Consider the following 72,089-nt stretch of genomic DNA (forward strand, 5'->3'; position numbering starts at 1 on the left):
GCTTTGGATATTAGCATAGATTTGACATTTAACCAACTTGTAATCAATAATGAGAAAATTTTATCTAAACAAATGTAATGAACAAACCAGTAAGGAAATGGAGCCATCAAGAACATGAGAGTGGGGAATGAGGTTATGAAACATCAGTGATGCAACTAGACTAAAAATTTCCTATTAAAACCCCTTAGAACAAATAGACTGTTTAAAGTGAGGATTAAAGGACATCATGATTACAGTTGCATGAGAGCAGGAAGACTTTTTCCACAAATTTCAAAGTGCATTTCCTAGACATCTTTGTAAAAAGCTTCAGGATAGATTTTTCCCTGACACGAGTTGATTTTCTATTATTCAATGCCTGCTAGACTAGTACTAGAGGCTAGTGGAACTCTTCCAGAATTGCATGAGGATAGCTCTCAAGTTTAGACTAGATAAAAGGATGGATTAGATTGCTTCTCAGCTAGAGAAGTCTGTGATTTAAGACCAACTACTCCTGAAGGTTTCATCTTTCCCAAACCCACATCTATGGATTCAGGACAGTGCCTCCTCTACCCAGATTTCCTTTGTTTTTCATCAGCATCCAGACTTAGTAGTTTACTACTGGAGTCTCTTCCCTATCATTTACCAGTTTAATTATGTAGTCCCAAGCAGTAGGATGAGGACATGCTGCAAATTGATGGGTTTATGACTACCTTGAAAAGGGCCTCTCCATGCTGAAGAAGATAAGCTGAAAGAGGGAGAGATGCAAGCAGTCCATGTGGCCTGGAAAGCCTGCTAAGCCTTTGGGCAAAATTACTGAGATGGAAGTCTTTGGGACAGAGCTCTTCCCACCCACTCAGTACCCTCAAGCCACCCATTTGCTACCCAGGTTAGTAGCAAATGTTTAGTCTCATGACATGGAGAGAGTGGAACAAGGAGAGTAGCTTGACATCTTCATTGCAGAAGGTTGTTTTAGGCATGCAAGTTATTTGGAATTTTTAGCTCACCAGTGCCTATAGTTTCACTTTATAATATATTTGGATTAATGAATGAAGTATTTATTAACTACTTACTATGTGCAAAAGCACTGTGCAAAGCACCAGGGATACAGATAAAAATGAAATATCTCTGCTCTCAAGGAGTGCACATTCTAATGAGAGAAACAAGACATTTGGAAGATTTTTCCTGCAAACAATTCCCATGGTCCTTAGAGTACAGTGGCAAAGCAGATATCAATGCCCTCTTCCTTAATACCATTTCTATTGATAAAATAATGTTTCTGATGTAAAACCACTTGACAGTGCCAAGAACTTTTGGTGGCAAGAACTTTCTTTTCTGAGTCCTAAGTAGTTATGGCTATAGCACCTACAGAGGAAATACTGGGATACTTCTCTACTCATATAACTTTCTAGGATGATGGTTGAAGGCACAGGGATTTTCCCAGGCTCTTGATTCAGGGTCCTGGGTGGCCTCCATCAGATCTGAGGAGAAATGGTGGTCAAGGTTGTGGTAATGATTAGACTTGACCGGTGCATGCTGCCTCCTCTCTCTCCCTCAGGGTGGCCTTGCTGCTTCGGCTAGACTGACCTGCCTGCTCTGTGTGTGGCAGTTGGTGAGGGGATGGCTGGCCCCTTCTGCATGGGTGTTGCTTCCCTGGATGATGGTGAGAAAGGCTGGGCTAGAAGCAGGACCAGTAGTCTGGGAGGTCAGACTAGTCAGGAGATGTCACTGGTGAAGATAAAAAAGGTGGAACCCTTCTCCATGATTCTTCCCCTCAGTTATTGCTGTGAGGTCTAGGCTAGAAGCAGAGCCAAGTGTTTGGGGGGATGGTTATTCCAAAAGCTCTTGAGCTCAGGGTCCAGTGCTCTCTCCATTAGGATCTGAGGGGAAATGGTGGTTGCGAGGTAGTGCTGGTGGTCTGACTTGCCTAGCACATAATGCCTCCCATCTCTCCCTTAGAGCATGTTGCTGTTTCTTTTTGCCCTTACATAATCTGGCTGATTCCCCAACTTTGGCACGGCTTCTGTGGTCTCTGTCCCACCTCTTGCCTCATCCTTTAGATTTAGTAGTCTGGTGAATTCTGGTTTGAATTGACAATCTGGTTTTACCCTCCAATCATGATTTGGCCCACACAGAATTCTTTTTCTGTTGATTGTCCATAATCACTGGCATTTATTACCCTATAACCATTTGATGAAGTGAGAGTTAGTGTGGTAAAATGGATAAAATGCTGGACTTAGAATCAGGAGACCTGAGTTCAAATCCCCTCTCAGACCCTTTATAGCTCTGTAATCATGGGCAAGAAGAATAGTTTCCTCATCTATAAAAGGGGGTGATAATATTTGCACTTCCTATCTCATAGGGTTGTTATGAAAGAACCATTTTGCAAATTTTAAATCATTAAGTGTGAGTTATTATTACTGTCCTATGTCTTTCTGTGCCCCCATCCACCTACACCCCCCCCAATCTTTCCATGACCTTGTGGTTCAGACAAAGGTCAGGCTGATTGCTACTCAGCTAGTTCTCCAACTGGGGGTCACAGAGACTCCAATAGTGCAGCAGAAGCTAAAGCTGATTTCCAAGGAGCTGACCACATTCTGGGAAGCATCTTCATCCTTGCAGTAAGTGAATAAATGGCTCCATAAGTGGGTGGAGTCATCTGCCCTCCCAGTTGGCAGAAGTGAGTCCCCAGATTCTTTCACTGGGTGGACAGAAAGTCATGGGATTTCTGGTTCCTTGTACTTCCAGATTATTGTACTGCAGCTTATTCCACAGTGCCCTTTATCACATCTTTCTTGGCAGGACAGCATTCCTGCAGGGCTAATCTCCACTTTGTGGCAAATATTCTCCATATTGCCATGACGGATAGAGCCCTGGACTTGGAGTCAGGAAGACCTGAGTTAAGATGTAGCCTCAAATGCTCACTAATTAGCTGTTGGACACTGGGTAAGGGAATGGGGATAATAACAGCATCAACCTCAGAAGGTTGATGTGAGAATCCAGTGAGATAATATATGTAAAGCACTTTGCAAACTTTCAGTCACTACATAAACATTACTATTTTTTTTTAAAGCAATCAGGGTTAAGTAACTTGCTCAAGGTTACATGGCCAGTTATTTCTGGGTGTGGTGCTAAATGTCTGAGCCTGGATTCGATCTCCAGGTCATCTGACACTGGAGCCGGTGCTCTTAGTCGCTGTGCTACCTGGCCGCCCCTAACATTACTATTTTTAATAATAATAAAGTTAAATTCCTTAAGGACTGGGGGTCTATGAACTTAAAAAAATACAAATATATACACACAAATTATATAATAAAGAATATATCTATATAGAATACATATTTTATATATAATATAAATATATATATATATGTTACTATTTCAATGTAATTTGTTTTCTTTGTAATCCTATGTAGTTTATTTTATGCCTTTAAAAACAGTATATGCTAGGGGCGGCCAGGTGGCTCAGCGAGTAAGAGCACCGGTGTCGGGATGACCTGGGGATCAAATCCAGGCTCAGATACTTAGCACCACACCCAGAAATAACTGGCCGTGTAACCTTGGGCAAGTTACTTAACCCCAATTGCTTAAAAAAAAAATAAAAACAGTATATTCTGAGGAGTCCTTACACTTCACTACACTCCCAAAGGGGTCTATGACCAAAAAAAAAGAATTAAGAACCTCAGGGCTAGGAATTCAAGGAAGTTTTTGGTACCTTGATAGACTCTCCTGTAGTTCAAAACTTTTCTAAAATTCCTCTGTGACCAGACCTACTGGGTATGCCAGTATTGGGTATCTAAGCTCAGTTAATGACTCCCTATGCTTCTATAAACTTGCAGGAGGGTCAGTTTCTGGTGAACATTTGCTTGTACCTATATATTATGCCCTGGTGAGATGAGACTCAATGCACAATACTCCACCTCTGCCTCATCCCCCCAGGTGCAGGCTACAAGGACCTGTCTGAAACATTACCCAGAGTTACCCGACCAGTTTGTGAGGTCTATGTATATACACTTTCATCTATTCAGTGTGTCCCAAAAGTCTTATTTCAGTCTTAAACTAAGTTTAAAAGTTCATAGATACCAGGTTTATGATACTTAGATTAATTTTATGCCAATTCAACTCCACAAATACTAACAGTAGCATATGTGCTAGATGCTGGGGATACGAAGACAAAAATAAAATAATCTCGGCACTGCAGGAGATTATATGTGACCAAGGGGGTGTAATATATACACAAATAGATAATATCCAATATTAGATAGAGGAGAGAAGGTGGAGAATCAGGAAAGGCTCTGTAATAACTGAGCTGAAGAGTGTCTTCTGACAAGGACAGACAGCAATGTCACCCAAACTGAAGACTGAATATTGATTTCAGGGTGTGACAGTTTGGTTGACGCACAGAGTATGTAAGGGGAGTAATAGAAAATAAATCTAAAAAAGTAGATTAGAACCATGTTGCGGAGGGCCTTGAATGCCAGTCCAGGAGTCTGACTTTTCTCCCAGAGGCAATAGGAAGCCACTGAAGATTTTTGTGCTGGGGAATGAATGGAGTAATAATAGGCTATTTTGCCTAGACATATGATGGCTCTGAATCACAGGGATTAGGTTTGAAGTAGGTGGGATTGGTAACCATAGCTCTGGGATGTATCAAGTGACTAGGGTCTTTCCCTAGAAAGTCCTGTAATGAGGAAGGGCAGAACACTCGGGAACAGGAATGGGACACTTAGGTTGGTAAATACCTGGCAATGGGGTCCCAAGAATTCTATCTGAACTCGTGGAAGAGATAGGGAGCTTGAGATATCCAGGGTTATAGGCCTAAGGAGAGGACGTGGGAATCAGTACATAATGTGCATCCCCCAGGGTTGGTAGAGGTTTTCCAACAATGCTTTTTATCATGCAATGCTTTGGACTTCTAGAGAAATGATCCCTTAGGAAGGATAAACTAGCACAGACTTACCATTCCCCTTTGTACGATCTGCCCTGATATGCCCTACAGACTTCCCAGTTACGTTTTTAGACTGGGCCCTCCCATGAACTCTGGCTTGATCACACAGCTGTTTCCTAGGAGGCTTCTTCCCTGGGGCCCTGTGGATTGCTCTGAATCACAGTTAGCCCCATATTTCTTCAGGGGCTGGGATATGACAAATGCTCCCTGTTACTTCCCAGTCATAAAAAAGCTATATCGTATCCAGGTCTTTTAGGGCACCTGACAAGGGAACTAAGGAACGAATCTGGTTCTGATACATTGGCAAATTCTAATAATTTGATGAAATAATTTCCCCATGCTCTCTTTCACTCTATATTTAAAAAGAGATCTCCTAGGGGAAATATGCCAGGGATTCTTAACCATTTTTGTGCCATGGACTCTTTGGCAGTCCAATGAATCCTGTGGACGCCTTCTTAGAATAATGTTTTTAAATACATAATAACATAATATAGATTTGCAAAGGAAGTCAATTATATTGGAATATAGTTGTTAAAACTTCCGAGTTCAGAGTCCCCTTTCTCCTAGAAATCTGTGGACCCCAGATTAAGACCTTTACTGTAACCAAGAGGAGTGACTATAATGGTGGGAATTTTAGGTAAATCATAGGTAGGCCTCTAATGGGGTAAATTAGGGGTTGGCTTCCCCCATGAAAGAAGGAGGTTCTTTGCTCTGCCCACATATAGAGCATAAGGCCATCTAAGAGCAAACGAACAGAGTGAGTCTACTGGAGACCACCCTGAGGGCAGATATTATAACCAGTTTGTTTTATATAATCTTTATACTTTGTTCTAAGGGAGGTGGAGTCAAAATGCTGGGGTGAGGGTCAGCATTTTTGCCCAGCTTACCAGACATACCTCCTCCACAACAACTTAAAAAAAACACACCATACCAAATGTTGATTGAAAAAGCCAAGAAAGGGGTGGCCAGGTAGCACAGCAAGTAAGAGCACCGGCCCTAGAGTCGGGGTGACCTGGGATCGAATCCTGGCTCAGACACTTAGCACCCACCCAGAAACACCTGGCCGTGTAACCTTGGCCAAGTTACTTAACCCCAATTGCTCAGGGGTGGCCAGGTGGTGCAGTGAGTAAGAGCACTGGCCCCAGAGTCGGGATGACCTGAGATTGAATCCAGGCTTTGGTACTTAGTACCACACCCAGAAATAACTGGCCATGGAATCTTGAGCAAGTTACTTAACCCCAATTGCTTTAAAAGAAAAGAAAAAGCCAAGAAAAATTTGGAGTTATTTTTCCTGCCCAGGGCAGCTTAGAAAAATAGAGGTCTACCGACATTGGGTGGAAGCCAGACAGGAGCACAGCAGCAGTGGGGGCACCCAAGGGCAGTGAGGGACTGAACTGGACTGGACTTCCAAGGACTGGAAGCATTGGTGTAAAAAGAGATCCTTTGAACCAGCACTGGCAACAGAAACAGAACCAGTCAGCCACTCTGTTGCCTATACTTTGTTTCACTTTTTTTCAGAGACAAAGTCAACCAAGATTAAACTATCCTGGTGCCCATCTAAACACAAGTTTAGACTGCCCACTGCTCAAACATTCTGGCCATATGCACAGATATCATGCTGCCTATATTTTGGAGACATTGCCATCACATGCAAAAACTAGGGCAAAAGGATAATTCTTTTATGGGAGAAATGAATTATTAGATGTCCACTCAAGCAGGAAGAGTCAGGCATGACTTGGGAACTGGAGCTGCCTTTTTCCTCTTTTCTTTGTTGACAACTTCTCGACAACTTCCTAGAATAGATATCTAGTTTGTTTTTACTAGGGACCTTTCCCAGTTATTATCTCTTCTACATAAACTTGACCTCAAATTACAGGATCATAGATTTGAAGCAGGAAAGGACCTCAGAAGTCACCTAGTCCAACCCCCCCTCTTTTATAGATGAGAAAATGGAGATCCAGAAAGGTTAAATTATTTGTCAGGCTACAGGTGGCTGAGGTAGGATGGATTATTACCTTTGTATTCAAGGAGCTGTGAAAAGTAAAAATAATAAGCATCAGGTTTGGAGAAAGGAGGCTGGGTCTGGGGCACTCTGCACTATGTTGAAGCCTTGTGGTAATGGAAGTGCGCTGGGCTTTTGAAAGCTATACCAATCAAGTACAACCTTTAGCAGGTTTTACAATATTTTTAGCATGATTCCAGTTATAGACTGCTTTTTGGGGCTAGCCTAGCTCTGTATAAAGAGTTTTATTACCAGCAGCCTGACCACTTGGTGATGAATTTTTGGTTATGACATACCATGTAACAAAGAAAATTACAAAGTGGCTCAATCTTATGAGGCCCCAGTCCCATACAGGATTAGACTATCTATAAATATTAACAGGAGTAACTGTTCTAAATTTGATATCTTTATCTGATAGCTTATATACTACTATAGAAATGGAATCATATCTGACATTCTTGAAACCAGAAAACAAAATAAAACCAGAAGATAAAATGAAGTCATAGCTAAGTATCTGTGTATATACAATATGCCTACAGGTACATATATGTATATGTACATATTTGTAGATATGTGTATATATTTATATACATATAAAATATGTTAAGGACTAACTATGTGCCACATGTATTGCATATACTCCCATAAATATACACACAGATATATTCATGTTTAGGTATGTATACATACACATACACATATATTTATATACATATAGAATTTATTAAGCACTTACTGTGTGTCAGACATTATGCTAAGTGCTGAGAATAAAAGTAAAAGCAGGCAAGACTGTCTGTGCCCTCAAAGTACTTATATTCTAATGGGGGAAAAGCAATGTATCAAGGAGAGTTGGAAAGAAGAGATAGTAGGATATTTGGAGATGTCTGGAAAATGCTGCGGACATCTATTTAGATGGAACTTAAGGCCAAAGCTGGCCTTTCAAAGCCCAAGGTGGTACAGGGACAGAGTCCAATTTTCCAGTGTGGAGGGAATGGAGATGATGGTCCAAGTGGAGGCCTGAGAGCAAGGAAAACTCAGAGGTTCTTAGAGAGATAAATGAAGGAGTCTGTAGAGTTGGGTATCCAAAGGCAACAAGAAACAGTATTCCTTTTTAAAATTTTCATCTTGTTTTTATATCCCCTTTGTTTCCAAAATATTCCTCTTAAAATCCCTACCCATTAAGCTATCCCTTTATGATCAAGTATGAAAAAGGAAAAAAGCTGTTCAACAAAACCAACACATCAAGCAAGTTTGACGATCTATTCTACAGCTGTAGGCTGCCACTAGATACCATGGAATCATCATTTTTGTGCAGTCAACTCCCAGATTTATGTATCCAGCTCTGGTCCCTCTCTGACCCCACATAACCAACTGCCTGTTGGACACTTAGATCTCTCCCTCTGCCCTGCTCCCCTCCACCCCCTTTAATAAACTCTAGTGGCTTTCTGTTATCTCTAGGACCAAATACAAATGTCTAGGCTTGGTATCTAAAGCTATTCATGACCTGGCCCCAAACTATGTTTCCAGCCTTATTCCAACTTTTAGGGCAGAGGTTGCTCTGTTTTTTTCTTTCTATAGTCCTAGTACCTATGTAGCACAGTGCCTGGCACAAAGCAAGTGCTTAATAAACGTCTATTGATTGATTCAAAGACCACAATTTATATAGTGAAAGAAACACCAATTCAAGGGATGTTTGGTCATCTCATATTGAAGTACTGGTGATGAGTTTTTGCAAAAGGAGCATAATGAAAATAATTGCAGCTTATATTCCAACATCTGTTATAGAGGATAAAGAGAGAATTTCTGTGAAGAATGTGATAAGACCTTTCAAATTAAATCAATATGTACTTTATTACTTAGTGCCTTTCAATAAAAAGGTAGGCATCAGTGAGGATAGTGAAAAATGAAAATATGGTTAGGGAATAAGGAGCTAGAGACATCAAATACTTCTAGTTGTCAGAGAAACCTCACACTCCTATACCCTGAATACATTTATTTGAGAAAAAAATTCTGGCAGCTCTGGTCATGGAGAGCATCTCCCAAAATGAAACTAATTTTATTTTGACAGACAGAAAATTCCTGATTACAGATGTAGAAGTTACTCTTGGACCAGTTCTGTAAAATTAGACCACCTCCACATTTTGGAGCAAAAAAAAAAGTCAAAATTAATTCAAAGCAAGAAAAAAGAATAAAAACAAGAAATGCAGAGAATGGTTTCAGAAAGGCCTGGGAAGACTCGTACAAATTTATGCACAATAAAGTGAGCAGAAGCAAGAAAACAAAATATATAATAAAAGTAGTATTATAAAGACAAACAACTCTGAAAAACAGGAATCCTGATAAAAGTGACAACTGATTTCAGTTCCTGAGGACTCATGAAGAAATAGACTACTCATCTCCTGACAGAAAGAAATAGACTCAGAGAGTAGCTTGGATAAATTTGGGGGGAGGGAAAGAGGTGAATTTTTGTAAATTAAAAAAAAAGTTTAAAAATCAGACTAGTGACACTTTAGGGGAAAAAAACAACTTCAAAATTAATACAAAAATGAGGGATGGTAGGGAGAGGGGAATGAGCATTTACATAATACCTACCATGTGCCAGGTGCTGTGCTAAGCACTTTTTTTTTTTTTTTACAAATATCTTGTTTGATCTTCACAACAACCCTGGGAGGTAGATGCTATTATTATTCCCATTTTACAGGTGAGAAAATTGAGGTAAATAGAGGTTAAGTGACTTGCCCAGGCTCACACAGCTAGTAAGTGTTGGAGGCCAGATGTGAACTCAGGTCTTCCTGACTCCAGGTCCATCACTGCCCCTAGCAGCCTAATACAAAGCAATAAAAAATAAAAAATGAAAAAAAAATACATTTGATTAAAACAACCCCAACCTGACCTATTTAAATGAGTTACTGATTCCTCCAAAATGAGAAATAAAGGAAAAGATATCATAATGATAACATTTTAATACAGAAGTTTAATTGATATAAATCAATTTGCATAATGAGGAGACCAAAAAGTTTAGCCTACAAACACTAGATATATTGCCAAACTAAGAAATGTGGCAGCCAAGGGCAACAGTGCTTTAGAATATAAAGATGTTTTTTAAATCTTATGGAGAATGGTAGAAGATTATGAGCAGTACTTTTTTTTTTAACCTTATTTTATCAGTATAAGGAACATCTAGGGAGGCATTTTCTTTATCAATCCAACTTACAGTCTTAGTTACCTGGGGCACTGAGATGCTAAGTGATTTGACCAGGGTCATACACTATGCATCAGAAGCAGGACTTGAACCAAGTTCTGTCTGACAAGGTCATCCCTCTATCCAAAACACCAAAAATCAATGAAGGAAAAGTTTAAGGACTCCTTTATGTGAGAAGATCATCCTGAGAACACTTAAGTATGAAACTGGGAGGAAGATAATAAATCAAGCAAAAAACATTTTAAATAACCTACTATTTTCCAGGTACTATATCAGGTGCTGTCGATACAATGACAAAAATGACAGTCACAGAACTTATGTTCTATGGAGCAGTGATGGTTCAAGGAATGATGACTACCTTTTGAGTAAAAACAAAAAATATATAAAACTAAATACAAAATGATGTGGGGAGGCAAGTTAATTGAGCTTTAAGGAAGCTATTTTTAAGAGGCAGAGGAGGTGAAAAGGGAGTGTATCCAAACATAGGGGACTTCCTGTACTTTCAAAGGCTCAACAATGAAGGACCAAAAGCTACATACAAGGGACAGCAAGAAAGCCAGTTTAAAACCAGAATGTAGAGTGTGTCCAGGGGAGAAGTAAGTCTGGAAAATTTGGTCTGATTCTAAGTGTGAAGGGCTTTAAATGTCAAAAAGCAAGGAAAGTTTGTATTTTATCTTTGAGGCAATAGGGTGCCATGGGGGGTGGGGGACAAGTACTTATTAACTACCTTTTACATGCAGGCACTGTGCTAAGTGCTTTAAGAATATTATCTCATTCAATCTTCACAACATCCTGTATAGTTAGATACTATTATCACCATTTTACAGTTAAGGAAACTGAGACACACAGAGGTTAAATGACTTGCCCAATGTGACACAGCTAGTAAATGTCAGAGGTCAAATTTGACCTCTGGTCTTCTGACTCCAGGACCAGTACTCTGTGCACTATGGTGACACCTAGTTACTAACTCAGCCACTGAAGCTTCCTGGTCAGTTCCCTGCCTTTGGAAGATCTCTTTGGCAACTGTGAGGAGTATGGATTGGAGAGGGAGAGAGGGAAGAAGCTCAATTAGGAGGCTCGTGCAGTTGTCAGTGTGAGGTGATGGAAGGCCTGAACTAGGGAGCTGTGTGTGCAGAGAGAAGGTGCTGATAGGAGTAATATTGTGGAGGTAGAATTTTAAAAACTTGGGAATTGATTGGCTATGGAGGACAAGGGACAGTGAAGAGTAGAGAATGACCCCAAGATTGCAAACCTGGGTGAGGGGAAAGTCTGAGGTGTTCTCAACTGACTTGGGAGGCTGAATGTTTTGGGGAAAGAGAAGCTTGATTTTGGATTTGCTGAGTTTAAGATGCCTATGAAACTTCCTAATTCAAAACATACAAAGATGTAGATGCACGACTGGAGCTCAGAAGAGATGAGGGCTGCCTAGATACTTGCAGGAGTCATCCATATTCTAACAGAGTCAATCAGTTAGTCAATGAGCATTTATTAAGCACCTACTATGTTCCAAGCACTGTACTAAGCACTAATGATACAAAGAAAGACAAAAAAACAGTCTTTTTTTTTTTTTTGCCTTTTGGAGGGCAACTGGGGTTGTGACTTGCCCAAAGTCACTCGGCTAGTAAGTGTGTCAAGTGTCTGAGGTTGGATTTGAACTCAGGTCCTCCTGAATCCAGGGCCAGTGCTCTATTCACTGTGCCACCTAGCCACCCCAACAGTCCTTACTCTTAAAGGTCTCACAGTCTAATGGGGGAGACAACATGAAAACAACTATGTATAAACAAGAAATGTATAGGCAATAAATTAGAGATAATCAAAAGAGGGAAAGGACTAGCATTAAGGGGGAAGACTCCTTGAAAAAACAGAATAACAGAGAAACTTGTTTGATGATAATTAATATCCTACCTTGAGGGTAGGACCTTTTTTATTTTTGTACTTTAATCTTCATAATAAGAACTTAGCAAATGCTTATTGATTGATCAAATGAGACATAACCCAGGAGGATGTATGTCCACCAAAGATGATTACCACTGTCACAAAGAAGACACAGAATAGTCTAAAATGAAAAGGGATTCCCTCTAGATAGTGAGGTCTTTGATGCTACTATTTATAGATAACATTGTGCTAATTATATCAGGCCCAAGGACATTGCAGAGAATCCTGGAAGAGATCCCAAGTTACTCTAAAGAAATTGTCCCAAGTCCTTGCACAGGAAAAACCCAGTGGATAAAGATTTATTGTCCAGATTATTTTAGGCAGCCTAGCTTATCATCAGTATATATACTTTGGATAGGCACTGCGAAAAAGACAATGAATAAGGTCTAGAACTGAACAGGAAAAGAGTGGCTGGACTGCTTTTGCAAAAGTACAAAGTTAATGTAATAACTCCAAGTTTCTCCCTGCAACAAAGGCCCATTTAAAAAATACTATTATTTTTCAGATGACGTTGTATGGCTGCAACATGGACCACTAGTTTCCAAAGATCTGAAGTTGAGGATCATCCTGACAGCCATAAAAAGGTACATATTAGGCATGAGTCTAAGAAAGGGTATTAAGGACATCATCAAAAAAAGTATGCTTAAAAAGAAGCTAGGTTGAGGGGCTGTTAGGTGGCACAGTAAATAGAGCACTGGCCCTGGGGTCAGGAGGACCTGAGTTCAAATCCAGCCTCAGACACTTAACACACACAAAAAATTAGCCATGTGACCTTGGGCAAGTCATTTAACCCCAATTGCCTTCCACAAAGCAAAAAAAAAAGAAAAAAGAAAGAAGCTAGGTTGGTTATGTAGTAAGAGTGAGGAATAAATAATGGACAGTCCACATGTTACATTGTATCTTTAAAAAAATTTCTTTTGTTGGTAATTTCTGTTTCTTACATCACTATAGTATCCCATTTTTATACCTTTTCCTTGAGAGCTTTCCCATGTGATAGAAAGTAATTTTTAGAGGTCAGAAAAGTCAGCACAACTGATAGATACATTGAAAAAGTCCAAAAATATGTGCAATGTGTAACTCCTGTCGACTTCCCATCTCCACAAAGGGATAGGTTGGGGGTATCTTCTCTTTATTTCAGTACCATTTGATCATTATAATTTAGTTTACTTTTGATTTTTTGGCATTTTTACATTTTGTAGTTACTGGGTATATTGTTTTCTTGGCTCTGCTTACTTCACTCTGCATTAGTTCATACAAATCTTTCCATGCTTCTCTGTATTCATCACATATAATTTCTTACAGCATAGTACTTTTTTCTTATTGATGGCTTATTTGTTTCCCCATTCAACCATTTTCTTTCTTATCCTTATGCCCTAATGCATGGTCATTTTTTGTTAGACTTCCATGTGGTGCAGAGAAATAAATCTATTCTTTTACTGTCCCATTTAGAAGATGCCATAAGTGTTTTAATTCTAGTTTCTCCAAAAATTTGTTCATTTCTGTATTTTTCCTTTTGTTTATGTTAGATTTATCCAAAAAGTAAAAGGTTATATTGAAGTCTCCTATCAATACTGTGTTAGTGTCTATGTCTTCTTGAAACTCAGATGCTTCCTTTATGAATATGGACAATAAGACATTTGGAGCATACTTATACTGGTTTGTTGTCTATGGTTCATTTCAGCATAGTATAGTTTCCTTGTTTTTCCCTTTTTATTTTTTGAATATTTTTTTTGCTTTGTCTGATAGCATGATGACAATTTCTAATTCTTTTGATTCACTTGAGTTATAATAAATTTTTTCCACTCTTTAAGTTTTATTTGTGTTTGTATTTGTATTTAAGCATATTTCTTGTAAGCAAAATTGTAGGGTTTTGTTTTCTTATCTAGTCTATCACTCTTTTTCATTTTATTGGATTGTTTAATCCATTCACATTTAAAGCTATAAGAATTAGGTTTATATTTTCCTCCTTCTGTCTCTAAAACTGTTTTCCCTCTCAAATTATTTTCCTTCCTCTTCTGCTCTAAACACAGTATTATGTTCCTTCAGTTACTTTAATCTTTTTTTAAGGTGTCCTTATTCCCACTCTTATCTTCCTCTTTTCCTCTTCTCATTTGTTATCTCTTTCCCTTTAGGGTTTTATATATTAGTACTTCTCCTGCTTTTATCTATGTTTATATATTTCTCCTCTCACTTTTTTCCTCTCAATCAGGTAAGTTCCCTCATTCTCCCCTCCTCTTTAGCTGGTCCTGTTGATTAGGTTTTTTTTTTTAATTTTTCATTTTTTTTGTTCCCCTTTTATTATCTACTTTCTCTTTCTTTTTACTCCAGATCCTCCTTCTTTGATTCCTAACCCCTATAATCATATGGTCTCTCTCTTTTTTTTTTCTGTATTCTTTATGCAGTTAAAACTTTCAGGATATTCATTCTAGACTCTGTACTCTAGGTGCTTTCTGCCACTGTTCCCTTTTCCATTGTATCTCTCAGAACAATGCCAATTATTGCAGGTGTCAAAGAGGACAGTGCTCCATGGTAGGGACCATGCCCACCACCCCCTTACTGATCTGTACCCTCTCTTGTTGACTTTTTCCCTCTACATTTGCCCGGAAATCTTCTCCTTGTATCCATGCTCTCTCACCTTCTCCAGCTGCCAGTTGCTCCCAGGTTCCACCTCCCCACCTCCCAGGATAAGCAGACTTTTCAGACCCCAAATTCCCTGAGGCCTCATCTAGTTTAAGGTACTTACCTCCTTTCATGCATAGGAGCATTCATCAATGGAATCCTTTTCCACATCCAAAGTAAGGTCTCTTCCCTTTCTCCCCCTTTTAAATCTTTTTCTCCTCCTCCTCACCCACTCCCCTACAGGCTGAGACCACAGAGGTAACTTTCCCTTTATTGCTGACCCTAGATTTGATCCTGGCACATCACTTACTTCTCTCTATCCTCCTGTTCCACTTCCCCCCCCCCTTTTTTTTTAAGCAATCGGGGTTAAGTAACTTGCTCAAGGTTACACGGCCACTTATTTCTGGGTGTGGTGCTGAGTATCTGAGCCTAGATTTGATCCAGGTCATTCCGACACTGGAACCCGTGCTCTTTACTCACTGAGCCACCTGGCCACCCCTAAGCAATTGGGGTTAAGTAACTTGCTCAAGGTTACATGGCCAGGTGTTTCTGGGTGGGTGCTAAGTGTCTGAGCCCGGGATTCGATCTCCAGGTCTTCTCAACACTGGAGCTGGTGCTCTTACTCGCTGTGCTACCTGGCCGCCCTCCACTTCCCTTCTTTCATGTATCCTCCCATGTTGTAATGGAGTCCCACAAAAGAAGTATTCACATAGAGGCAGGGTGTCACCAGGTTCTGTCCATAATGCCCCTGTCTCTTCACTGTTACCTATGCTAGGTTTCTGCCTTCGCTCCTCTGTCCTTGTGTACCTTTGGAAAGGAGTCTCTTACTGGTCTTCCTGTTGTCATTCTGTTGCTCTTATTATCTGCATTTATTCACACTTCCTACAAGTCAGTTGTTTGAAGTGTTTGAGAAACAAATAATCTCTTTAGCTTTGATTTTCATTTCAAACTCTTCTTTATTATTGAAGTTCATCTTTGGTCCTGTATAATTAAACTAGGATCGGCCACCTTGGGCTTCATTCCAATCTCCAATGCTCTTCAAACACATTTATTCCCTCATTCTTTTTCTAGTGAGTACAGAATAGTCTCACATTTTTTGGAATGTCCTTTCTTTTGTATTTGAAAGTCTTTCTCCTGATGGCTTGCAGAACTTGTTGTTTATGAACAGAACTTTTAAATTTAACCACTATATATCTTGGAGTTTGCAACCTTTGTTTTTTTCTGGAGTCAAGCTGTGAAATCTTTTGATTGGCATTTTATTTTCTATGTTTAGAAGTTCTGTGTGTGTTTTTCCTATTATTTTTTTTTCATTATCATTTCAAAGTTTTTTGGCCTGTTGTGTTCTTCTGGGAGATCTGTGATCCTTAGGTTGCTTATGCATCCTGTCTTCAAGATACAAATTTTTTGTTTACATAGTGAGCATATTTTCTTTTAATGGTTTTGGTTTTTACTTCTTTTCTTCTAAATTGTCCTTCACTGCTATGTATTTGCATTCCCAATCTATTGCTCTCTCTTTTGTTTCTTTGGTGAGGTTTGTCATTGCAGATTCAAGTTTTTCTGTTGTGCTTGTTATTTTTACTGTGCTGGACATAAATTCTGCTCTCATAATTTTCATTTCTCTTTTAAACCACTCAGGAACAGCAGGCTGTAGTTCCATGTTCTTCTCAAATTTCACAAGGTCCTCTGTCTTACCAAGTATTATATCAATTGCCTTCATTTTGTAGTATTTATTCATGAATTTACTTACCTGATCTGGAGGTCACATTTCCTTCTGTTACTGTTGTACCTGTTAATTTGTCTACTTATGTTCAGGGTTTTTGAGATTTCTTCTTCCTGAAATCTTTGGTACTTTTAATCTATTCTGCCTTCTTTCAAATCACACAATGATACCCCTATGCTAGAAGTGGCTGAAGGCCCTTGCCACACATGGGGCCCACTGTACATCTTAATTTTGCAGATGAGGAAACAATCAAAGGGAGATGAAATTACTTGTTCGGAGTTTAAAAAGTAGTTAACAGCAGAGCAGGGATTTGAATCCAGGTTTTTTTTTTGTCTCTTTCCATTATACTATACTACTTCTGAAAATTATGTTCAAAGGACTCACCAGTTTGCAGTTCTATAAAAGTTTTCTCACATTAAGTTCCTTCATCTCTGACTGTTTGATGCCAGGGGTTTGTAACTTTTAGATCCTAGCTACTAAAACATATTAGATTTTTTTTTCCATCACAATTAAATTTGTCTATCTGCTTGACATAGCTACTTTCTTAAGTGCCCCATTCTCAATAAATTCCAGTCCTCTTTCCTTTTCCCAGAAGGCAACTGCATTCAGCCACATGTTCTATCCCTAATATCACTGGCCTAAATGGTGCATTATTGATAGTAGAGCCACTTTAAATATCTCAGTTTTTGTTAAATAACTCTTCAATTCCAGATTTCTGACTTCTGGCTGGTCACATCAGTAGTCTTCTTGGTATACTTGTAAGTATACATTCTAAAAGTAAAGTGTTGAACAAATTTTCTGAATAGCTAAACCAGCATAAAGTTCTGAAACTACATGTGAATCTAAGATACATATAAGCTCTCCCTGAAACTTTTTTAAAAAATGTATTTTGTCCACTCAGAAATAACTGGCCGTGTAACCTTGAGCAAGTTACTTAACCCCAATTGCTTTAAAAAAAAATGTATCTTATTAGAAATAATTTGATAATGAGTTATCAGTTCCTACTCAGCTATACAATTATACATATAATATAGCTAATCATCATGGACAGTTATGGATGGATTGTGGTCTGCATTATGACAGGGAATACCCATATGAATGAGGCCACAGATCTTTCGTTGGAGTACTGGAATCTTTTAACAGGGATCCTCTGGAATATATTGATACTTCTTAGAAACTAACTGTGACTCTCTTATGTTTCCACCTTGTTCCTTCTGTGATTCTCATCGGATAGTAAAAAGTTCTCATGAGCATTCTGAAGGGGTCCTATCTTGGTTTTCATCTATTAGCACCTACTTGGTTTTCATCTATTATAGGCTTCTTCATTCAGGATCATCATGGTCTTGGGCATCCTGATGTTTCATTTCCCTAGCTCCCAGCAGAGGGGGCCCTGCTCTCATTCAAGCTATTAGGGCTGGTTCCCCTTGGAAAACTGACTTCCTGTTTGTTCTTGTGTTTGTGTAGTTCTTGGTAAAGGAATTTAGCTGCAGGGTTGGAATCCTTGGGTTGTCTCTAGAATCCATCTCCAAATGGCATACTGCTATGTGGTAGCAGTGTTATAAACAGTTCCTGTAGAATCGCTGTCTTTGGGTTATTGGTGGGATTACATTTGAATCAGAGATATTAATTGTCAATTCCTGGCCTCCCCCTTAGTATGGTACACAGGCACTCAATTATGTCTCTTCTATTTCAGTTCTACTTGGAACACTGATTATATCATGTGTTAAGATATGTATGTATATAATGGAAGGAGAAAGAATAGTTGGTTTCAAAAATATATTATTCATTCACTTACTCTTGCCAGAAAAATTGGTGAGTCAGGACAGGAAAATACTGACTCATAGGCAACCCAGGTACATTCAACATCTAACGGCCCCTTTTAGCTTATTCTTGCTGCCAAAGGACACTTAAAATTCACATAAACCATTTCTCCCATCATGAAACCAATATACTAGCTTAAATGCAGCAGCTTTCAAAGGTAGTAGTATTTGGTTTGCCTATGTGCATACAGCTTAGATTGGTTACCTGCTATAAAAAGGATACCAGAATTACCTTGGATTACTGCTTCTGCTCAAGTCATGGGGTGGTGGTAGGAACCAAGCACTACAGAAGGAAATAGTATTTAACATCTAACTTTAAATTGCATTTAAAATGTCTTTACTGGAGATTCAGTGGTTTCCTTTAGGCCTTGCAAACCAGATGCTGACAAGGTAGAGAAGGGAATGAATGCCTTGCTCTATATGTGTATACTATCTAACTTCTACTTAGCTTCATTGTTAGATTCATTTTGGCAGGATGGTTGATCAAAATTTGTCAGGGTTGTCCTCTTTGAAGTCTAAAACCCTATGATCTGTAATGTCCTGGTATATTATGTTGGAGTCCATGGGACTGGATGGATACTGATAAGGTTCAACTGAGCCCAAGTTCTTTGACTTTTCCATCACCTCTTTAATATGTTCCAAATAGCTGTGGCCTGTGGTCGGGGCTCTATGAGGCCACCCTGGTAAATAGGCAGTGTACAGACATGGTAACCTTTAGTAGGGGCTCTGTCTGGAACGTGATGTGCCCCTGGCTAATGTTTAATTGCAGGGCTGGATCAGAGAGGGAGCTGATTTCCTTAAGTCCTAGAAGTTAGTGGAAATTCCAGTGTCTGATTTCATTCCCTGTTGGATTCCTGCTGAGACATGGACAGAGTTTCCAAGGGATCTTGGCACAGTTTTTTTTCTTACTCCTGTGACCTCTCTGGGCAGTGCTGCCCAGAAGATCAGAACAGGAAGTGGAGAAGAATACTGTATCCAGCTGAGACCACAGAGGGAAGCTTTAGGGAAGATAGGGAGTATTTTAAACAAAATGTGCTACTGTCAAATTGAACCTCTGCTTTGGGATTGGGAGGCTTCCGAACAGCTGCTGCTTATGTTGTTTAGTTTTGACACCAGGAATATTGATGCTGGGTTCAACAAAAATAAAGGAGAAATAAGAGGAAGCCCACACCCTGTTATGTAGGACCAGTTTGTCTGGCTGAGGGCACAGGGAAAAGCTGAGCAACGAGAAGGCTCTGGTGACCATTCATACTGATAGACGGAGAAAAATGGAGAGAAGCCTCTGCATTGGTAACTACTACTAGATACTTCACAAGAATCACGTCTGTTCTCTCCTACAGTACTCAGCACTAGACTCTTAGCTGTACTACTCTTGAACTCTGTATGTGGGTTCACAAAGAAATCTTTTGGGAGAGATCAAATCTAAGTAGAGTTGATCAGATGAATGGAATAGTGGAGTAAAATCTTTGGAGTGGTGACTGTGTTTCAAGGAGTTTTTGCTGAGCTCTGTCTGGCATCTAGTAAAAGAAGCTGGGGCTCTGCTCTAACAATACCAATGAAATACGGGAGGAATGGGGGGACTGAAGGTCTTCCATGCTTATTTGATCTCAAGATTTGTCATAGACTGAACCCCTTTCCCTGTAGTAAGGGAGCCCTGGTTGCTGTCCAGAGGTGGTTAGGGATTTGTTTGCTTTGATATTGGGGCAGGGTCTCCAGTTTGTCTAAAAGTTTGTTTTTTTCTGATTCCTTCACAGCTACCAAGGCACGTAGTACAATTATTAGTATCCCCATTCTGCAAACTGAAGCTCAAAGAGGTTAAAAGACTTGTCCATGGTCACATAGCTAGAGCTGGGCCTTAAGCCTTGGAATGCTGATTCCAAGTCCAATGTCATTTTTACATCATTCTTCCTTCTCTCTGGTCCCACACAAATGCCAGTTCTTATTGGTTCTCTCTCCATGTATCTCCCTTCAATAAATACCATGCTATTCCCATTGACATCAATCTAGTTCAGGTCCTCTGGACCTTACTTGGATTAAGACAGTAAGATACTGCAGATTTCCAAGCTTATAGGCTGTCCTCCCTGATTCCACAAACCACTATGAAATTAATCATTTTATTACAAAGTTCTGATTATTCTACTGCTCAAAAACATTCAAGGACTCCCCAGTGTTTAAGGTATAAAGTTTGGCTCCTTAGCATGATATTTAAGGGTTTCTACATTGTGATTCCAATCTACCTCTAACCTTATCTCACTATTCCCACTCCCATATTCTGTTCTCTAGCCAAACTGCTCACCTCCCTTAATCTCCATACCTTCAATGCTCTTCTTTCCCATCTCTGCCTTTCAACATTCTATCCCTCTTTCAGTTAATATTTAAAAGCCTCTACTATAAAAGCTTTCCCGATTCTCCTTTCCTCATCTGTTCTCCTAGCACTTTGCACTCCTCTTTATAATAAGCTGACAGGTATATGGTGCTTTAAGGTTATACTTTACATACATTATTTATTTGACCTTCATAACAACCTGGTGAGGTAAGTACCACGGGTATTGTCTTTTTCTTTTAAAAAGAAATTATTCTTAAAAGTTTAAATAATCATGAACCTGATAAGCATGAACAAAAATGAACATTCCTTATACAAAGGACAAAGAATTTTATATGACAGCACAAGTGTCTATTATATCAGCTTTTAAAAAAGCATACAATTAGCTTATTCCATTTATTTATTTATTCAAATTATATTCAACACAGTAGTTGTAACACTGTTCTGTTTATCTTTCTTCTGAATTTCAACCTTCTCTCTTTTGTGTATGGTCTTAACGTTTCATTAATAGTCTTTTTTTTTTCCCCTTTGGCATCAGTTTTGCTGTGTCTACCCTTCCACCCCATATTCCCACCTCCTCCCCAAAGTCCTCCCTTGAAACAAATAAGTTTAAGGGATAAGGATTTATCTGGTAGAGGAAATTCCCTGGTGAGCAAACTCCCTCTACCAAATCAGGCTGGTACCAGCTCTGTAACTTGTAGTCTTGAAGAGATTAGGTGACTGCCCATGGAGCAGAGCCAGTATGATTCAGAGGAATGACACTGCCTTCCAAGCCAGCTCTCTACCTACTACCCCATCCTGTTTCTAGTAACAAATAAGTATAGTCAAGTAAGATAAATGTACATATTGGCCATATTTGACAATGTCTCATCTAGTCTGTCATTTCTCTGTCAATAGGTAGGAAGCATAATTCATCATCAGTCATATGGAGTCATATCTGGGGGGAAGGAAATAAGCATTTATATGGTGCCTACCATGTGCCAGGCACTATGTCAAGTGCTTTTTACAAACATTATATCATTTTATCCTTACAACAAGAGAGATAGGTACTATTATTCCCATTTTACAGTTGAGGAAAGCAAGGCAAAGAGGTTCAGTGATTTGCCTAGGTTCACACAGCTAGTAAGTGTCTGAGGCCACAACCAAACTCAGATCTTTCAGACTCTAGGCCCAGCACTGTGCCACCAGCAGTGACTTGTCATTGCATTGATCATAGTGCCTAAATCTTTCACAGTCGTCTTACTTTACAATGTTTTAATCATTGCATAAATTGATAAAATAAATTTTAGTCATTGTATAAATTCTGTTTATTTGACTCTGTATCAGTTCATGTAAGTCCTCCCAGGTTTCTCTGAATTTATTCTTTTTGTCATTTCTCATAGTACAGTAATACTCTATTATATTCACATGGCTATTCCCTGATTATGGGCACTAGTGTTTCCAGTTTTTTCCAATGAAAATTGCTACTAAAAATATTTTTGTGCATAGGGATCCTTTCCTTCTTTCGCCCCCATTTTCCAAGTGAGATAGAGGCACAGAGTGGTCAAGTGATTTGTCAGTGATCACACAGCTAGCCAAGCATCAGAGGTGTGACTTGAGTCTAGGTTTCCTCCCAATCTTACAGGTTCACAACTTAAGTGTTATCCTTGACTGCTCTCACTCACTCCATGTATCTATACCATTGCCAAATCTTGTCACTTCTACCTTTACAACATAGCTTGTATACATCTGTTCCTCTCTATTCACACACCATACTTGTATTTGATCAGCTCTTGCCTGAACTACTGAAATAGTTTTCTAAATGGTTTCCCTGCCCTAGGTCTTTCCCTACTCCAATCTATCCTCTTCTTAGCTGCTAAAGGGATTTTCCTTAAGCACAGGTCTGATCCTGTTATCTCATCCCCTTTCCTCAATAAACTCCAATGACTTCTTATTGCCTCCTGGCTCACATAAAATCCTCTCTTTGGCATTTAAATCCCTTTACAAAGCTGGCCCTTTTATACCTTTCCAATTTTCTTATATTTTACTCTCTTTCATGTACCCCATAATTCAGCTACACTGGTGTACTTGCTGTTGATCACACATTAGTACTATATAGCCTGTTTCTGTGCATTGACCCTGGCTGTCCCCCATACCAAGAATTCTCTCACTTTTTGATTTCAGGCTCTTAGTTCCCTGGACTCCTTCAAGACTCAGTTGAAATACTACCTTCTTGCACCCATTCTCCCAGATGCTAGCCCTACCTTCCACTGAGAGTGTATTTTGTATGTAGCCACTTCCCCCATTAGAATAACCTTTCTTTGCATCCTCAGTGATTAGCATAATGCTTGATACCTAGTAAGTGCTTAATAAATGCTTGCTGAATGAGGTTTCTCTGACTCCAAGTCTGGAATACTTACTACTACACCAGGTTGCCAGATTCTAAGCTGTGTACATTTCTAATCATTCCTCCTTCATTGTAAGGCCTTTGAAAGGAGGATGTCATCTTTATTTGTATCTCACCTAGTCCCTAGTACAGTACTAGTACATAACAGGCATTTAAAGAGAGATTTTTTGTTGAGAAAGTTTCAGATTCCCTTAGGATTGATCTTCCTGGTCCAGATCCATTGCCTTAGTGTTGATCTCTAGGAATGCTACTAAGGTTATACAACAGCTTGGGTGCATTTAGTGTTGATGAATGTTTCCTAAAATAGGCCCCCAATGTTCCTAATGACAGCTGAGTTTCCAATCATTCTCTGGAACCTGTTAGTTGTGATGCCTTTCTCCTTGGCCCCCTCCAATCTGTAAAATTAGGGAGTTGAAATAGATGATTTTTAAGGTCCCTTACAGGTGTGAAATTTAGAATTCTATTTCTCTGAACTTTTTTTTAATGCTATGACTTACTGGATCTAGACAAGTAATTGTCTATCTTCTGCCTATCTTCTCTTCCCTGATTAACTAGATGTCTAAACTAACTGTCAGGTGTCAGTGCTGAGAAGGCTTACATTGTGTCTTGAGGGATTGTCCTGGTTCCAGTTCTCAGCTGTTGCCTCTGGCACTCCTTGGATATTAGCAGCTTGTAGTACGTGGAAGAGAGTGGGTGCCATAATATGGAACTCATTTATTGGTAATAATAACTCATCTTTTAAAAGTGACTTAAGGTTTGCAAAGCATTACTTAAACAGTATATTGGCTACCATATTTAGCTGAGCTCCAATAATAGACCAAGAGAGTGGATATCTGCTTAACCTTGCATGTACTACAGTAAACAGGCCTTACATAGCTTACTAATGACTTGCACCTGTAGCCTGCTTGCTTCAAGACAGCAGCAGGTGGGCTCCATTACATCTCTTTTCCATTACATCAGTGACTGAGCCAGCTCTTTCTATAGAAATTATGATACCTGATGAACTTTTCCCCTTAATTTGATTTTCTTCTCCCACTTAGGTCAGTCATTAAACTGACCAAAGATTATTTGCTGTTTTAAATATATATCAGGTTGAAAATGATGCTATAATTATAAACTGGTTTTATTAGCATCCCTCTATTTATTCTATCTTTCATCCTTATTGCATTCTTAATAGCTACAGAAGAGACCATAGGTTGTTATCTAAATTTTATGGAGGGGAAGTTGAAGCTCTGGAATGAGAAGCTTGCACTGAGTCAAAGATAGTTTGGGACAGAATCTAGGACAACTCAAGCCAGAGCTTTCTCTAGTTACGATGCCCACTATTATGACTTTAGACTTCTTCTTCTTGCCCTTAGTGTTTGGAAGTAAAGGAGTCTTGCTTTCTGACAGATAGGCCTGGGAACTGGTTTAAGGTATAACTGCTTTATACTATAGCTCTTTATGTAATGGTAAAATGAAGCAAGAGACTGAAGTCATCAACTGAATATTTCAAGTAAAAACATGACTAGAAAAGAGGTGCTTGAGACCTGAATAGGATTGGATGTGCACAGTTATCAGATGTTGCTAATGTAAACCTGGCCTACATGTGTTTTAAGTAAGCTTCTGTATTTAGCTTTTCAATTTCCAGTATTCTAATTCCTTATACTTAAATATCAATACACATTCCTGTTAAGCTTTGTTATCTAGGTTAGTTAGGCTCAAGGAACTAATCTAATCTGTTTCTTTTTGACCTTGCTTTCTTCTTTTTGAGTATTGAAAAAAAAATAAGAGAAGTGAATTCTCTTTAGGTTAACAGAATTTTGAATTAGAAGGGACCTTAGACATCATTAGCACAACCCCAACATTGTACAAATGAAGAAGTCAAGGCCCTGAGAGATGAGGTGCCTTACAACATAATAGAGCAAGAATTCAAACCTAGGTCTTCTGGTTCCAAACTACATAAGATTTTCTTTCCACATTGGCCCTTGGCTAATGAGTAAGGGGAACTGGATTAGAGAACCTATAGGCCTGCTGGATCTTAAAAGTTGGAATGGATCCTCAATAGTATGGAGTCCAATCTCATTTGAAAGATGAGGAAGATAAGGCCATGTGATACTGAATAATTTGCCAAAGGTTTCAGAGCTAGTGAGTAGGACAGTGCAGAACCAGAATCTAAGTCTTGGGATTCTTTTTTTTTTTTTTTTTTAAAGCAACCGGGGTTAAGTAACTTGTTCAAGGTTACACAGACAGGTGTTTCTGGGTGGGTGCTAAGTGTCTGAGCCCAGGATTCGATTTCCAGGTCGTCCTGACACTGGAGCCGGTGCTCTTACTTGCTGTGGTACCTGGCCGCCCTGAGTCTTGGGATTCTTAACGGCTTATGCTGGCCATGACATTAGCCGATTCCCAAATCTAATTCCTCTCTTACCCAAGAAATCTGTCCACCAAATAATTTTTATGGATTAAGCACCTGCTTCAATGACATACTATATGTAAACTGCTTTGCAAACCTTAAAATACTATAGAGATGTTAGCTGTTATTATTAATCACTCTATCTTAAGCTACTCACAGGGATGGTCACTCCTTAGTTCTCACAATGACCCCTAACTGTTCTACCTCAATGATTTACAATTTTTTCTGATAACCTTCTAGACTTTCCTCTCTCACCCTGATCCACTCCAATAAACCTACTGTCTTCTCTGCAACCTTGCCCTCTACCCTTTCTTGCTCTGCAGTCTATCACCCTTGCTCTAGCCTAACCTTTTTTTTCCTTCAGTTTTGACACTATAGTTAGCCAGTTTAATATATATTTATATCCTGTGCCCTAGAATTTCTTGTTCTTTGTCCTGTTGCTGTTCATTCCATGCCAGCCCCCAACATTTATGTTTTCCTTATGACTTCTCCACTCCTACTAGAATGTTGTTGAACATCAATAAAGTCATAATCTGTTGACTGGGTTTACTGTAAATTCATGATACACTATGGTGCCATCTTACTTTACAGAGAAAATGGAGTCCATTTGTTTTATGTGCACTTTTCTTCCCCGACTCCACCAAGAAGTGGCTCTTCTCTTTGCCAAAGCCAACCTTTCAAGATCTCCTTTATTCTGCCCCCCCCCCCTTTGCATTTTCATCTTTTCTCATCCATTGGCTTCTTTTCCATTGCCTACAGATGCCCACATCCCCCGTCCTTAAAAAACCTTCACTTGACTCTGAAATCTCTTCAAACTATCATCCTATCTCTTTCTTTTCATAGTCAAATTCTTAGAAAAAGTCATTTACACTAATTCTTCCACACCTTCACCTTACATTTATATTTCAACTCTTCGAAATGTCTTCGGACTCAACTACTTGATTGAACTGTTCCATCTAAGCTTAGCAATGACTTGTTAATAAATAAATCCAATAGTCTTTCAGAAAGTCTTTACTTTTCTTGACCTATAGAGTTTTTGAACAGAGGAGGGCCTCATGGATGCTTGCTCTTCTCTGTTTCTTTAACAGAGTCCTGATTGTCCTATTTACCTGTTTTTTCTATGCTTTGGATTATCACATATCTCTTTTCCTCTATGTGAGGTATTCCCTCAGGCCATCTTCTCTCTATATATCCTCTCTTGGTAATTTCATCAGCTCTCATAGATTCATGGCATTTTACAGATGACTCCCCAGACTTCAAATCTAACCCTGTTCTCTCTTCTGAACTTGTTTTATCTTTAAAAACTGCTTACTAGTTATATCTTTTTAGGTTTTATACAGATACCTCACAACAAGTCAAAACTGGACCTTATTATCCTTCCTTATAAAACTAACTTTCTTCCAAACCTCCTTATTTCTGTTGAGGACACCACCATTCTTTTAGTTCCCAAGGTTTACATTCTTAACTCACTGTCTTTTAGATTCCACTTTCATTATTCCTCATATCTGTCCCTTTCTCTTTATTCACATGGCTACCATTCTTGTTTAAGCCCTTATCATCTCTCCCTTGAAAAGCAATAGCCTCCTACCAGGTTCCCCTGCCTCCAAAAGATGTCCTCCAATGAGCTGCCAAATTTATGCTCCTCAAACAGGAAGCCTATGATACTCTGCTCAAAAATTTTCAGTAGTAACTGATTATTTCCAGGAAAAAAATACGAACTTCTCAACTTGACATTTAAAACCTTCATAGTCTGGCTCCAGCCTAGCTTTCCAGATTTAATTTCACATTATTCTTCTTATACTCTGACTTTTGACCTCAGCATTCAACTGAAATTGCCCTTTCTAAAGTAACTAATGATATCTCAATTGCCAAATCTAATAGCCTTTTCTAAATTCCCATTCTTCTTGACTTCTTTATAGAATTTAACACTGTTGATCACTATCTCCTCCTGGATACTCTCTCCTCTCTAGGCTTCTATGACATTGCTTTCTCCTATCTGCCTGACCTCTCCTCAGTTCCCTTTACTGGTTCTTCATCCATGTCATGTCCACTAATTGAGGATAGAAACTAGAAACAGCTAGTTGTCACAATAGAGTGCTAAACCTGAAGTTAGGAAGACCTTAGTTCAAATCCAGCCTCAGACACTTACCAGTTGTATGATCCATGGCAAGTCACTTAACCTTTGTCTGCCTCAGTTTCCTCAACTGCAAAATGAGGATAGTAGGTACCTATCTCTATCTCCCATGTCTCTGGGCCCTTCCCTCTTTTCTCACTATACTCTCATTTGGTGATCTTATTATCTCCCTAGGGTTCAATCATCATTTATGCAGATGATTCCCACACCTATATACTAAACTATAGTCTCTCTCCTGAGTTTCAGTTCTGCATCACCAACTGCCTTTGGACATCCTGAATTGAATGTTCTGTAAGCATCTCCAATTCAACACGTTTAAAAATTGCCTCATCAGCTTTTCCCTCAAAACCTCCCCTCTTTTTGAACTTCCCAGTTACTATAATGGGCATAACCATCCTCCCAATTCAATCAGTCCCCATCCATGAGTCCTCATTCTTATTCATTCCATATATCCACTCTTGCTAAATCTTGTCATATCTACCTATATAACACATCTCATATACATGTCCCTTTCTCTCCACTCAGTCATCACCCTTGAACAGGCCCTCATCACCTTTTGCCTTGATTCTCAAATAGTCTTTTAATTGGGTCTTCCTGCTTCAGGTGTCTCCCTGCTCTAATCCATCCTTACTCAGCTACCAAAGTGATTTTCCTAAAGCACAGGTCTGACCCTATCTCCTCCCCCCTCTTCAATAAACTTCAAGTAGCTCCTTATTATCTCTTGGCTCTAACAGAAAATTTTCTGTTTGGCATTTAAAGCCCTTTACAACCTGACCTCTATGACACTTCATCTCCTGGCTCTATGCATTCTCCTTTGCTTCCATGCCTGGAATGTTCTCCTTTGTTCATTCCAATGATTGACCTCCCTGGTTTCAAGAACCAAATACAATCTGACTTTCCACAGGAAGACCTCCTCAACCCTTTTAATTCCAGTGCCTTCCATATGTTAATTATTTCCTGTTTATCTTGTATATAGCTTGCTTTTTATATCTTTCTTTGCCAGTTGTCTCCCCCATTAAATTTTAAGTTCCCTGCAGGCAGGCATAGTCTTTTTCTTTTTGTATCTCCAGTGCTTAGCACAGTGCCTGGCATACAGCATGCACTAATATTTATTGACTAATTTCTATCCTTGAGATTTCCTTATACTTTACTCCTTTCCAACACTGGCCTTCTTGCTATTCCTCACACATGACATTACATCTCCTTTCTCTGTGTATTTGCTGTCAACCACACTTGAAATGTTCTGCCCCTTAAGTTTCTCTGACTTCCTTCAAGATGCACTTTCAATCTCACCTTCTACAAAACGTTCCCAGTTCTGACAGCGGTTAGCACCTTCCCCTCCCATTCTCTGTACTGCACATACATCATTATTTCATAGTATCCACCATTACTTTCTTTTTACCCATTGTTTAGCACAAGGTGTCGTTCATAATTCTAATTTACTGACTCCTACTTTCAAGACAAACTGACCTATCTGCTCTTTCCCCGAATTCGTATTCTTCTCCAGCATCCACGTCAGGAGAGCCCTTCCTCCTCTGCTATCCGAATTCTCCTTCCCCACTCCCTAGTGAGCATACTTTTCTTCCTTAAATTATCTTGCACTTACTAATTTATGCCATACCCCCCCACCCCCGTAGGCTATCCGCTCCAGGGGGCAGAGGCTCTTTGGGATCGCGACCTCCCAGAGCACACGACGCGTTTTGGTTTTTATCCCTAATCTCCCGGCATAGAGTAGGTACTTAATACTGTTTCACTTTTGGTGTCCCTGACACCCGGCACAGAGGAGACACTTTACATAGGTTTGTTTAGTTTAATTAAGACATAAGAAGGACCGAGGGGAAAAGCACACGGCACAATTCCAGGGCTGAGGGAGAACAGGAACACAAGACCAACAGAGCAGAGCTTTTAACAGCTTGCCCGGGGAAACTGGAAACAATGACGCCGCAGAGTTGGGCCAGCACTGCTCCTTTCTCTCCCTGTCATCACTTGTTTCCTAACTCGGACGCTAGTTCTGGTGGGGCTGCAGCAGCAGGCCGGGTCCGTGCTACCTGGTGGGGGGGGGGGGAGCAGAGTCTGAGGGGAGAACTCACACACAAGTGCTAGCCTGCAAGAGGGAAGCTTGGGGGCCTCCGCCCTCCGAGCCTCGCCCAGCGCAGCTCTCGTGAGGCAACAAGCGGGCAACGGCCCTTCTCGGAACCAGGGACCCTGATGCGTCCCCGTCTTGCCTGGAGAAGGAAAGGCGAACCCGCCGAAGCGGCCGAACCGAACCCCTGGAGACGTCTAGGAGCTTCTCCACGCTCCCGAAGTAGCACGAAAGAACAGAACGACTCCGACGCACGCACACGCCGTGCGTGGACGCAACCGAGGGCGTCGTGCTAGCGTGTGCGTGCGTACGTGCATGGGGCGGGGCCGACGCTCTGAGCTAGAGGCGGCAGCGGCGGTGGCGGTAGCAGCGGGAGGAAGAACATGGCGGGTGCTGCGGGGCCCGGGAGCGGCCCTGGAGCCGCGGGAGGAGACGGAGACGACTCGCTCTACCCCATCGCTGTTTTGATCGACGAGCTCCGGAATGAGGATGTGCAGGTAGGGGGGCCGGAGCGGGGGCCTAAGGCCGGGCCGGCGATGGGGAGACCCGGGGTTAGGAGTGAGGCAGGAAGGCCCAGTGGGTTGGGGGTGGGGGAAGCAGCCGGGCCTGAAGCTGGGCCAGGTCGGCCCGGAGCTGGGAGGGGGGTGCCCCAGAGTTACCTCCTGCACACGCTAGGGCTCTTTAGGGGCTTAACCCTGATCCCACAGGGATTCCGACCGAGCCTCGGGGGCCAAGCTCGGGCTGGGCAGGCCTCTGGCTAAGCAACTTCCAAGGAAGACGCCTAGTGGGAGCTGGTCTGTGGGACCTCCCCCCCCCCCGCCCCCGGTCAAACCCGGGAGAAACTTTGGGCCGCGTTAGCCGGCGCTTAAGAAGAAAAACCTTAGCATGGGGGGGGGGGTCAGGATTTCTGATCAGGGGGCTTCCTTCCCCCCGGCCAGGGTCTTACCCTCCAGGTCTTGTTCCTGTTACACCTCTCCCCTAATTCTGCCCCCCCACCCCCCAAACCCCATGCTAAATGAATGATGGGCGGGGGAGAGCCGAGGTTAATTAACGGGATGCCAAGTGGTCTTTGGAGTTTGTAGAGTTGAAACATGTCCAGGGTTTGAGAAGGAGGGATGCATGATTAAGGGTAATGAAATGTGTATTTTCAGGTTAAAAGGGAAAATGACTACAATTATCGAATTTATTCTTCCCTGCCACAGTCCTGTCAAAATTCTCTTTCCTGTTAAAATTCTTTCACTTGTTGCCTTGTGATCATCTCTCAGGCTCTCAGTTTTCTTGTATTTTCCCAAAAATGTATGAGTACTCTACTTACTCTGCTTAGGTTAACCTGACTTCTGAAAACCTTCCATGCTACATAAACTTCTATGAGAAATCTAAATCAGAAATTTAAATTTTATTTGTCTTCCTTGCTTTCTCTTGCCCATTTAGTACTTTTTTTTTGGTTTGCACTTTTTCTGCTTTGTACTGGTTTCCTACTTGTATCTCCATGTAATGATTTTTTTTTAATTAGCTAAGGCTCAACAGTATTAAGAAGTTATCAACAATTGCTTTAGCTCTTGGAGTAGAGAGAACTCGAACTGAACTGCTGCCATTTCTTACTGGTATGTTAATTTTGTTTTCTTAGAAAATACAGGAATTGTAATTTTTGTAGTATTTATTGATTTAGCCATTTCGTAGGCTATATTATTAACAGCATTCCTGAACACTCATGTGAGCAAAGTGCTATAGAAAGACAACACCATCTGCCTTGGTATAAATAAAAAATAAAATGATATGGACAGAAATATTCCAGACATATTCAGCAAGTAAAAAAATATTTACATGATATAGAAAAGGATGTTGAACAGTTTCCTAACTCAGTTCTTGCAGGAGAGATTCTAGGTAGTGTCTGTTGAAAGAAGAGTAGACTTTCTTTTTATAGCTTGACTATATTGCTATTTACATGTCTAATTTGTTTCCCATTGTGTTTCATGTTGTTGGTCAGCTAACTCTTTTCATTAATTCCCCATTGTTGCTATTTTAGATACAATTTATGATGAAGATGAGGTATTATTGGCTCTTGCTGAACAGCTGGGAAATTTCACTGTCCTGGTAGGAGGTCCAGATTTTGCCCACTGTCTCCTGGTGAGTGGTGATGTGTGACCTATTCTCTCTATATTTTTTGAACTTCAAGAGATATGGATAGGGACTAGACTTTTGATTTCTTTGGTAAATGGAACTTCCAGGTAAGGGAAAACCCTCTACCCATGTGGGTTGGCATGTTTTTTCTCATCTTTGAGACTTGCCTAAAGTACCAACAGGGTAAATAATTTGCTTAGGGACACATAGCCATAGTGTGTTAGAGGCAAGATTTGCACCCAGGCTTTTCTTGTTCCAAGGCCTTTTCTTTTTATTCTTTTTCTCTCTCTCTCTCTCTCTTTTTTTTTTTTTTTTTTTTTGCTTTTTGGAGGGAGGGTAAGGCAATTTGGATTAAATGACTTGCCTAAGGTCACATGGCTAGTTGTGTGTGTGTGTGTGTGTGTGTGTGTGTGTGTGTGTGTGTGAGAGAGAGAGAGAGAGAGAGAGAGAGAGAAGTGTCTGAGGCCTGATTTGAACTCAGGTCCTCCTGACACCAGGGCCGGTGCTCTATTCACTGCGCCACCTAGCCATCCCCTCCTCTTTCTTTTCTATGCCATGTTCTCTTCTTTTTTTAAAAAAAAATTTTGTAAGCTTACTTTTTATTTTATTTTTTTTATTTTTGCTTTTTTTTTGGAGGGGGAAAGGTAGGGCAGTTGGAGTTAAGTGACTTGCCCAAGGTCACATGGCTAGTTTGTGTGTGTGTGTGTGTGTGTGTGTGTGTGTGTGTGTGTGTACATGCGCACACATGAGCGAAGTGTCTAAGGCCTGATTTGAACTCAGGTCCTCATGATTCCAGGGCCAGTACTCTATTCACTTCGCCACCTAGTCACCCCCATGCTCTCTTTTCTCTTGTGGTTTAAATGCTTTATTATTTGGAGAGATTTATTTCCCCCCATCCTCCTTCTGCAAAGTTGTATGTACTTTTAATGAAAGTTGATTCATGATGATCTTATGAGAAGGTGATCACAGTTTCTGTCATTGAGAACATAAACAGTATTTGTCCTATAGACTTAGCAAATTGACCCTCTTTTAACTTTGCAAAATATCCAGTTACTTCATAGCTGATTTCTTCTCTGTTCTTTGATCAGTCCTTACGGGCTTATTTGTAAATTCACAAGATGGAAAACCTGAATTTAATTGTTTCTGGAAAATAGGGATTTCAAGTTCTCTCCTAGGTATTGTCATTTACTCTAGGAAATATCATCATTCTTTGTTTTTAAGACTATTGTAAAGATCAATAAATGTGTGTCCTTTTCTTATTCTAATGAACACAGTGGCATGTGAGTGAGCCTTTGTTCTGGTGTGGGTTTCTCCATATAAACATATCAATAATAATGTTTTTCAATTCGCTTCTTAAATGCTATATGGAGAGAAAGTGGAAAGTGGGTTTAGTAGACTGTCATAGGATCAGCTAGGTGACATAGTGAACAGAGTGCCTGGTTTGGTAGGCCTGAGTTTAAATCCAGCCTCAGTCATTTGATTAGTTGTGTGACTCTGGACAAATCATTTAGCCCTGTTGACCTCAGTTTTCTCATCTGTAAAATGAGCTGGAGAAGGAAATGGCAAACCACTCCATTGTCTTTGCCAAGAAAACTCCAAATGGGGTCACGAAGAATCAGAAATGACTGAAAAATGACTGAACAACAAAGTCTTAGTTGTATTTTTAAGATCAGCTAGATGGTACAGTGGGTAGAATGCTGGGCCAGGAGGCAAAGACTTACTTTCCTGGGTTCAAATCTGTCTTCAGGTACTTACTAGCTATGTGACTCTGGGCGATTCACTTATCCCTGAGCTAGAGAAGGACATGGCAGACCATTCCAGTATCTTTGCCAAGTAAACCTCAAATAGGGTCACAGAGACTCAGACCTAATTGAATACTAAGAAATCATAGGATCATAGATTTAGAGCTGAAAGGGATATTAAAGGCTATTGAGTCCAACCCCTTCATTTTATACATCAAGAAACTGAGGTACAAGGGTTAAGTGATTTTTCTATGGTTATATAGCTAATAAGTGTCTGAAGTGGGATTTAAACTTAGGTCTTCCTTACTGTAGATACTGTGCTTTCTATATTTGACTGAATGTCACAGTTTGAAACAAACTTTACTAAACAGACACACTCCTTAGCTTCATTTTATCCTTCCAAAAACATTGCAGGTATACCTTGGTTCCCACATCTGCATGTGAGATTTTGTGGAACTGAGAGCATACACTTTAACCTTTTCAGAAGTGCAAAGATTTGTAGGAGGTTATCCTGGTACTTCCAAAGCCCTGGACTTTTAGAGCCATCCTACAAACATTGTTTACCTTTCATATGGTCATGTCATAGTCAGTTAATGAGACCTTTTGAGGTATCCTATAGGGTCGATTTTCTTTCAGTCTCTGACATTGGCCTTATGTCTTTCATTTAGCTGTCCTGACAGATTGTCCTTGTTATGGGTGACTAACTCAGATAAGGATTTGGAATATAGTGTTGAGAGGCAGCTGTATTGTAGTAGGAACATTTAGTAGAACGGATAAATGGAGATTATGGAGCTAATGTTGAGGTCAATGTTAGTATCACCTGCACTTTGAGGCGTGTGATGGGCTGTGGGCTTAGTGACTTGATGGAAAATGGAAGTAATTATAGTGTCTGAAGAGATTCCTAAAGAGAAATGTTCCTTTTTCGTGTACTGTTGCATTTTTAATATATCCTTGTTGAAATATGTATTATATTTTTAATCTGTATTTGGATACATGTCTTTTAAAACTAGCATTCAGCTCAATACTGTTAATATTGTGGCAAGTCTCTTTCACTGTGTCATTTGTAGACACCATCTGTGAATTGCCATCTGGGACATGAGATCTTGGCTATCCTTCAGAAGTCGTGTCTTCAGGTTGGACATACCTTATGTTGCCACTGTGAACTGAAAGCTACCATTTGATGTTATGTAGTTAAAGTTCTGGTTACATGTACCACCTCCCTTCAGTCACTACAAAAGGTGATACTCTGCTGCTTCCAACCTGATTCAGTAAGTTTTCTTTGATTTTCCTTTTTGGTTCTCTCTCAGCCTCCTTTGGAAAGTTTGGCAACCGTGGAGGAGACTGTAGTTCGAGACAAGGCAGTGGAGTCACTGAGGCAGATCTCCCAGGAGCACACTCCTGTTGCTCTAGAAGCCCATTTTGTACCTCTTGTGAAACGCCTGGCCAGTGGGGATTGGTTCACTTCTCGCACCTCTGCATGTGGGTTGTTCAGTGTTTGCTATCCCAGGGCTTCAAGTTCTGTCAAGGCAGAAATTAGACAGTAAGATGTGGTATCTTTTCACTTATTTTGGGTTGTTGGGAACAAGTAATTAAAATCTACAATTTCACCTATGGGCACCCTAAAGGGATAGTGGGAATGATGATGAATTTTTTTGTATGTAATACTCAGAAAACTAAACATTGGTATTTTTGCTGTCCAAGAGAAAGATTCTAAAATGCATTTTCTGATTATTGTAGTATTATTGTTGGAGGTGAAATGTATTCAGTATTTCATTTGCTGCAGGCACTTTCGTTCCCTGTGTTCTGATGATACCCCAATGGTTCGACGTGCTGCTGCTTCCAAACTGGGTGAATTTGCAAAAGTCTTGGAATTGGAAAGTGTTAAAAATGAAATTGTTCCATTATTCACTAATCTAGCTTCAGATGAACAGGTAAGTATAAATTATTATCGAGATATATACTTAGATGGATAAATCCCCTGTTCCCCCTGCCCCCTTTATATTTCAGGAATCTCTTATACCAGAGAGGATAAGTGACTTACTTGTTGCCAACAGCTCTGGATATATTTAATGCAGTGATCTTGTTCCTTCCTTAGAAAAATTAAGATTTCTGTATGATATGGGTTAGTCCAGTCTATTTTAGTGCTCTTATATTGATTTTTTTTTTAGCAATTTCATGTTGTTTCCACCCTCTTCTCCTCAAACAGGAAGCAAACTTACAGGGTGAAAGAAAGGAGTGATCAAAAAGGAAATGGGAACTATAATTAGGAGGGTGGACCAAAGCTGTAATGCATAGTAACTTAGCTTTATAATGTGGGCAGTGAAATTTCCTGTCATCTTGGGCTTGCAACTTAACAACAGGCACATAATCCTTTGGATTCTGATTCGTGGCATGTATCAGATTCTTTAACACTAGTGTTTAGGGACACTGAGTATGAGTACATGGGAAGATGATGATATTTGGCAATACAATTCCATGCCTACAGTTGATATAGCTATTGAAAGCCAATTACTCAACCAACTTTGGGACTTAGTCTGGCACCTTCACCTCTCTTCATATGATACTAATTCACTCAAGTCTACCCTCATTTTTGTCCAGAGAACTACTTTCCAAAGCAACAGAGGACAAATAGGGCTGGTAACGTGATATAGTGGAAGGACAGTGGGCTAGGAATCAATTCCTCTACTCTACTGGTTTTCCTGTTTCTTAGTTTTGTATTCTTTTGTAAGCATTATGGCCAGCAGTGGCACTATGAATCATAATAAATTCCATTGCTCTTCTGATATTCATTCTTTTTGACATTTCTTTTGTACTATATACAGTTCATTGCTTTATTTTTTATATACTTATCTTTGGATTCAATAACCAATTCTGTCTGACTCTTCATTTTTAGTATTCTTTGTTGATTTCTCTTTTTTTCTTCCTTTGTAGTTCTTGGCATCTGCTAAGTATTAGTCCTATAATTTCACTCTGTGCCCATTTTCAGCTACTACAGTTATCCCTTCCACATTATAACTTTCCCCATTGTTGTTTCACTATATCGAGGGTTGGCATAAGAAATTAAATGGGAATTTTTCAGGAGTTTTGTGGAAGCCATAGATGACACATGAAGGCCAGCAGACAACACAGAAAAAGTTTAGAAAATCAGAAATGCATAAAACATATGTATAGTATAATATAATACAAATATTTTGTCTTTAATACCATAATAATTCAGACTTCTATGGTGTGAAGAGAGCATAAAAAATTTTTTTACTTGGATTTTCCAGATAACTGGGGCGGGGGAGGGGTAGGAAGTGTGTGCACCACACTCCTGACCCCCACAATGTGGAAGAGATAACTGTATTTACATGTGGAATAACTCACAGGCTTTTTTTTAGCACTTTTCTCACCATTCTTTTAGCCTGTATCTTCATTTATTTTGAATATTATAACAACATTTTTAAAGCTGATATTTTATATATGCATAGTATGTATATCTTATATATTATGCATAATCATATAATAGATAGAATATAATAATATATCATTTTTAAGCTGAGGTAAATATATTGACAGGATTTTTCTTAACCCACTTCCATGCTCCCCAGTATTATAAGTCTTCCCAAACTCTAATCTCAGTATATTTTTCAAATTTTTTTCTTTCTTATACTCTTCTGCCTCCCCCAGTACAAATTGAAGTTTTTGTTTTTTTTTAAAGCAATTGGGGTTAAGTAACTTGCTCAAGGTTACACGGCCAGTTATTATTTCTGGGTGTGGTGCTGAGTATCTGAGCCCGGATTTGATCCAGGTCATCCTGACACTGGAGCCGGTGCTCTTACTCACTGAGCCACCTGGCCGCCCCTAAGCAATTGGGGTTAAGTAACTTGCTCAAGGTTACACGGCCAGGTGTTTCTGGGTGGGTGCTAAGTGTCTGAGCCCGGGATTCAATCTCCAGGTCTTCTCAACACTGGAGCCGGTGCTCTTACTCGATGTGCTACCTGGCCGCCCCCAAATTGAAGTTTTGATCTTATTTTTTATTGTCAATTACTATTTTTAATTCTGCCACCATTGTCTTAGTTCAGGTCTTTATCACCTTATGGCTAAACTAGTATTATGATTATATTGTGTACAGCTTCCTCAAATGTTCTTTTTCTCATATCCATCCTCTTATTGTATCAGAACTATTTAGCCTTAAAAGCTCTTCCTCAGCTTTTTTATTTCTGATTTTACTGTGCTTCATAGTTTCTGTTCCTGCAGAATTTGCTATCCAGCATGTAGTTCATATGTTTCTACTTTCATATATTTGGCATGCTGTATCTTCATATTTGAATAGTCTTGCTCTGCCATTCTGCATCTTTTTATCAGAAATATGTTTAAAAAAGTCACCTCAGAGAAGCTTTAATGAATAGCTTCACTTATGTGACTTTTATAGTGCACTTATTCTCTTGCATGTATAGAGAATACAATTATATATTTATATATGTACACACACACACACAATTTCCAGCATACTGTTTACTCTTACACATATTTATATATGTTCTGACTCCCTAACTAAATTAGAAGAAACCTCCTAAGATCAGGGAAACCTTAAAAACTAGCATACAGACAGTTGGTATGCATTAAATATTACTGACTGACTGACAATATGAAGTCTTTTTCCTTCAGGATTCTGTGCGTCTTCTAGCTGTAGAAGCATGTGTCAGCATTGCCCAGTTACTATCTCAAGATGATCTTGAAACTTTGGTGATGCCTACGCTTCGCCAGGCAGCAGAAGATAAATCTTGGAGAGTTCGATATATGGTGGCTGACAAGTTTTCAGAGGTGAAAACATGACATGTAACTTTTAAGTATCAAATAAGAAAGCATAATTTGGTGTAGTTTTTAGTGTTTTAATGATATTTTAATTTAAACTGCTTTTACTAAAGACTCCAAATTTATAGTATCTCTGGTAGAAAGAACCTTGGAGGCCATCTACTCCCATCAATATTTGGACAAGAATCTCATCTATATCATAACCTACCAAATGATCAACCAGCCTTCATTTAAAAACTTTCAGTGAGGGGAAATCCACTATTTCTTAAAGCAGCCTGCTCTGTTTTTGAATAATTATAGTTGTTAGGAAGTTTTTCTTTAAGTCTTTTTTCCAATTTAAACATCTCTAGTTCCTTCAAATGATAACTCATGTGTCATTAATATCTTCCACCCTTTGAGTTGCCTTTTTCTGGATACTTTCTATTTTGTCGATGGCCATCCTAAAACATGGTGTCTAACTGAACTGAACACATTTGTTCAGACACAGTCAGACATTTTTTAAGGGTCTCTTATATGCAAAACTAGGCATGAAGGAAAATATGAAGATTAGACAAGATACAGCCCTTGCCCTTGTGGAACATACATAACTAATAAAAGGTTATAACATAACTATAGCGTAATATGTAAGTGCATAGGAGAAGTGTAAACAGTACTAGCTTAGGTCTGAGATGGGAAAGATGATTACTGGGGCCTGGGAGGAAAAATAATCAGAAAAGGCTTTTTACACATTAAGTGGAATTGAGCTAGACTTTAAAGGATAGGTAGAATTTTAAAAGACAAGGGTCAAGAGGGAGTGTATTACAGGTTGGGAGATAATGACAGTCCAGTTTGGCCAGAGTTTAGATGATATTGAGGAAAAGCTGTAACATGGTGCCAGGTTGAACACCATGTTAAGGGGTTTGAGTTTTAGTCAGTATAGAGCTGTTGAAATGTTTATAACACAGGCCTAATACAGCTAGGTCTTTGCCAAGGAAAATTTTGCTGGCATTGGTTTTGAAGGATCTATTAGTGCAGACTGGTATTATGTTGGGGCAGGAAAATTGATTAGAAAGCCAGTCTGCCAAGTGGGTGAAAATGAGAATTTGGAGCAGGGTGGTGAAGAGAAAAATGAACAGATATTAGAGATTTTGTGGATGTAGAATCAGCAAGACAGTGCTGTAATGGGTTATGAAGGATAAGGAATAATAAGAGTAACAAACAAGGTTTTGGATATGGGAGACTAGGTGAATGTTGATAGCACTTAGGAAAGTAAGTCAGAGGATTGAGTTTTTTGAGAAAAGTTAAGCTTGGCTTTGAATGTAGGTGGAGATATTCTGTAACCAGTTAGAGATGCAGGTCTGGAGCTTAGAACAGAAGCCAGAGCAGGAGATATGAATTATGGAGAGTATATAGTTAAAACTACGGGAGTAAAAGAGATTTACAGGGAAAAGAATAAACAGTGAGAAAAGAGGGGCAAGAACAAATATATTATTGAACACCTATAGGTGTTCAAAGAGGATGGGGAGCCATTGAAAGTTCTGGGTCATGGTAGAAATAGCATTGCATTTAAAGTCTGAAGACCTGCATTTCATCATGGCTCTGCCGTTTACTAGTTGGGTGACTTGAACAAGCAACCTCCTTTCTCTGGGACTCAGTTTCTTTATCTGTAAAATGAGGTTGCATTTTATGGTATCCGATCAATGTCCCTTTTAGTTTGGGCAAGAAAAGGCAGTTGTCATTGTCCTTAATGACCTTTTAGGTGAACCTTGAAGAAGCTAACTCAAAAGAGTATTGAGGTTTTGTGACAAGCTACCTAGGGTTGAGGAGAAGAGTAGATAACGTGGAAGTAGAGATGTAGGTCCTAGGTGAAAAGAAGATTACAGTGGTTTTATGCAGTCTTGCTGATTCTGCACATATTTTTTGGTAGCTTCAAAAAGCAGTGGGACCAGAAATTACCCAAAATGACCTGGTTCCAGCCTTTCAGAACCTTCTTAAAGACTGTGAAGCAGAGGTCCGAGCCGCGGCCGCCCACAAAGTGAAAGGTAAAGAGTAAGCTCAGTAGTGTTTGCCCATTGGGACACTCAGTGTTCATTTTCTTCTTTTTTTTGCTTTTTGGAAGGGGGAAGGCAGGGCAATTGGGGTTAAGTTACTTGCCCAAGGTCACATGGCTAGTAAGTGTTAAGTGTCTGAGACCAGATTTGAACTGAGGTCCTCCTGACTCCAGGGCCAGTCCTCTATTCACTGCGCCACCTAGCTGCCCCATGTTCACGTTCTTTATGTTTGTTTTAACTTCTAGAAAATCTTTCCCAAATAGAGGAGATTATATACAATATGGAAGAATATCATAGACAAGATATTTAAAATAAATCATTGGCTTTTTGAAGTTTAAAAATATGCTACTAGAGGATGATTGGCAGATCAAATGAAGAAATAGATTTAGATTAAGAGTAGGATTTTTCCCCCCAGATCTTGTTTGCTTAGATAAAGTTGTTTGACTTTGAACTTTTGATAAACTTGAGTAAATTTCTTCATTTTTGTGTAATTGATACCAAGCAAACATTTTCTCTTTATGCCTTTTAGAACTTTGTGAGAACTTGCCAGTTGATGGTAGAGAAACTATAATTATGAATCACATTCTTCCCTTTGTTAAGGTAAGACTAATGTTAGCTTATTTTGTTTTCTCAAAACTTAGCTCCATAGTGGGTATGGAAATAAAGTATTTTGTGTGATATTTCAATGTATGGCATGCCTTATTTCTCATGTTTTACAAATACTTTACCATCTTTTTGTATGTATTAATAAAAAGAGGAAACACTGACCTAAGGAATATTAAAACAGTGCAAACATCAAGTTGGGATTGATTAAAGGCCTGTTTTACTCTCTGGTAAAATAAAATGAAAGGATTTAAATATATATTCTTTTTAATTTTAGGAATTGGTATCTGATTCCAATCAACATGTCAAGTCTGCTCTAGCTTCTGTAATTATGGGCCTATCTACCATTTTGGGCAAAGAGAATACCATTGAACACCTTCTACCTCTTTTCTTAGCTCAGTTAAAGGATGAGGTGAGTCTAGAAATTTATAAACCCTCTTTGCAAGGGTCCTATTTTTCAGTGTGGGTATCACCAAATTAAGACCTCAAACAGTGAGGGTTGTGGGAAAAAACCAGGTTGAATTTCAAAACTCAAGAATGGCACATGGTTTAGGGATATGGAAAACTTTGAAAATGACCACTGGGATATAATAGTGGAATTCTTGATAAGTCCCTTTGTGAATGATGCTGAATTTAGACAAGTAATTCCTCACCAGTGATGTGCATAAAATGGGGATAATATGTTTATTTTCCCTTAACTTGTCAGTTTTAGTATGTTACTAAATTTACATTCTTTAATAGTATTTTTGGCTGTAAATAATTTTGGATGACCATTCATATTTACTTTTTTATCACATACTTTTTTCTTTCAATAATTTATGTATTGTGATATGTGAAATTAAATGCTGGTGCTGTATCCACTGTGCTGTATGTCCATTAGGCTATAATTCCCCAAATTTTACTTTAAGACTGTATGTTCTTTAATGTCTATATTTTATATTTATTTTAACAACATTATCCCATACTTGATTTGCGCATTAGGCATCTTTTGTATAAGTTGAACCATTATTTTCATTCTTTTTGGTTTTGTGCTTTTAGTGTCCTGAAGTTCGTCTGAATATCATCTCCAATTTGGATTGTGTAAATGAAGTGATTGGAATCCGGCAGCTTTCTCAGTCTCTCCTTCCTGCCATTGTTGAGTTGGCTGAAGATGCCAAGTGGAGAGTACGATTGGCTATCATTGAGTACATGCCATTGTTGGCAGGCCAGCTGGTGAGTCTTTTACATTGTTATTTTTTTTAGTAATAAATTGAATGATAGCAAAGGCAACATACCATTTGAGCTAATTGGCACATATGTGTGGACAGAGACCTAACTTAAGAGCTAGGTAGAACTATGGTCAAGCCCTACTTCTGACACAGTAGTGGTTGCATGACCCTGCTTCAGTCACTTAACCTCTCTATGTTCTAGGCAACTCTCTAAGACTAGAATTTGCAAATAAGTTGCTTTTCTTTGTTAATAGGGGGAACTTCCTTATCGGGTATTCCTTTTGCCAATGGAATTACAGGTCCTATCTCTAATAGGCAGAAATAATTATATGAAAGAATAGAATGCCTTTTTTGCCTTACTGAAATTGTTTTTGAGTTCTTCAGTAGAAATTCTATGTATGTTTAAAAATTTTTATTTGAAAAGTAGCAAATTTATGGTACCAGGTTATCATGTTGCAGGTTTGGTATATTGTTTTTCCTGCTTATGGATTTTTAAAAAATCAACCAGGAGGGATGGCTAGCACATTGAATGATATAAATGGGATACAAAAATACCTCAGATTGAAAATAGTCTGATATTTTATTTATTGATATTGAATTCCATTTTACTAAATTCTTGTACTTTGATTAAAACAATTAATAGTCTCAATTTGTGGGGTGAGGCATGGCTAGATAGTAGTTCATGTGAAAAAGACCTAACTTTTTTGGGTACTTAGAGCTTAATATTAAGGTGCCATACTGGGGCTTACCCCCCCCCCCAATAAAAAAAGACAATGTAATCTTAAGACTAATAGAAGAATATAGTTTTTTGAATGATAAAGGTGATAGACCTATTGTGCCCTTCCCTACACCTTCCTTTTCCCTTGGACTTTATCTTGAATATCATGTCTAATTCTGTGCATTCTAGAAAGGATATGAAAAAAGTTTAGCTCATTTGGGTTGGTTTGGGGATAAAATAGAAGGAACTGGATGTTTTGCCTGGAGAAAACGTAGGGGGACGCAATCCTCATGTTCTTGTATTTGCACGGTTTTTATGAAAAATAAAATCAAGACTTGATTTGTTTATTCCTCAAGTTCAGAACTAGGATTGATGGAAGATGGGGAAGCAGATTTTACCTTAGTATGAATGAAGTACTTCCTAACAGAGCTATTAAAAAAAAACAGGATTGCCTTGGAAGACAGTGGGTTCTCTGAAGTGAGGAGCTATTCTTATAGAAGATAGATAACCACCAATGGGGGAATCTTGTTGAAGGGGATTCATGTTTCAGGTGAGGGATTGTACTAGAACTAGATTATCTCTGCATTTTCTTCCAAATCTGGAACTCCATAATTTTGTCTTATAGTAGGATGAGAATTCAAAATAAGGAAACTTTGGTTTATTTTTTTAAGACAGATCCTTTAACCTCTGTTTAGAGAAGAACCTTTTTGTCATACTTTTTCTAGGTCTTGATTGAGATTATCTTCTGTTTAACATAGGAAATGTTGATACTAGATTCTGTTGTCTATGTTAGTGACCACATTAAAACTTGGTATGGTTTTTGCAGGTTCTGTTTTTTTTTAAACAGTGCAAATTCTGAACTTTTTACTTTATAGGTGTCCTCAGTTTTGATTGTCTTGGGTGTGTGCTTGTCGTGTGTGTGTGTGTGTGTGTGTGTGTGTGTGTGTGTACAAATCCAAGGTACCTGATCAAAAGAGAATATTCCCTGAGTTTTTATAGTAAACTCTGTGAAAAGGCTGAGATAGTTTATTAGTTTAGTGCTAACAATGATCTATTTTTCTCCCCCTTTCAAATCTAAAGATACAGGATCTTTTTTTTTTTTTGCTTTTTTGGAGGTGGGAGGGCAGGGGCAATTGGGATTAAGTGACTTGCCCAAGGTCGCACGACTAGTAAGTATTAAGTGTCTGAGGCCGGAACAGGATTTGTATTTTCCTTCTCAGAGTAATGTCCTCATTTTTGTGTATTTAGCCCTTAAATGTGGCTTTTAGTGATAGATTATCTCATTGAACTTTAAAGTGAATCACTTTTCAGAGCTATCTGTCCTTTGGGACTCAATGTGGCACCTTGTCCTCTTTCTGCCTGGCAATCTAGCTTCTGTCCATTTTAGTTCCTCAGGCCCCACCTAACAGGAGCCAACTGTTAGGGTTAGGGTAGCTCTTACCCAAAAGACTAAAGGAAAAATTTGGTGACATTTCCTTTCAGTGTCTGATCATATAGCAAGGTAGTCTTCCCACTACTTGCTTCCTTTCAGTGGACTTGTAGCAGGGAGACATAGTCCTAGCCATGCAGTGATGGGAAGAGGAGGTTGAAAACTACAGAGCCTTTATTACCTAGCTTGTAGGATCTCTTTCTGAGACTGAACTAGCTTATGTTTTTGCTTACTTAAAATCCAGAAATTGGAGGTTATAGAATAGAATATTATTATAGCATAAAATATTATGGAATCAAGGCCAGGGGTGATTTTTGACATTTATAGTCTCTGGCTGACCTTTTTCTTCCTTAATCCTGTGTTATGAAAATTTTTCACAATTTCTTATGTATTAAGTACATTTTTCTTCCTAAACTTTTTTTCTGATTTGTAAAGCTTTTTTTTTTTAAAAAATAAGGCAACCAGTGCAGAGAAATACCAAGCCATAGTGAATAGATAGCCAACTTTGACCTCAGAAAGATTGGTTTCAACTCCCATCTCTCATACATACTTCTCCTGTGACTGGGAAAGTCACTTAACCTTTATTAGTGCACCAGGCAACTCTAGATAGCCTAAGTTGTCGAACAGATTCTGATCTGTACTCCTAAAGGAAATTTTCTCACTGGAAATTCCCTTTATCATAAAATCACAGGTCTGACCAGAAAAAGCATAAAACCTCAACCCATAAATTTCCATTTGCCAAGAATAATTTAAGCCATAGATACTAGAAACGTGAAATTCAAATAAGACTTGAGGAAAATATTAAAGTAGCATGGTATGAAACGGAGTACTTTCAGAGTTGATGTAGTAATTTGAATGTGACAGTATAGAGAAATTAAAAACCAGTAGCTCTACTTTACAGTATTATGCTATTTTTAAAAATTGTTTTTCCTAGTTGCAAGGGACCAAAACCCCAAATTTTGCGTTGAATTAAAAAAAATTTTTTTAAAGCAATTGGGGTTAAGTAACTTGCACAAGGTTACACAGCCAGTTATTTCTGGGTATGGTGCTAAGTATCTGAGCCCGGATTTGATTCCCAGATCATCCCGACACTGGGGCCGGTGCTCTTACTCGCTGAGCCACCTGGCCACCCCTTGAATTAAAATTTTTAATGACCAAGAAATTCCTTGGAATTCATCAGCATCCTCAACAAGCATTTATTAAGTGCTTACTATGTCTCATGCCAAAAAAAAAAAAAGCAAAAATTGTGTACCCTGCCCTAACATTCTAATGGAGGAGACAGCATGCAAGATAAATGTATGTACATTTGAGGAAATTAACTAGCGCTTATCAAAAATGAAAAATATAATTTGATTACAAAGGTTCAGATATCAAGGGGGCAGGTGAGAAACTTTAAAGAGCATACAAAATATTGTATAAGGACTAAAAGGTAGCCAACTATTTCTAATCTATACTCTAATAGTTTTCTCATTAATAGTCAAAACTAAAACCATGAAAGATGATTCAGAAGTTTACATAAGTTCTTTAGCCTGTTTTCTTTTTTCTTTTCTCCCATCACTATTTTCACCCTTTTTCTTAGAGAATATTGTTTTTCCTTAATCTCATTTTCTTTATATGGCTATGTCTTCTTTCTCTTTTTTCCTTTCTTTCGCTCCTTTCCTTCTTGCTCTCCTTTTCTTTCTCTCTTCTTTCCTCCCCTTCCTTCTTCATTCCTTCTTTTCTCCAAGAGAGCTATGTACAAGACATAGTGGGTAGAGTGCTGGGCTTAGAATCAGGATGACTTGGATTCAAATCTTCCATCTTACATTTCCTAGCTGTATGTCCCTAGATAAATCATTTAACTTCTGGTTTATCTCAGGCAACTTCCTAGAACTGATTCATACATGGGTTTTGAGCTGTGTTGGTGGAATGAGTTCTCACACCTTGAATTTCCTATGCTGCCTGAATCCCAGACCCTTTGTGCTTTAGATTTCCTAAATCACAACTTTGTATGATGTAACTAGGTTATCTTATTTCTTGACTTGGGATGGTTGCATATTAACTGACCTCTCTGTATATAGGGTGTGGAATTCTTTGATGAGAAACTGAATTCTTTGTGTATGGCCTGGCTTGTGGATCATGGTAAGTAGAAGTTCAGAATAATCAGATTATGAAAAGCAAATTTTGTTTGCTTTTCCTGAAAAGTTTTAAGGCACTCATATTTCCTTTTTAGAAAGAAACACCAGAGTGACTATCATGATAAATGGCTTTGTTTAAAGAAATTTTCCTTTAACTTTGGATGTGACTGTTTTATATTTCCACCTTTTTCATTTTTTCTGTTCTCATTTTTTCCCTTTTTTCCTTCGAGGTAGATAAACCCATCCTCTGACTCTTCTCTTATTCAATATCTATCATACCTCTCTAACATTTTCCTTCTAACATAAATATGTATACATGTACATGAACATATTGACCTATTTTTCTCCCAGTCTCACCTTATTTTGATCATATTATCATCAATAATTATAATACTAAATTGTACAGGGTTTGAGGACAGGCAAAAAAAGGGGGAGAATAAATTACTTGGACCATTTTAAGTCAGAGAATGTGGAAAGAAATAGAATATTCTCACTTTGTGAATCTGAGTGGTAGGGGGGATAGTTGAGTGGTGAGTCTCAGAGAAAGAGTAGGGATGAATTCTTTGATTTAGAGGAAGAAAGTAGTGGTACCATTACTGCTGTTAGACCTAAGACAAAGTGATCCTGAGGTGGGTCTGGTAGCAGTAGTTGGGATCTGGGCGGAGTCCACTGGCAGAGAAGAGTGCGCTTTGCCTGTTCTGGTGGGAATAGATAGACTCGTGCAGAAAGTGAAACTACTGTGTTAACTTTGGGCCCCACTGTGGAGTAGTGCTAGAGTTTAGTGAGCAAAAGATAAAAGATGGCTTCCTAGTATGTTCACGGCATCAGCTTTTACACCACACGTTGGAAGATGCAGTGGGTTGTTGTCCTCTGGAAGTACCCGGTGGTCAAACAATGGTATATTTTTGTAGCTATATATGGATTTTGTGTTTATATGTATGAAATGGATAAATTGTGGCTATATATTTGGTATTTATGTGCAGGTATATTTGTGTCTGCTGAAGTTCAGATAGAGCTTGTGTATCAGTATCTGGGACAGACTACAAATGGACAATGAGGTGGTTCTAGATGAAGAGAAGAAATTGGGATAATTATAAAGTTCTTTGATGACACATGGTTTTCCCTGAAACAGAGGCCCATCTTTTAATGCCAGTATTCTTTGATGGTGAGGTACTACTCTGAGTTGTGGAATACTGTAAGCTCCTGAGAATTGATAGTGAGGCCCCCCAAAAGGACAGTGAAGAAGTACAGGGTGGGCATTAGCAGGCTGCAACACATAAATGATGAATCATGTAGGAGAAGCCGTATAAAGCTAATCACCAGAGAACTGTGACCAAAAAACTATGGGTTGGTCAGTTATCAAGAGCCAGGGAAGGCTTAAGTCTGTGTTCTTCATTAGTTTAGTATTTAGACAATGTGAGGAGAGCTCCTAGGTTAGGTGAACCCCTATGCTGAATTTATGAGAGGACATAGAGACTTGCATAGAAGGAACAGCATATATAGGTTGCAGTGTGCATGGCTGAAGGAGATGAAGCAGGTATCAGTAAGATAGCAATACCCAAAGAGTATGTAGTTAAAAAGAATGAGAGAGAAGAGGAACAGGAAGATAAGTGTGTATCTGTATACATGTAAATGTGTATATTTATGTGTGTATACATATTTATATGTGTGCGTATGTGTATATATGTGTATGTGTATATATATGTGTGTGTTGTCAGTAATTATTACAGTAGATTGAAAAAACGACTTCAACTTTCTTTGTCCTAGAGTAACCTTAAATTCCCCGTTGTTTTCATAGAAATAGCCTCCTGTCCAATCAAAATCTGTTGAGTATTTTTCCCCACTCTTGATTTAGGGGTATTGACTGACTAGTCTGCAACTAAATATGGGCCCTTTTATCCCTTTCCCTTTGCATAACATGCATAGTAGAAACAACAGTCATTGGTTTGGAAAATAGCTCCTGAGTCAGTGAAATGTCCAAGATTGTTTCTTTTCTAGAGGACCCAGTTGTTTACAAACATGTGTATCTTGGAAATATTACATAGTTCTCATTGGTAAAATTTGTTTTTTGAGATAACATCTTGGATTCTATTTAACTTTTTTAAGTGAAGTATTACGGTTACTTTGTTATGGATTTGGTTTGTGTGACCTTGCTAGAGAGGAAGATAGTTGTTAAGATCTAAATTACTAAAAGCCATGGGGTCTTTAATTACCAGGATGTGGGTCATTTGTTACCAATGCAGATGTCCTGCTAAAATCAACCATAAACTGTTTCTATAGCATTCTTTTCTATTAGTTTGGTAACAGTAGTCAAAAAAAAAAAAGAAAATTAGTCTGGCCTTACCTGTCCTTTTGATGAAGCCGTGTGCTTTGTTACCAGTGTCCTTTTCATTGTGCTCACTAGTGCCTTTCCTTCAGTAGTGTTCTAGAATTTTGTCAGTATTTAACACCTAGCTTACTGACACATATATAATTTGTAGATTTCATTTTCTTCCCTTTTTTGGAAATCAGGACATTTGTTCTCTCAGATATCACTGACAATGGCTTAGCAGTAACATCTGTCAGTTCTTTCAGCACCTTAGGATGTGGTAAATTCACCAAGGGCAGCTAGTTATTCTCTGTTATCTCCTTACATATCTTGGGTATCAACTCTCTTAGCCACTTTTGTTCTCTTTTCAGACCAGAGGTAATTTTCTTTAGTAGAGAAAGTTGAAAGAAACATGTTAGCATTAAAAATTAAGTTAGGCTGCCTAGTCTCCATCTCTCTCAGTTATCATTGCACCCTGAGCAAAGGTTCTACCCTTTCTTTCATCCTCCTCTTTAATCCTCTTCTTTTGCTAAATTAACAGTCACCTTTTTGTTGATTTTAGCTTTCCTGATCATCCTTACCTCATTCTGAGCTTGAGCATTCCTGATAGTGTTCTTAAGGTACCATTTTATGCTTTTTCTTCATCCTTTGTTATTTAGCCCTTTCTTCCATTTTCTGTCCTTGTCTTTACAATCTGAGTTTAGTGTTTAGTTCCTTGTGCATTCACATTGGTCTCTAAAGAGAAAGGTCCCTTTTTACTACCAGAGTTGATTTTGTTTGATGTATTTAGAATTTCATATAGTTTTGAATATTACATATGATCTCATTTGTGTTTGAGGGCCTCCTGTGTATGTAGCACTGTGCATCTCCTGGGAATACCAGAAAATATAAGACATATTATAGTTTGTACTCTCCTCATAACTTTATGAAACTTGGAGTCTTCTTCTCAGAGCCTACCCTTGTTTTCACTTAGTTCATGTCTTTGTTAAATACATTAAAGATTAATAATGTGACATAAAGTATCAAGAGAATGTTGGAGGTAGAAGATAGACCACAATTTAACCAGTTAGGATAAAATTCTTGACTTGTAACACTCTACATTTTATTTCTAACTTTTTCATTTTAAGGAATCTTGAGCTGGAAGAATTAGTTCAACTTAGTTCATAGCACAAAGAAGAAACTAAGACCTAGAGAAGTTAAGTCACTTGCTCTAGGTCACCAGGTACTGAGTGTCTCTTGAGCTTTCAAACCAATGTCCCCTGGCCTAGAATCCAACACTCCTTAGGCAGCCTCTTGGCTGCCTGTCAGGAGTCTTGGAAGTCATTGACCCATTCTTTCCTCCCTTATATCAAAGATCTCAGGAAGAATATCAGGATTTATCTGCAAAGCTTGATGATTTAATGTACATAGAAACTTTGTGAGCTGTAGTGTTAGTTGTTTTGTCCCCAAGGCAGACAGTGCTGCATGTACTGAATGTGAGGCCCTTTCTTGCTTCTGGGAGTTTCCTACCTCTGCAGAGAGTGAATGGACACCTGGCCACTCTCCAGTCACAGTGTCTTTTTGTGTCTGTCCATTTCTATTTCCACTGTCACTGTCCTAGTCCGTCCAGATTCTAACTAGATTGGTGAAAGACAGCATCATTCATAGACAGAATGCTGGGCTCAGGGTTCAAAAAGCCCTGGCTTTGAATCTCTTTTTTGACTAAAGAATCATGACCTTGAGTAGATCATTTGACTTCTTTGAGCCTCAGGTTTCTTTTTTTTTTTTTTTTTGAGTCTCAGGTTTCTTTATGTGGAAAATAACAGATACTTTACAGGGATTTTGTAAAGATGAAATGAGACAATGTATATACAGTGCTCTGCAGATATTAAAGTGCTGTGTGAATATTAGTTGGTAATGGTGGTGGTGATGATAATAATGCTACTCTAACAGCTCTTTAGTTGTTGGCTTTCCTGACTTCCAGTCTCCACCTGCTCCAATTTGAGCTACATATCTGGACAATCTTGTTTTTACTAAAGCTGCCTTTAAAAACCACTATCCTCATGTCCTCTGCTCTAAAAAAGTTTGATGATTCCCAGTTTTCATATCACTGATTTTTAAGATCTTCCATGATCTGCTCCTACCTAGCAAAGCTCATTTCTTACTATAACAATATATAGATTATATTAGATCACAATACATGAGGACAGGTGCCCTGTCTTAATTATCTTACTTTATCTCCCCCAAGGCTTAATGTAGTGTTTCTCACATTGTAGGCTCTTAAAAAATTAGTTTTGCAAAAAATTTGCTCAATCTTTCAGAAATCATAATCATTTCTACCTCCATGTCTTTGTTTATTGTATTCTTCTGTTTTGGGAATCCTCTTCCTTTTATCCAAATTATACTTATCTTTTAAGATCTCATTCACCTCTGCTATTAAACCTGTGACTTTTCTAGCCCTTGTTAATCTTTCTTCAACTTAAAAAAAAAAGTTTTGTTCTGTATTTGGCAAACATTAGTTAAACATTTCCATATACACAGAACAAAAAAATACTTAAGCATGAAACCATGCATCTGTTATGTATAGCTTGCATTAAAAATGTATATAATAAATTCGTAATGGCTAATTTCAAAGCTCTGTGACTTGTTGACTCCTTTTGAACCTCCTCCTGTTTTCTTCTGTATGTTAAAAATGCTACAATGACCCTTTTTTCTTTTTGAAATCACTATTGCTAGTCCTTACATCTTTCCTATTATCTTCCTCCATCCCCAATATAAAAAAACAACCAAAGCTTTTGTAACAAACATTCATACTCAAAAAACCCAAATCCATAAATTGACGATGATGTCTGGAAATGAATAGCTCAAGCTGCATCTCAAATGTCTCTTCAGGTACGGGGGTAGCATGCTTCATCCTTGATTCTCTAGAATCATAGCTAATCATTGCATTGACCTGACCTCGAACATTTTCAGAATTTTTTTTTACACTATTAAAATTAGTTTGGATTATTCTGTTTCTAACTCACTTTACTCTTCAGTAGTTCAAGTCTTAGCAGATTCCTTTGTATCTGTCCCTTTTGTTATTTCTCACAGTGCACTAATGTCTGACCACATTGATCTACCACAATTTGTTTAGCCATTTCTCAATTGATGGATTCCATCTTAGTTTCCAATATTTTGCTACAGCAATGACAACAAAACTAATGCTGCTATAAATATTTTTGTACGTATAGGTGCTTATCTTTTTTTGACTGTTAGTGTAATGTAGGCTTAGTAGTGATAATGTTGGGTCAGACCTTTATAGGACTGTAGCATGCTATTACATAGGATTTTATATTGTGTGATTTTATGTTGTTAATCTTGGTGACTCCCCACTAGATTAAGTAAATTCCTTGAGGAACAGGGACCTTATGATATAGTTCTGCATCTTTCACAGTGTTAAATAGTTGGTAGTCACTCATTAATAGTTTTTGATTGATGAGTGTCATGGTTGTTACTCACAATTTCCCTTGGGTTTAATGTGGTTCTTTTGAAAGGGAGTTAACACTGTTAGATGAAGTAACTTATTTGAAAGTATGTGTCATTATAATGTGACAGTAAATTTTGTGTTTGCAGAAAAAATTTGTGGTTGACTATTAGTAAAATAGGTTGTCTGATTATGATGTGGACTTATTCAGAATGTATTCACATTTCTTCTAGTGTATGCAATTCGAGAAGCTGCGACAAACAACCTAATGAAACTGGTAGAGAAATTTGGTGCTGAGTGGGCCCAAAATACCATTGTTCCCAAAGTACTAGTAATGGCAAATGATCCTAACTACTTACATAGGATGACCACTTTGTTCTGTATTAATGTAAGTATGGAGTACGTGTTGTTATTGAAGCATGTCATTAAACCAGTCTCTCAAAGCCTTTTTTTCCAAATTCATTGGAAATTTCATTTCAAATTCATTCATTTCAAATGCCTCCCCAAGTCTCTCCATTAGTAATGTGTGGTCCTGTACTAAATGATTTCGAAAGTCTATTCCAGCTCTGAAAATTCTTTGATTCTTAGAATGCCACCTGCTGACCCCATGTGCATTGATGGCTCACAGCATGGAAACTTAATGTTGTTTGTTTGCCAGTAACTTAGCTACTTGTTTTCTTACCTTGGTAATTGAAAGTTTCATTAAGTTCTAGAAGAACTGTTACCTGGCAGGGTTTTCTTTGACTTGATATTTTTCCTTTTTCTAGGCACTGTCTGAAGCCTGTGGCCAGGAAATCACAACTAAGCAAATGCTACCCATTGTATTAAAAATGGCAGGAGACCAAGTAGCAAATGTTCGCTTTAATGTGGCTAAATCTCTACAAAAAATTGGTCCAATTCTAGATAGCAGGTATGATTTTAATGTTTCCCTTCTTGTATGCAATTTTAAATTTTAATGTAGTATGAAGTATCACTAAGGCTAAAATGTTTCCCGAAGAGAAAGTGAGCATTTTGGAAAAAGCAGTGATTTGGTGCCAGAGCTTCTGGGTTGAAATCCCAGCTCTGCTACTTAGGGCCTCTCTGACCTTTGCAAGACTCTTTCCTTCTCTTGGCCTAGTTTTCTCATCTGTAAAATGAAGGGAATTGTACTAGGTCAAGGGTGGGGAACTGACCTTAAGGCCACCTGTGGACCTTTGACTGTATCCAAACTTCACAGAAAAAAATCCCCTTTATTAAAAGGATTTGGACTCAGTGAAAAGGCCACACCTGAGCCAAAAGTTCCCTACCCCTGTACTAGGTTATATCTGTGAACCTTTCCAGCCACAAATCTTTGATCATAAGGAGGTTTTTTTGGTTAAACATTGTGCAGCCAACTATTGTGAATGCCCGTTCTAGTTTTCTGGAAGAAAACTTATATAAAGGAACAGAAAATTACTTGATTCTGAAGATGATTATATTATCAAGTTTCCTTAGGAATTAAGTTAGTTCATATCTGTTACATTTTTATTATAATTTTAAAAAATCTCTCCTTTTTGATTTTTAAAGAAGCCATAGAGTTTACAACATAATTAGACAGCAGTTTTTATAATAGGTTACTTACTTTAGTAATACTTTTTTGTTTTAGTGCATTGAATATTGAAGTTAAGCCAGTACTACAGAAATTAGGGCAGGATGAAGACATGGATGTCAAGTATTTTGCACAGGAAGCCATAAATGGTAGGCATTTCTTTTTTGTGCTTTGTAATGTTTTATACTGCTAGCGGGGCATAACTCTTTAATAAGAAGTACATCAAGTTTTATAAGATGCTATAAACATTATTGGGGGAGGTGCCCCTCCAGAGTATGTTGTAAAATGAAATGTTGATGGACAGACCTTTCATGTTCTACCATTGCCCTCCCATAATGAACATGCTCAGTATATCTCTGATGATAAGAGAAAAGATTCTTACTATTAAGAATGGTAGGAAAAGATAATTTCATTTTAATCTTAAGTTAAAAACACATTAACTGCTGGGTAGCCCAGTAGAATGAGGGAGGGCCCTGGTCAGCTTGAGAACTTCATGCTTTATGATAGAGTGACAATCATACTTTGCTTGCTTTTTACAGAGATAGTATGTAAACCTGTATCATATCATATCTGTATCACTAACTTTATTTTATTTGGAATTTTCCAGTTCTTGCCTTGGCATAATGAGGAACAGGAGGGAAAAGATTTTACTAAATTCTTATCACAGATTTCTAGTCAATGTGTTCTTAAATGGGATGCAGAAAAAAAAAATGGAAAACCTTCAAGATCTCATCCAAGCAAATGGCAGCAACTGTTACAAGAAATCAGATTTCAGTGACTTTCTCAAGATGAAATGGGGTTTTTTTTTATTTGTTTTCTTTGCTAAGATAATTATTTAAGCCATTTTTGTGGTTTCTGACTAATTCTCAGCATTCAGTACAGTCAACTCTCAATTATCCACTAATGGGTTATTCATGGCAATTTCTGTCTAGCTAGTTCTTCAGGACTTCTTGCCAGGACCAAATTGGGGGCAGGATTGGGTGTAAGGGTTTTTAATTGAACCTGGGACATGGAGTAGAGTCAGTGTCTGTGTGTTTATGTATTTGTCTGAGTATCTCTCTGATTGCATTCCAAAGCTAAGTACATGTGATTTACTATTTACTGTTATTTTATACCTCATTTCTCCATTTGTGCGGATAATTGAGATTTGGCTGTAGTGGAAGTCTCCTTTTACTGGATGATGGTGACTTTCATCAGTGTCTCCTGAAAGGGGCATGTGGAAACACAAGTTTAATGTATTGGTTGCTTTGGTTTTTATTTGCTTGATTTTGACTGTAATCATGTCATTCAGAAACCAAATACAGAAGCATATTGCTGCTTATTGTTCTGATGTTGAAACCTAACTGTATTGAAGCTCATTGGTGTGACTACATTTAAAAATAATTCTCTTTCTTGTCTGAGAAACCTTAAATTGAGTGCCTACTAGTAAGCAGCAGTTTCTCCCGTTTCATTATGAGACTTCACTTTTGTATTTCCCAAGAGTAAAGGAGGATGGGTTTAATACTGTATGGATTTCCTACATAAACTGGTTCTGCTTCCAATAATGTGAAGATCCAGTCATTGATACTGTACAGTAACTTTCAAACTGAAGTTTCATTGCTCTCTTTTTGATATGGTGATGTCTTGTCTTTTTATAGCTTTAAAATTTGTTTTTCTGCATCAACAATAAAACCTCATTAATTCCTCTTGGAATTTGTGAAGATGGATTTCATAGAAGGGTTTGCTAAAACAAATTACCTGTGTACATCAGATGGAAGGAAGCATATTTGAACTATTTAAGAAGACAATCTATTTTCAGGCACTCTCAAGTACTTTAAAAGGTTGTATGACCCTTGATGTGCTAAGTACTGATCATTCTTATTATATGAAAGTGGATCCATTAGGAACTCTGCTAGGTAATATTTTGTTAGCCTAGTTTGAGTTACTTTGTGTACTTGAAAAATAATAAAATTGTATTTCATTAAACATTTTGAACATGGAATTGTAAAATTTTAAATATTAAACTTATTAGATTTTTCACTAACAAATTTATATTCCTCAGTATAAATTAGGGAGGTTTTGCCATACTATATTTTTCTTTAGATGAGACTAGAGGTGTGGTTTGTCTCTTTTCAAATTTTTTTGGGGGGGGGTGTTTTTGAGTTGTTAATTCATAACTCTTTAGCTTACTGAGCCCTACTTATACTGGTTTTATGAAGCCACTAGCAATCCTTGGTGACTTTGTATGTTAAATAATTACATAAAGCCCAATTTTGACTAACTGCTTTCAAATTTGTCTTAAATCCATTGAAAAAAGTTATTTTATGTAAACATTTAAATAGCATTTGTGTTTTGATTATCAAAGTGTTTTATTTTTTATTTTTTGCTTTTTGGAGGGCAATTGGGGTTAAGTGATTTGCCCAAGGTCACATGGCTAGTTTTTGTGTTAAGTGTCTGAGGCTGGATTTGAACTCAGGTCTTCCTGACTCCAGGGCTGGTGCTTTATTTACTGCGCCACCTAGCTGCCCCATATCAAAGATTTTTAAAGAAACCTATATTTTATTCCCTTTTTTGGATTTAATCTCTTCCTTAAAATCTTTTAGATTTTTCCATTTTACTTTCTAAGAGACTTTTTTTCTTTTTAGAGGGGGGGAGAGCAATTGGGGTTAAGTGACTTGCCCAGGGTCATACAGCTAGTGTTAAGTGTCTTGAGACTGGATATGAACTCAGGTTCTCCTGACTCCAGGGCCAGTGCTCTATTCACTATACTACCTAGCTGCCCCTACTAATGACATTTCGAGTCTGACATATTCATATAATTTCATGTATATGAAAGAAGTAACTGGAAATATAACTCAGATTCCAGAGATTGTGATGTTAATGCCAAAACCCCAAACAGATAGAAAATCAACTTAATATTTGACTGAAAATATCATTCCTGTTTCTGTAAAAGGAATTCCATTTCCCCAACTGTGTGCCCAGGCTGTTTTAGCTGCTGTTTAACCATGTTTCAGTGAAATCACCATTGGTCCCTCCTCTTTAGGGAAGGAGCTTTTTGTGAACTTAACCATGTCTTCTTAGTGGCTGGACAGGGTCATGCACCAACAGTAATAAATTCCCTTTCAGACTTTTTAGCCAAGTTATTTGGCCTGTGATTTGGGCATTCCCTCTTTAGTCCAGTTTTTCCATCTGTAAAATAGTCCCAGTGATGTATTGCACATGCTTGGGATGAAGCAGATCTCTTTGCATACTCATTTTGCTCATTTAAGAGGGCTGTGAGGACACTCCCTCTACCAGCATAGACAGCAACCTTTTTTTTTTCCTAATGCATCTTATCATTTGGCCAACTTTCTAGTGATGAGCCTTTTAGAATTTAGCTAGTCTTGTCTACAGATACATGGTCCTTTTTTTTTTTTTAAACAATCGGGGTTAAGTAACTTGCTCGAGGTTACATGGCTAGTTATTTCTAGGTGTGGTGCTAAGTATCTGAGCCTGGATTCGATCCCAGGTCATCCCAACACTGGAGCCGGTGCTCTTACTCGCTGTGCTACCTGGCCGCCCCCACATGGTCCTTTGATGGGCTTGTATTTTATTAACTGAACTTGGTGTAGGACCTGCTGCAGTTAGTGATCTGCTGACCTAGCCTTTAAAAATACAGGGTCATAGCACCACAAGGAGGCATTGGAGTTGGCTTTATGTAATGTAGAATATGATCATTTTTATGTACACACCTGTTTCTTGGCATGTCATCTTTATATGCTATCTTCCGAGGATTACCAAAGATCACATTTCACTTTAGCCAATGCTTTACTTTAATCTGGTTTTGCTTCTGCTATTTTCAGTGCTGAAGGGAGGTAATGTGGAGTTTTTCTATGCCTTAGGTCTTGATACTTTGGTTTCATTTCAGCTTTAGTGGGGTTGAGGTTTTTTTTGCCTCTTGTGTATATCATTTCAGATTGTCCTAGTCCGAATACTTGCTCTTTTATGATGTGAAGAAATGGACACATGCAGTGTTGTACCTAATAGCAGCCTATGTTTACTTAAGCCGCAGCTCAACTTTTTGTTGCATTTTCTAAATCAAGCAGACAAATACCGGATTGCTCAGAAATTTGTGCTCCTGAAAAATGAATTAGATTTTAATGTAGAGAGCCAGAGTAGGCACTTAGCTTTCTGTACCATCCTAGACCCTGTCCTAAGTATAAATACCTTATTTATTATGAATGTTTTCTTTCTTAAAAGGTAGGATTTAGCTCAGTCAGGATTACCGAAGTAGCTTTTTCTGATTTCTGCTGTATTTCCAGGCAGATATTATTGATCAGACTAGCCTCTTAAGGTAGAAGACTGAGCAAGTTAATAGTTTAGTTTCTGGTAGTTTAGAGACTGTTGAAATACTTGATGATAGTCATCCTGGAAGAAGTAGGCTGGCACTAATTGCATGATGGAGTCTCCAAGATGAAGTTAGACATCTTGACCTTTATATAAAGGAGATATGAGAACACATTTTAGAAACTTGCAAAGGACCACTTTCTGATTTCAGATGTTATTCCTGACCCAATTGTTGAGCTCTTATATCTTAACTTTGCTTCTATGTGAAGTAAGCATGTTGTGTGTGTGACGTTAATGTTCTGAAAGAGTGGTCTATGGTTTGCAGGGTTGTATGTAATTATTTTTTATTAATGGAACAATCTAACACTTGTAGGAAGTTGCTTAGGTAAACGGATAGAAAAATATGTTACTCAGTGATTTTTCATTTTTTTTTCATTTTGTTTACTCTTGTATGTTTAAGTCACCTTTACTAATCTCTTTACATTTTTGCCATCCTCACATTAAATTTCACTAATTCTTAGCTGTCCTCTGTATCACAGGGCATGTAGATGGCTTTGATTTTCCCATCTCTACCTTACTAATTGACCCTTCTTTAATCACATGTTTCTTGCCCTGTTCTCTACCTGAAATATTTGCGTTCCTTATCTTCCAAGGTAGCAGCCTCTCCTCAAGCCTGCTAATTTCTAAAACTGTCATACTCTTGGGGTGTGTTATAAATCTTTATCTTGAGGTTGAGAGGAATTAAAACTTTAGTGTGAAGTAGAAAAGGTGGGGAGACCTTCCCTAAATTGTGTACCTTATATTGAGATGGCCCTCCCTTTAAAGGTCAGGTTTCTAGTGAGGAGACTCTGTAGGTTATCATCATTTGTATGTAACCCAGTGTGTATGTAGGGTCACTCTGCTTGAAGGCTGAAAATGGCATCCTTACAGAATCTTGAGAGAAGCTTAGCTTTCTATCTCTTTAAACCCTTTCATAGCGTATGGGATGTGAACAGTCTTCCCATCACACCATTTGGCATCATATTTTAAGTTTTTGTGCCTACCCTGTCCACTTATTGCATTCTTGGAAGCCCAGAAGCTCATGGCTATGTGGTGAGTAGGGATTCAGCATGAGGCCAGGACAATGGAACATAATGGCCAGGAGAAGGTAAAATGTTTGCTCTGTATCCTCAGTGGTGGTACAGAAACATAGGAAGGGGCCCCTGTGACTGACAGGAACTATTAGGGACCCACAGGTCAGAGCATAAGCAAGGACAGTGCTATGGAAGACCAAAGTCCAAACTTAGGAAGACTTTTTTTTTTAAGAGAGCTGAGGTATAGGGGAGATAGGCCAGTGAGTATGAGGTTGCCTTTAAGGAGAAGCAACATGGTCTGATAGAAATAGACTAGAAGTCAAAAGGCCTAGGTTTGTGTCTTGGCTCTGCCAGCCACTCGATAGCTATGACCTTGGGTGAGTCACTTAACCTCTCTTGAGTTTCACTTTTCTTCATTTGTAAAAATGAACACACAAAGTGTACAGAATTTTGAGAATCAGATGAGGTGTTGTAGATTAAAACACTGACCACAGTCACTAACTCTTGGGCGATTTTAGGAGAGCTAAGGCCAGAGGACCCAATCCAGGTCCTCTCAAGTCATCTCTTGATGAATGTATTTTGGAAGAGCTCCCTTGTTGAAGCTGTGCACAGGTCCATCTAAAAAGCTGCAACTCAGCTTGGGTAAAAGCAGGGTATTTGGCGAGGGGTTGTGGAGAAGGTTTGTGTTCCATCTCCTGGTATTTTAAAAAGTTAATATTTGCCAAGATATTTTCCTAGGTAGTAATTTCCACTCAGAAACAAAAGCATTTGCTGAGCTCACTCACTGTTTAGTATTCCAAATGTACTGCATGCCTCATTGGACACTGTTCTTCATTGAAGAGAGAACTCCCTTTAGGAAATAGACACATGTCAAAGTTATAGGCAGGGCAAATACAGCTGGGGCTGACCTCAGCCTCAGGGCAGCAAGTTACAGAATCATTTCGAATTGACACATTTGGAAAAAGTTTCTTTCATTGATGATGTGCTTAGACCTCTGAAAAATTAAAAAAAATTAAAAAGTTCAATTTACATTAAAAAGGTTAGAAGCTAGAGTGAGGAAGTAAAGCTGACCAACTCTGTTTTGGTTTACTTGGAGTAGCTGGTCATAACATCAAGCACTTCATGAAGGGCAAGGATTCTTGACAAGGAGATTTTTTTTCCCCTTGTGGCAGTTAAAGTGTTTGCTTGGGGGAAATGTCAGGAAAAAAAATGTTTGTTTTAGAAATCCCCTTGGCTTTTCCCTCTCTTGCATTTGAACCAAAGGTGAGGTCATGAAACCTGGTGTTCCTTTCCCTAGTTCAACGCCCTAACATTGTGGTCGTTTATCTTGGAACTCTCTATCCTGAGATGCTGTACAGTTTGTTTCCTGGAGATGTATTCCATGGAATTTAAGACGGCCAAATGTCTGGCTCAGAACCCGGCAGCAGAGAGTTAACAGTGTGAGGACAGCTAAGGAAACAGGTTGTCAGCAATATTTTACCTGCATTTGGATGATCTACAGCATCCAAATGCATAGGTCGTTGGTTTGGAGGCCTGGATTGAGATCTGACAGCACTTCGGGGAGTATGTTGAAGTGTGGGCCTCATTTGCATCCCACTTGGGGTGAGATGTCCAGGCTGCTTAGTTTCCTCTTATAAATTAGCATATATTTCAGTCAGCATTTTGGGCACCTTAGCATTGTATCTCAGACAACTTAGGGGAGATGTTGACTAGAGGAGTTGTGATAGCAGTAGTATTATTTGAGATCTAAATCTTAACTTTACTGGTTTGACAGGAACATGGTTTCCCTAACAGATTCCATATCCTCTCACAATTTTAATACATATCACATGCCTGAAATGGGGATAGGATTGTGGGAGTTGAGATCACCTCAGTGGTAGTAGGGTACCTTGGAAAGATAGAAAGTTGTATTTTTTCTTTTTTTTTTTTGCCTTTTGGAGGGCAATTGGGGTTAAGTAACTTGCCCAAGGTTACACGGCTAGTTTTTTTTTTGTGTGTGTTAAATGTCTGAGGCTGGAACCGAACTCAGGTCCTTCTGACTCTGGGGCCGGTGCCTTACTCACTGTGCCACCCAGCCACCCCTGTATTTTTTCTAATTCTTGAATCTGTCTCCCTCTGTTTTCATTTTGGGGGAGTCTTGTAACCAGCATCAGAAACCCAGCAATATATGTGCCTCAAGGGGATTGTCCATTCAGACCTGAAAAATTTCATGCTACATGATCCTGGGAGTTGCCCTACATTTTGCTTCAGCTAAGGAAAGTAAATTTGGGGTGTGATGCAGAAATGGAAATTAGATGCTGCCAGTATGGCAGGAAAGCTCTGTATATCAGGCAGCCATTTGGTACAGTGGGTAGAGTACTGGACCTAGAGGTAGGAAGACCCAAGTTAAAATCTTCCTTAGATACTTGGCAGCTGTGTGTCTTTGGGAAAGTCACAGTCTCTCAGAGTCCAGGTTGCCTCACCTGCAAAATGGAGATAATAGCCCTTCATGCTGTGGTTTTGAGGATAAAATGGAAGCATGTCTTCAAAGTCCTTTTTTTTTCTTTTTGGGAGGGGCAGTTGGGGTTAAGTGACTTGCCCAAGGTCACAGGGCTAGTAAGTGTCTGAGACCAGATTATGAACTCAGGTCCTGACTCCAGGGCGGGTGCTCTACTCACTGCTCCACCTAGCCACCCTTAAGTCTTTTGCTAACCTAGAGCCTTAGGCTCTGTCTCAGGGTCTCTCTCGTGGGCTGGGGGAAATGGGTTAACTTTGCCAGTTGTTAACTAGCCATGTAGAGAACATGTAGGGAGGTAGCAGTTGCCATACCCTGTTTTTGTTACTGTGTTTAATTTCAACCCTTAAAGGGCCGTATAAAGGTGATTGTTTAAGTTTCTGTCACTATAGTGCCTGTTGTAGGAGACCTGGTAGAACTGTCAGATCTGGTCAAGCAGCAGAGTGGGTTAATTTCTCTCTTCTAAACCCCATTTTAGGCAGCTGATGGAGTCTTTTACATATTACCACAATCTTGTGAAGTTAGTGCTATTAGCCCTGTTTTGCTGTTGAAAAAACAGCCTCAGTGAGGTTGAAGTGATTGGCTTGCCTAGGGTCACACGGTGTCTTGAGGCCTGATTCCAGATGGGCCACACTGTCCAGTCTTCTGCCTTGTCTCCAAGCTGAGCTCCGAAAACTCACAAACCTCCTCAGGCGGGCTTCACTCTCCTCCTAGGTGGAGGTGTGGTCGATTGTTTCTTGGTGGATGATGGGTGGCCAGGCAAGGGTTAATGGAGATTTGTTTATTGAATCATGAAGTAGCTGTCACATGATTTTAATCAAAACACCATTTCCCTGACAACGGGTGATGTCAGTCTTGTTATTGTAGGAAGGAGCAGCTGTGAGGACATTCAGTCTCCATGCTGAGCTGGAGTTGGAGACTGAAGTCAAGTGAAACATCAATAAATAGTGGTTACAAAACCCACTGTGGGTCACTGCATGCCTGCTCCTCCTCTTCCTCTTTTCCCTCTAAGCTAGGACAATCTGTCCTGGGTAAAGATATTGACCAGAGCCAGGGGCCTGCATCTTCCAGTGACCAAGGTGGGAATCAAGGGAGAACATGTCTGCTTTGCTTCTGTTCCCTTCAGCCTTCTGCCCTTCTTTCTTCACACTTAAGTTTTCAAGGTTTTAATTTTTCTTTCAGTTCTGGTCCTTTTGTGTGCAACTTTCATTCCTTTCTGTATATCTAGAGTCCCTCTTCTGAACCAAGGACTCTGAGTGAGTATAAGGCTGCCTTTATGGGCCCAAACATATGACTTGTACTTGTGATCCAGGAGCTGATTTTTCTTAACTGACTGCCTGGGCTCCTAGTCTTGTTCCCACAGTAAGGTCAGAGTATGACTGGTTGTCACTGAAAGTCCTATTCATAGAAGGTGGGTATTGCGTTCAGCATCCCACTCTGTGCATGGCTGTTCTAAGGAGCTTAGCCATGCTCTGGATGCTTGGCATTTGAAACTTTGAAGGGCCAAAGCTTGTCAAGAAAATCAGCTTTCTTGAATCAAGCAAGAGGATCGACTGGGGAGTCTATCAGGTGTAGCTGGGGAGAATGTTTTCTTTCTTCTGTTTAAAAGCAAATACTCTAAATGTGATTCCTGAGAGCTGTGGTATCTCTAATTGGTTTAACCTGGCCTGTGGTTAGTACTCAGTACTAGTCAAAATTTGGGGGTTCAGCGGCGGAGTCCTAGGGATCAGGAGCAGAACCAGATACTCAAGACATTTAAGTGTTCCTCTTTGGTAGTAATGATTTCTTAGATTCTCCCAGGGCTACTGTTCATTTTGGGAATTTGTCATTTACCTTAAAGCTGCACCTTTTCACTGGGATGGGGCAAAGAACCACTTAAGGGCTAATGCTCATTTCTGGTCAGTCCTATGAGGAGCCCAAATCTGGCTGCGGGCTAAAACTCCCAGTTTCGGGAAATCAGGAGGAGAGACTAATTCCCCTTGTCTGTCTTGAGGCAACTAACTGAGCACTAAGGCCAAAGGGGTAATTTTTGCAAATGAACAGCGCTGTCTAGTAAGAAAGAGCTAGATGGGAAACAGGGAGAGGTTACAAGGCAGGGCTTGTGGGAGTCAGCTTTGGAGATTCAAAAGAAAATACTTCAGTTTGCATAGTATTTTATGATTGTGAAATGCACTGGACCCCCACAATCATCCTGCTACGTATTAGCCTCACAGTGGAAAACAAACAAACCCTGAAGCCTGGAGACTGATTTGCTTAAGCCCTTACAGCTTGTTGGTGACACAGCTGGGGCTGGACCCCAGCTTTTCTTCCCTAGGTACTTTCCAGTGGATCATTATGATGGAATATGGGCATTCCCCATCCAAAGGGAGGGAGGGAAGGAAGGAAAGGAGAGACAACAAGAAAGGCTCCAGAGAGTCTAAGATGAGTCTCCCAACTGTCTCCCATCTATTCATCCACTGCTCCAAGCCGATCTGTCACTTCAGGCCAGCATGATGAGAATGCATTCCTTTTAATGCAAAAGAACGATACAGAAAATGCAAACAGTTCGATGCTCCTGGCCCTGGCCTTCTCTCTGGAGAGAATGCTGCCATGGCGGCTTTTCTGAAGTAGTGTTAGCCCTGACCCTGCTGTACAACGACCCTCATGCCTTTTTCAGATGGCCCTGTGTGAGCTTCGTGGCATTTTGGCTCTCTATTCCTAGGCTGATGTTAATGGTTGTGAATATTCTTTTTCTGTGTTCTTGGCTCCTGCATGTCTTAGTTCCCTTCCCCCACTCCAGGCAATGGAGCATCCTGAGATGGAGTGGCCACTGGCCCAGGGATTGGTGCCCCTCTGTCCTGGCCTAGTCCTTATACCTCAGAGACCCACATTTCTTTTCTGTAAGAGATGAAGTGAATGTGACGGATCCCCTGGGTGCCATCTGCCTTCAGGAATTGCCCCAAGGGCTTACAGTTGACAGTCGTTCCTATTCTAATTTTATTAGAGCTGTTATAGTTGTTCCTAGAACAGCTGAGATAGCAGCTGATACTCATTTAGCACTTTAAGGTGGGCAAAAGCAGCTCATTTCATCCTCAGGATCCTGTGAGTTAAGGCATCTTATCCCCATTTTTTTGTAGATGGGAAAATGAGGTGGAAAGAAGTTGTGAATGACTTGTCAGGGGCCACAGAGGTAGTGTCTTGAACTCAGCTCTTTGTGACTTCAGGATTAGCACTCTATCCATTATAACACTAACCTGCTTCTCTTTGAAGCAAGTGATTTGTCGTGGGGCCTCCCTCCCCTCCCAGTCCTCCCCAAACAATGCCTCCTCCTTCTCCCCCCAGCGTCTTCCTTGTAGCACTATTGAATGAAGCCCACCCTGCCAAGAGAGTGCTTTGAATGCTACCATTTCCCCCTCCAAGCCTGAGCTAGACTAGCTTGCCACTGGACAGTAGATACTGGTAGGACTAATTCATCCTGAAGTGCTGATGACTCTTAAAAGCTTAATAGGTTACCTCTCATGAGTTTTGCATTAACCTAAGGTAAGAATGTCTGACAACAAGGCAGTAAGGTATCACTGGTAGGTTTTTGAGAGAGGATATGGCTTTTCCTGGCATCCTTCAGATTATACCGTATAGGCAATTACCTCCTGCCTAGCCTAAGGACAGCCCCATTCTCTAGGAACTCTATCCTCTCTCTGAGCACAGTTTCTTGCCAGGCTCATAATGGTTGATTTGCCAGAGATTATCCAAAGAGCCAGCTGCTTAGCTACATCAAGACAAATCTGAACAGAAAGGCTCAGCCCCTCGTGGGTTGTGACCCAGCACCCATCTTTCTAGGACTTGAATAACCAGTGATGTTCCAGTGAAGGCCAGCAGCAGCTGGAGGGATGGCCCTTGAGGCTAACACCTGTCAGGACCGCAAGCCCGTCCCCTTTCAAGATTCAGCATCCTCCCCTCCTACTCCGTCGTCATCTCTAGAGTGGTAACTGGGACTGGCAGGCGATCTCCCCTACCCAAGGGAAGGGTTTTTCCTGTTTGGCTCTGAGGGCCAATGCCTTACAAGGGGGCTTCAATAAGAGCTCTGGTACAGTGTTGGGGAGGAGGAAGGATTACCTCTATCATTGTGGCCAGAGACCTCCATAATCCTGTCTTTAAAGGCTGAGCCTCTCACTGTAGATGTTAATGGCAAACAGGCAAAACCAGCTTTTCACTTGGAGAGAATAAGCAAGCAGGCCTACACTGAGACTAGGGTCCTGGCTTGTGGGGGTTGGGAGGAGATGAGTAAGTTAGAAAAGCAGAGTTCTTCAGTTTGTCTTTGATATTTGTCATTTTCAGTTGTGTCTGACTGTGACCCATTTTGGGGTTTTCTGGGTAAAGATACTGGAGTGGTTTGGTATTTCCTTCTCAAAATCATTTTATAGATGAGGAAACTGAGGCAAACAGGATTAAGTGACTTGCCCAGGGTCACACAGCTAGTGTCTTGAGGCTGAATTTGAACTCATCTTTCTGATTCCAGGCCCTGCACTCCATCCAGGGCACCACCTAGCTGCTCTCAGTTTGTCATAAAGAAGCTGAAAGAAAGGTTACTCTGAGTTCTACTTTGTAATATACTTCCATAAATATTGCATTGAACGAGTTGATATAGTTAAGTCTTAGGAAGAGGCACTGCTTAACTTTTACTCCCATTATGGAAGGACTTTGGAATAAGTAATGAGGTGGCTAGGTGGCTCAGTGAATAGAGCACCGGCCCTGGAGTCAGGAGGACCTGAGTTCAAATCCTGCCTCAGACACTTAACACTTACTAGCTGTGTGACCTTGGGCAAATCACTTAACCCCAATTGCCCTCCAAAAAAAGGCAAAAAAAAAAGTAGTAACTTTGATGAATCATGCTGTATAGTTTTTTAAATTTAAATGGGAATTGGCAGAATGGAGTTTTGTTATCCCAGCCATGCAGCACAATAGGGACCCCAGGGCTGGCTCCTTTCTTTAGTTGCACACCTCCTCCCCAAAGGTTGCAGCCAAACCTGGCTGGCTCCAAAAGATCATTGACTGAAATGGGGATCAATGGACAAGTGACTGGACTTACTGTCTGAATGCCTTAGGACCTACAGATGGCAACAGTCTGTGAGGTTGGGCAGCTCCCTACCTCTGATGCTGCCAGGTTCTCAAATTGAAAAATGATTTTTCTAGATACCAGGATATTAGGAGGATGGAGACAGCAGGAAAGGCAAACATGAAAAGAAAAGAGCAAATGTGAAATGACAAATAGTAGTCAAAGACTCAGCAAACTTGTTTTGCCTCTGGTGTTTTTGGCTGCGACTAAGGAGTTTAAAAATGGCATAGAATTTGATGGGCCACAGAAGCATGATTAAAACATGGTGTTGCTATGCCAAGGGTGGTCAGCAGGTACAAATGCAAACGTCTGATTTATCGACTCCCTTGTCTACTAATAGGCTGACTGTGGGGAAGGAGCTTCTTGGCCAGGATCTATTCCCTTCTATCCCCAGGAAGCTCTGTAGGTTCTGCTGCCTACACACATCCAGTGAGTCAGCCATTAGCAATGTGGCAAGCTCATTCATCCAAAAACATCTGAGTGAATGCCCACGACATGTAAAGCACCATTCTAGGTTAAAAAAAAGTCTCAGTATTATGTACCAAGAGTACTGTCTGGCCAGAAAACTGGCCTTCAGAACAGGCCCACCTCGTTGGTCATGATCAGTGGCTCCCCCAGAATAGGGATGTGTCTGAATGTGAGAGCCAATCACGTGACCCAAGGGTCACCAGGGGGCTCATTCTATCCTTCGTCTCATATAAATTTACTAGGGAGTCTTGTATCTGTGCAGGTGGGGGTTGCTTTATAACCCATTGTCAACTTTAGCCTCCACATTCCAGTCTTGATGGAGACGGCCCTACCTTGGGATCTAGATTCCAGTCAAGCCTCTGTACAGTGGAGCTAAGGCAGGGGCCTTGGGGGTGGGGCAGCACTGCTTCTGCTGTGGTTAGCAGTCTGCTTTATAAAGGGCAACACATGCGAGGTATTATTTACCCTGTTGACGTCAATGAGAGCACATTATCCACTCTCCTTTGCTGCCTGAAATAAGCCCTGGAGCTCATAGGACAACCCCCACCTTCCCCTCTCCCCCTCCACACACATTTACAATGCCATGTAGGGTCTTCACAGCAAAGGAGTTAAGCCAGTGGAAGAGATACCAATCAGTCCAAAGACCTTGGAGTGTCAGGCCCCTATGAAATGCAGCTCACTCAAGTGCTAATAAAAACACTGTTGCCTTTATTTTCTGTTAATTCAACAGGGATTACACATAAAAACATTTTCCTTGCAGAAAACAACCCCATTAAATTACCTTTTGGTACAAAGATCACTGCATTTTCAACAATTTCCTAACACTGAGTGGTGACGGGGGATACATTTTGATTTTTTTCACATTAAGAGTTCTGATTTGTTTTCAAGATACCCCAAATCATCAAACTCACCAAAAAGCTAAAAAAAAAACCCAAAATGAAAAAGGAAAAATTCATGATGAGACAGAATTTTGTCAAAATGAACTCTTTCATAGACCAGCTCGAATAATCACCCTCAGAAATAAATGCAGCTTATTTTGCCCTTTTCTGTAATTCTGGTTTTTATTGCAGTACAAAAAGAGAAGATAGCATTTAATTCTTGCCATCTTCTTCCTTTTCTATCATATCTTGCCAACAATTATGTATTACCACTGCTAGAACTGCTTTAGTCCAGGTAAAAACTCATTCAGTTTAGATATGGTCTAAACCATATCTAGATATGACTATTTAGATACTGTCAGTGACAAACCACTTTGCCAACTTAACACTGCTTATGTTTGGGATAATTTTGTGATGATACCATATATTTCTACTTGTTTTGAAACATCCTCCTTCCTCGCCCTCAAAAAGAATTTCAAGTTTTTGTCCAATCAAAACAAATTATTTTTTTTTATTCCTGAAAAGGTCTCATCAGCCAGTAGTGGGGAATCTTATCTGAAGAGGTGTGGGTCTGAAACTTTTGTTAGCTGAAGTTTAAAATTCCTCAGGTAAATCTCTGAAGCTATGATAGAACAACTCTAAAAATGTAGCCAAGTTACAGGAAGCATTCTTTTAGGAGAAAATGTAGCAAAACAGGAATACGTGATGGTGGACAGGAAGGTCGTTATGGTAACTTGGAGGGATCTTAGAAGGATTTGGTCCACCCCTCTGACTTCAGCAAGATCACATAGACCAAAGCAAGGAATCTTAATGATGTAATATATGAATCACCTTTTAAAGTCATGCTATATATTCACTCATCATGGATGGATCATCTGCCTCTGAATTAGTCTGCTAAAATCAGATGATTAAGTCCCAAATGTAGGGAGGGAGCAATGAATTCTGTAGATAGCATTATTCCATCCTAATATTTACTCCCCCTCTTTCCCCACCTTTGACGTTAAAGTGAGAACAAGAAAGGTCAAAATTGGGAACTTGTATCAGGCTTGTAAGACCAATATTGGTAAATTACATCAGTGTTGCTTTTTAAAAGTTAATGACTCATCAGATTTGGAATGCAAGTTATTCAGAGCATGAACTTATTTTAAAGTGAGCTAAAGTAGAATGGTCCGACATTGCCTTCTGAGCGACATGTAGAACAGAAAACTCTAGGAGCCTAAAATGTAGGTGGTTTGATTGTGACAGTCTTATTATGTCTAAAGGCAATAGTATCAGGGAAATGAAATTTTTCATAATCCTACACCTATCTGGGGGATGTCTCAATGAGCCTGTACCTAAGAGTTTAACCAGTTGCAGCAGGAGTAAAACTAGAAATGGCTGGGAATATGCTACCATTATTATCCCTGCCCCAGATGCTAAGTAATACAATCAAGGTTTAGGGATGAACTGCATTTCAGTACTTCCCTCCCTACCCAAAGCTTATGATCCTAAGGTAATTAGCAGCAGCACACAGCGTGGTACAAAGGTAATACTTCGAGTATAGGTTCTGAGCAACCAGAAAAGAAGGTTACCACCTCATCCAAATGGTGATGTCTGTTGAGGCCATTATTACTATAGCTAATGGGTCCATATATACCACTTCTCACCAGTACTCAAGCTGGTCTGTGCTCCAGGCCTCTCTCAATTGATTTCATGAGGGGAGTCACCTACCTCTCCTTAATCATGAAGCCAAAATGGAAACAAAAAGAAAAGGTCCATGCTTTAATGGTAGCCTTGGGCCTTCCCAGTCTCCCAAACAGTATTTTAGTGTGTAGTCATAAGCATCCCCTCTCCAATCCTCCCCTGATTCTGTCAGTTTCCAAGGGGAAAATGGTACCTAAAGAGACTGGTGATCAAATTTTCTCCTCCCTCATCCCCATCAAGTTCAGAGGAAGGTGTGAAAATGGTCTCCACTAGGATGGGCTGAGTCCCTGAGTCATGTCTCTCCTTGGTGGCAGTCCAGGTGTTTTCTGTCTCTTGGATAATGAAGGGCTACTATGGCAGATGCACATTTTGTCCTTTGTCCATCCCCTTAAGTTATAAAAGGTAGGAAAATAATGCTTGAAAGGAGGGGAGAGAGCTGGTGCTGAGTCTGGCCTGCTGGTGTGCATTAGCCGCCGATTTACAAGCAGAAGATCCATCCTCTATTCTGTAGAAATACACTGCATTACAGGGTCCAGCCTATCAGCTGCACGTAAATACTAAAGATAAATGCACCCGACTGCAATTCACAGTAGTGGTGCCATTTTTTCCCAAAGCAAAAGACTAATCCCCATGATCTAAAAGAAAAAAAAATAAAAAGAATGTACCACACACATATTGCACTTTCCTCCATGTGAAATTTTTACCCCATATACATCTCACCAAAGTTTCTTCAGAGGCATCTCTTATTACAAGATAACGAAGCTAATAATTACTATACAGTAGTGTACACTCTGCTAATGTTAAACAGATGCAAACAGAAGCAGCTATTTCAAAGTAGCATCAATATACAGTGGTACTATGTCCTTTTAGTGTTATTTTAGTATTTGTTTAAAGAAAACTATATGGAGTTTATAGGTCACTGGTTAAGGAACAGAGCAAATGACCTAATCACGTAGAGCTAACTAGCCAGTAAGAAGAATCTTCTCTGCTTATCAGCTGAAACATCAGTAAATATAAATTATTATAGGAATTTATTGATTTCTCCTTGAAACACATTGGTATTTGGTTTACAAAGACCAGCTAGGTAGGAGAGGCTTCATTTCCTCACCAGCCATGACTATGTTATTTGGTAATACTCTTAGGGCCCACATTGTTGAATGTTGCACTATTTCTCCCCTTTGTCCCTGCTGCCTTTAACCTCTGAATAACTTCTCCGTTTCTTTTTTCAATGGATGGGTCTTTCTAGTGCCACACAACCCTGTGGGAGTTCTTGGGGGGCAGCCAGCTACCCAACTGGCCTCTGGAGAGATTGTGTCAGTTGTCTGAGTGAAAGGGATATGGAGGGAGGACTGAGATGTAAATCTGTAGCCAACAAAATTCCTATGCTTTTGAAACGGTTCCTATGCTCAAAATGGAAAGTATTTCAATTTCATAAATACCAGAGAACACTAGTATATCTTTGAAAACACATCCATCCTCCTTCAATCTAAACATATCAAGCCATTTTAGGATCTGCAACTGTTTGCAGACTTGAAGCAGTTAAGAGATCAATATCGCCTTAGAAAAGAACACAATGAATAAAATAAATGTCTGTCATGTAGCAAATTAGGAAGCAATGTAAGGCAACTGCTGTTATGTATGTCAAAAAACTTCTTCCTTCTGGCTTAAGTTCTGTGGAATCTTAAAATGTGACAGCTGGTAGGTAGTCCTACCCAGAAGCACCTCCGATCACCTTTCCCAATTCTATGTGCATAGCAAGCCTTAAGTGTAAAGACCCCGCCTCCCTGTACACATGTTCTAGATAAATGAAGACCTGTTGTTCTCCCTAGGTTATGACTTTTAAATTATTGTGATTCTGTCCTTTCCACTAGCCTCTTTCTGTCACATAGAAGCTAACCAAAAACTAGTTCTTCACCCCCTGCCACCCAGCCCAGGAGTGTGGGGGCGGCGGTCAGTGCTGCTTGCCCGATTCCATCTGACCCAGAATGCTGAGCACATGAGGAGAGAGGAGCCGTCTCCGCCGAGCCTGCAACTGGGCCTCAGAAACAATGCTGAGGGGGAGTGAGCTGGGGTGGTCCATCCTGGCCATATACCTCCCTGCAGGGCAGTGCAGGGTCCCTGGTCTTTGTGCTTTACTGTGTTCATCTGCTCTGTGGCACAGTAGCCACTCTGAGGACAGGGATACTCCACATCATTAATACTGGATTTCTAACACTTGGGTGATGGCTGTCCAATTAGTGATCACTAATTCTAGGTATACAGGAGACTTGTCACATTTGCTTTTGACTTATTTTTGACAAATTCTAAGGTCTGAGGTGAGGTTAAGTTCTACTAATGAATGTCAAGTGACTGGCAGCTGGTCTGCTGTGAAATGGTTACCACATCCAGAGTTCTCTGAATATTGCTGTCATACGTTTAACATTTTAAGCAGATAAGCAAGTCAGAGCAGCAGAGGACACAACCACTCTGTA

General features: G+C 39.5%; 2 protein-coding genes across 3 annotated transcripts in view; one reads left to right on the forward strand and one right to left on the reverse strand.

Annotated features, from left to right (window-relative positions):
* Positions 1-29,833: 29,833 nt before the first annotated feature.
* Positions 29,834-55,652, forward strand: PPP2R1B (protein phosphatase 2 scaffold subunit Abeta). 2 transcript variants are annotated; one of them, XM_069080096.1, is made up of 15 exons: positions 29,834-30,037; positions 31,054-31,144; positions 31,567-31,667; positions 34,711-34,943; positions 35,187-35,334; positions 38,054-38,209; positions 40,107-40,221; positions 40,760-40,830; positions 41,111-41,245; positions 41,872-42,045; positions 46,249-46,309; positions 52,292-52,446; positions 52,826-52,968; positions 53,683-53,774; positions 54,233-55,652. In XM_069080096.1, exons 1-15 carry the CDS (start codon positions 29,924-29,926, stop codon positions 54,247-54,249), a joined length of 1,806 nt encoding a protein of 601 aa, XP_068936197.1. In that variant the 5' UTR covers positions 29,834-29,923; the 3' UTR covers positions 54,250-55,652. The 2 variants fall into 2 exon arrangements, with proteins under 2 accessions (XP_068936197.1, XP_068936198.1); XM_069080097.1 differs by lacking the exons at positions 29,834-30,037; positions 31,054-31,144; positions 31,567-31,667; positions 34,711-34,943 and adding an exon at positions 34,531-34,671.
* Positions 55,653-67,745: 12,093 nt separating this feature from the next.
* Positions 67,746-72,089, reverse strand: part of SIK2 (salt inducible kinase 2) — a 167,180-nt gene continuing 162,836 nt past the window's right edge. Inside the window, exon 15 of the mRNA XM_069080260.1 lies at positions 67,746-72,089. This exon is cut by the window's right edge and continues 1,761 nt beyond it. The gene's annotated coding sequence lies outside the window, so the exon portion shown is untranslated.

The sequence above is a fragment of the Petaurus breviceps genome, unplaced genomic scaffold (assembly GCF_028583685.1).
Source record: "Petaurus breviceps papuanus isolate PSGF00001 unplaced genomic scaffold, PetGlider_PUasm1.0 91133, whole genome shotgun sequence".
In the NCBI taxonomy this organism is placed as follows: Eukaryota; Metazoa; Chordata; class Mammalia; order Diprotodontia; family Petauridae; genus Petaurus; species Petaurus breviceps.

Bases quoted from the DNA above. Each gene is read 5' to 3' on its own strand.
- PPP2R1B (XM_069080096.1), top strand. From the start codon at position 29,924: ATGGCGGGTGCTGCGGGGCCCGGGAGCGGCCCTGGAGCCGCGGGAGGA. The intron at 40,222-40,759 runs GTAAAGAGTAAG...TATGCCTTTTAG, and splicing joins GGCCGCCCACAAAGTGAAAG to AACTTTGTGAGAACTTGCCA. The intron at 40,831-41,110 runs GTAAGACTAATG...TTTTAATTTTAG, and splicing joins ACATTCTTCCCTTTGTTAAG to GAATTGGTATCTGATTCCAA.